The following is a 72,089-nucleotide window of genomic DNA, read 5'->3' on the forward strand; positions in this document are numbered from 1 at the left end:
TTCTGAAGTTGGTATAAAAGACTAAAGGTTCTAAAAGCATTTTGAAGGGCAAATCAGGATGCTCTCAGATTTGTGCTGTGTGGGTTTTGGCAAAATAAGAGGCTTGAGGGAAGGGACTTGGCTAGGGACACTCACATTCACCTTCTCTGGTAGCTGTTATCTTATCCAGAGGGCTGTTTCCCTTTATAAATGTGTCAGCTCACATTAAGAAAAAAATGCATAACACAGAAGAATAAAAATAATCTTATATATGACAGACTAGAGAATTGATGCTTATATTTCATTTGGAACATTAGATCACCCCAGCAATACTGTCATACAGGGACACAGGAAAATAGAAGCTGCTCATTGTGTGTGTAAGAGTTGTTTGCATTCTCCTTTCCTCAGTTATATGCCTAATTCAAGGAAGATTTTTTCAAGCACTCTGGAACTGAAAATATCTATAAATGGAATTTTCATGGAGTCCAATTATGCATGTTTGAAAATAACATCTTCTATTTTAAAATCCTAGATGTGCAGAGCCAACATCAGCTTTGAAAATTTGAGTTACATTCAGAGTGAAGAGCTAGGAGGGCAACACAGCAAAAAAATTGAAGGTTTCTGAAATATTGTTTCCAGCACAAAATCATGTGTACTAGTCTTTTACTCATTTCACTCCCACTGCAATTCAAATCTTTACTGAGACATCCCTATAATGAAGGGAGCCTGGCTGTGAAGACAAATTATTTTTAAACTTGAAGCCTTTTGTGTTCATCAGTGGTGTTGATACACACGTAGGTCTGCATGATCAAACAGATATGACAAGTGACACATTGTTATGAAGATGCCAGACAAAATTTGATGTAGGTGTCATCCAATTATAATTCTTCTGTACACACCATTGCTTTACTGAGGATGCTTACTGTACTGAATAAAGATAATTCCTTTTTTTTTTAAGGAACAATTCCAAACACAGAGCTTTTGTAAGAGATAATTAATCAAAAATCTTGTCTCATAAGCAAATAAGAACCAAGTCCTTGAAAATATTAAAAGCATAGAAAATAAATTTAGCAGGTCATATAATAAAAATAGGTAAATGTAACTTTTATACATGGAAAACAAATTTTCATTTAATTGCTATGCAAGTTTCCTTCCCTTGGCATATTCCAAGACTCAGTCAGGAGCACCATAAAGATCTTAATGAATCAGTCTGAAGTTAGGTAACCTTCTTGACTTGACAATCTTAAAGTTATTCAATTCACTGTGAATTTGTGCACTATCAAATGCCCCTCAGAGGCAAAATTCTGTATACAGGACAAGAATCACTTTCTGAGCTAAACAGCATAAATCATCACAAATTCTTGTTCTCGTTTTTGTGTGAAATTTATTACAAATACTGTGAGTAATTAAAGACTGACGAAAGTACAGTAACCCACCATTTACAAATTGTTTTAATAGTCATGTAAAGCCTAGAATGGTCCATAGTGTTTAGAATTACAATAAATATGGAAAATTCATGGCATTTTTATCACCTGAATGTTCAGAAATACATTCTTAGTCCAAACTATGGGCATTTCTTCATTTAGAGTCATAACCCTTATATGATCATATAGAACATTCAATAATTCACAATGAAATAATTATGTAGTAAGATATTTCATATAGTGTCAAAATAAGTATCTCAGTATCAGTAAGAAACAATATCACTTGGGATAATTCTCTTTTTGGAAAACAGTTCCCACAAAAAAACAGTTAAATATCAAATTGAGTATATAAATTCCTCTTATCTTTTTGCTTTTGACAAAATAATACTTTTATTTAAAAAATGCAGTGTAAATATTTGAGTCAAAATTAGAAGTTAGCTTAACAAGTTGCAATTACTGCAGATGTAGAACCTAATGAAGCTGTAAAAAAGGATAATGAATACTACGACAATTATTGCTGACCCAGCATTTTAGCTTCCAAGGCTCCTGACCTTGTTCCAAATGCTGAGCATTCCTCCATCTGGTACACATTGTGATAAGATCACTGTCATCACAAGCATTAGATCAATGGTGGTTCCCATGTGGCATCACTCTAAAGAGTCTCATACTTTATCATTAGGGGCAATGGGATGCAGAATATTATAAACTGCCTATGAAGTACCCAAGAGCATGTATTTTTTTATTTTAGATAATGCATTATCAAATCTCTCCAGCTGTATCTTCATTTACTACAAATTCACTGAGATAGTTTATCTTCATCCTAATCATTTTTTAAATTTCTTTACCGAAAATTGTGCTGTGCTCTGTTACCAGTTTCTGGAGTCACTTAGTGTTGCATAATTCCCCAAAATTTCTGTTCCCTGAGAATTTCAGTCTTTCAGAAAAATATCAACTCATGTAAACATTCATTTCTCTCTCATAAATCAAACTTTTCTTGAATTGCCTATCAATATTCCAATATGAATAGAAGGAAGACTGGTAACCCATGGGTATAATGCTGCTTCAAAAAATGAAATTGATATCAAATATATTTTTTTATACATGAGAGGTAGCATGGTCTGATGGTGTCCTTTTATCCCCCATCAAAATTTTTTGAACCATCAAAAATTTCAGCAAAATACTATACTACTACTTTTGGCTGAAGTTGGAATGGGTACAGTCTCAATATTAAATCCTTAATGTGCCCCTCTCTGACAGACCAATTGTTGGTGGGTCATATAACGCTTGCTAAGTGTTTGCAAAATTTTGCAGTTTGGCCATGAGAGGACACTGCTTACTGGCTGGGAATTCTCAGGTGTAGGTGTAGAGGAAGTATCTGATACTTTACAATGACAAATATAAAACCATTTTTTTTTATATGCTTATGTAACGATTTATTAACCCCAAAAAAGGTTTCCCTATGCTAACCATGAAAAACCTCACTTATTGATATCAATATAACAAGCCTTGAAAGACATTCAGTGATGTGTTCTATCCCAGCAGGAAAAAGATGTGGGAAAACTGTAGCAGATGCATCCTGTGTTACAATGTAAAATAAAACTATGACTAATGAGGGATTTATGTCATTTTTCCATAATTTATGTTATGATAAACATATTTTATTGATATATACATATGCATAAATTAGTCATAATAAAACTCATATTTCTGTGCTTAAATAGGTTTCAAAGTTGTAAAAATTTAAGTATTTCAAATCTGCATCAATAATTTTAATGTACAATGGATAAATATTACTTTTCTCTGTCCTGTATCCTTTTTGTTTGTAAATATTTTATTAACTGCATAATCTTAGAAAAACTAGGCTAACATGAATACACTGGAAAAGACAAAGGAATCATGCTGAAACAGGTATACCAATGGAAAGCACTGAACCTTACATAAATATCTTCCAAAATAAAAAATTTAACTAGGAAAATAATGGTCTCCTTTGTTATAAATAGAAGTACATATTTAATTTTCCACACTGATCTAATCCTCTCAAGTCGCTCTCATGTGAAAGACATGTGGAAGTTTTTTACATCATGCATCTGTTTGTAGTGCAGCCTGCTTTCAGGTGCTCAGAAAGCATTTACTGCACAAATTGGTGTATCCAAAAATTAAAAAAATAAAAATATGTCTTTCTTGTGATTATATCATGTTTTGCTATAGACATTTTGATACCAGCATCTCACAAGTTCTACCAAAAGCTACAAAGGCATTGACACCTGAAAATCTTAGTATCTTTATGTGATCCTAAACTGGTGTATGTCAACAGTAGGAAATCCTGATCAGTGATGGATGGGCTTAGTAAGTACAGGACAAAACTGCTAGATTTTCCTCTAATCTCAGATTTACTATCCAAGATATATATCTGGAATCATGCAGGTAAACCTTTTCAGTGACCTTGTTCATTCACAACAGTATGTAGCACTTGGGGGTTTTAACTAATAAAAGTCAATTAGCATAACAATTTCTCTGGTCATCATGACTCAAGAAAAAAAATCTATAAATAGAGAGGTTGTGTAAAATCAATCATCACTGAAAAAGCAGGAGAAAAAAAATTGAAATATTTAGAAATGACAAGCAGAAAAATTACTAAATGAAAAAAATGAAATTAATCGTTCAGAGAAATTAAATGGGGTTCTGCTAAGTACCCTTTTTCATGAAAGAAGAACACAAGGGAATTGTACAAAATTGAAAGGCTGAAACATCAGTCTGGTAATAGAAAAACCTTTTCACCCAACAGCAATTAAACTATGGAGTCTCCTACTGCAAGTTATTGCTGGTGCTAATAAAACAGCCAGGTTTCAGAGGAGGATCAAACCTGTAAAAACATTATAATAATTATATCAGTTACAGTAGAATAAAAACCTAATCAGAAATTTTGCTAGACATGTTCTCATGCATCAGAGCTCAAAGTGTCCTCCATGAAAATGTCCAACCTTTTATAGCTGTAGTTACAAGTTAAATTTCAGTTGTAGGATCTTCTCCCAGATCACAGGCTCCCTCCAAAATTTGGAAGCTCAAATATAAGCCTTCCCCCTGTCATCTGGGTACAGTAGCTACAGCTCAGCCTCCACGCACCAGTCTGTTTGCTGGGATGGGAGGAAGTGCTAGACTATTATGGGAAAAATATTCCTTCCAATATCCAGTAATCTTTTGGGTTTTTTCTCCTTTTTTTTTAAAACAGGTGGTATTGTCCACTGCCAGGAACAGGTTAATAGACTTCCATTCTGAATCTGCATGGCAAATTCTGTGTCTGCATCTGTCAGAATTTGGCAAACCTTCTGCTTTCTCTGTCCAGACAGAAATAAATATAGACAAGGTTTCTGTAAGGATGTTGCTGGTTTCCTACATTTTTAAACAGTTCTAAAGCTGCATTTTGACAGCAGAAACATAGCCACTGTGCTGATATACTTGGTTCAGTTAATGTCAAAATCCTCAGTATGAAAACACAGCAAGGACCCTGTCATATAAATGCATAAAACTCAATGTTCTGTTGCTATTTGTGATTTAAGTACCATTCATGTCTTGTTTTTGAAAGAAATGTGTAGCAGGAGAAATTCACATGAGAAAATAAAAACCCTTACGCAGAAGACGAAAGACTTAATAATAGCATAAAATCCTTTCTGTACATAGGATTTATTAATATTTTCCTGTTGGTTAATATTCTATTTTAGACAGCTCATTAAACAAATGCTCAAGTATTTAATAAAATAACTGATGCTAACAAATTAACAGCTTATTCATGATCAGAATAGCTTTGACCACACAATTATTTCTAGTTCCCCAAGGCTCTCACTGTAGTATAACCTTATACCTGGTAAACCAAGCAGTACTCAAAGATTTTTAATGATAATTATATTAGACATATTGCATTTTTTTCCTCTTTGAAGATATCAGGCTGTAAGGTTGTGGACTTCACATAATGGGTTCTAGAGGCAATATTGACTCAACTGTAAGCCATAATAATATAATTATTATGCTCTAGAAAGGATGCCAGTCTTCCATTTTCCTGTTTTTAAAACCACAATTACATGTTAAATCTATAGCAAATCTACCTTATTGAGACAGTTCCACAGAAATAATAGCATGTTTCAGCACAGCTACTCTGAAACCTGTGTTAACTACAAGAAAATAATAAACTGTCAGCGTGTATTTGAGATGATGAAAGCACCTTTTGCAATTTTATAAATGTCTGAGGACATCCTTTTCATTGAAACACCCTTTTGGGTAACAGCTTCACATGCACCTCTGAGTAACCACTTGGCAGACACCTATAGTCCATCCTGTTGAAGCATAGATGAGCCCTAACTAATGACAGAAAAAAGTGTCTGGATTTTTCTCTGTTTCATATTTGATATAAACTTTATTGTGACAAGTCCATTGTAAGATCCAAAGCATATGTCTGTAAGACAAGTCACAAAAGCAGTGTTTATCACATCTTACAGCATATCTCTACTGGAAGGGATCATGATCACAATTATGATCAACAATGTAATGTGAGCAGATTGCATAGCATTTTAGCATTTTAATGATTCTGATTTAGTCACTGAGTAACTTTTCCTGATCAGTGTAAAAATTTCTGTAAATGATCATTCTAGAGAAAAAAATCCATCTAGCCTTGCAAACTCAGAGAACACTTTAAAACAAGGAGAGAGGAGTTGTTGTCATTTACTTTGTGTCAAGACTGTCTCACACGGCATTCACAAAATCATATTAGGACATCACAGTCTGGATGGATATACAAGGAGATGGGTCCTGTTTAATACCATTATCAGTGATCTGGAGCAGGTAGTGGATTGTTATCACATCAAGTTTGCAGATGACTAGATTTGGAGGAAAAATTTTTGTATAGCAGAAGGCAGGCTGACATTCAGTGTGATCCTGGCAGACTGGAGGCACAGGACAACAGGAACAAAATCAACAAGGTAGATGCCAAACCCTGCAGCTGGGCAAGAAGGACCCCCTGCAGTAATACAGGCAGGGATCTGACTGTCTGTCTGGGGCATGAGTCTACAGAATGCCCCAGTCATGGTGGCAAACAGTGCACTGAGCAGGGAAAGGCAACAGCACCCCAGGGGTGTACTGGCAGTCTGTCAGCCCACAGACAGAGGGAAGGGGTCATCCACTTGAACTCAGCACTCTTGAGAGCACTTCCAAATAGTGTATCTGGTTTTGATCCATCCAGTGCCAGCCAGACTTTGGTAAAATGGAGTCAGCTTTCAACAGAGAGCTGCCAGACAGTGAAGGAGGCTGGAGAACTTTCCTAATTAACAAAGGCTGGAGAAATGGGGCTTGCTGAGCCTGTAGAAGTGGCTCCAGGAGGACCTAATGGGAATTCACCAGCACATATGAGATGAGAAGGTCATCAGGAAGGTCTCAATGAAGATGCTTTCAGTGGTGCATGGTGGGCAGACAGGTAGCAACAGTCATAAATTGAAAATTAGACATTTCCACTGAATATAAGGGAAAATGTCTTTTCCATGTACCAAGCAGTATATCAGGCTGTCCTCAGAGAGTTTGTGCACTCTTCATCAATGAAGGTTTCAGCATCTAGCTAGATAAAGTTGTGAGTAACTTGGTCTGATCCCATAGCTGACCCTTCTTTGTGCCAGAAATCGGACTAGAAATCACCTGAGGTCCTTTCCCACCACAGTTCTCCCATGATTCTGCAACTAGCTTTTTGTCTTGAAAATCTGTGCATCAATCTATCAGGTAATCCCTGTGTCTATGAGATGTGAAAAACCAGTTTATTTTAATTGAAATATGATCTGAAGATCATAGGAGAGTTGAAGTTTACTATCATATTTCAGTTAATAAGTACATACTTACAGAATTAACTCTGGGATGCTTTTGAAAAATCAGATGTCTAGGTTTTCAGATTTCTTTGCATGTTGTCTATTTTTATTTTTAAATTGCATATGCATGATAAAAAACTTCTGTTCCTTCATCTCTGTTTTTACTCAATTCTCATTCTGACGATTCACATCACATGTCAAAAGGATATGACCTGCATATTAGATATAAGACATTGAAAGGAGACACCGAGATTATTTATTTTAATCAGACATAATATTATACAGTATTCTCAAATTACTTTAGTCTTCAAAACCATGGATCTCATTTACAGATTAAAAGGTTAATTAGAACTTCCATAAACTGCCTAAATATTCTGTAAATAAATTCCTTTCCTAGGTGCTTACCACAGACATATTCCAAAGACAATTCACTGAGCTCTCTCATCAAGATTCTTTTATGATGCTGTAATGAAACCTGTTATTCATGCATTTTATTTTCAGATTTACATTCATATTCTGTACTAATAAAACATCAACATATAAGCTAGGTCCTGCTTGCTCAAGGACCACTCTTTGATGAGAAAGTTTTGAGGCAGCATGCCAGCATGCATTTTTCTTTCTTAACTTGCACATCAAAGAGGTCAAAGAGTAATATCAGTGAGGACCAAAAGGCACTGCCTCTCAGAAACCACAGGTGTCTTATCAGCAAGTGCATCAGCCTTTCTGAAAGGCACAGATAGCAGGAAATGAGGATCTCAGCATGTTGCTGCCTTTCACTGCCTCCTCGCCCAAGATGCTGGGGCTTTCTTAGCCCTTTAGCTAAAATCCTAAATCAGCCTTTTTACCAGGCTTTTGCTCTTCTTTAATAAGTTGTTGATCCCCAATGGAGTATTATAAATCGTTGCATTTAATGACAAGTTAGACACTCTATAACAGGAGCAGTAGCCTGAGTTACAATCTTTTCCACAGAATGAATAAACCCTTTCTAGCTCTACAATATAGTGGAAACCCCTCTCCAGAATTTCATATGAATGAAACACACTTCATAAAAATTATGAGAACAGATTAAGAGAACCAAACCCTGATCACACATATGGAGGTAGAAATACACACTTCAAATAATAAGGAATTGTTTGCCAGAAACAGGTTCTCAGCCATTGCCATTGAGAAAATACTGAAACAGTAAAACAGCATGAAAACTTTATCATACTATATTAGCTATTTCCCATTATGTATTATTAGGAACTGTCATCTTACCCTAGAGTACAGCACAATCACGGATCTCCATTAACTTAGCAGTAGGGCTTTCTTCTCTCCCTGACATAACTGCTAAACTACACAATACTACTCTTTCCTTCTGTCAGGATACAACTCCATCAGATTAACCATCTGGCCTGAAATACTTTCCTTTCCTGTTCAAAACCTGTTCCATATTCCACCCAGAAGGGTTTTTGACACAAAAGGGCTATTCAGGCCTTGACATTTATCTGGCAGAGCAGACTTCTATCCAACTGCAGATAGACTCACAGCTGTGATGGTGTTCTGCAGTGAGTAATTTTCTATACACGAGAGAAACTGTTTAATAATAAGAACCTGTTTTCTGATTCAGAAGAAAGGCTGTATCCCACAAACACAAGGGCGCACCATAAGTGTGATTTCTCTTGTTATTTGTAAATCAATGTCAACTAATCTCAATTTGTACTAGATTAGTTTAAATAATTGCATTTAATATATGCAGCATATTTCAGGGAAGGAAATAGGTTCACAATGGTAGAGTCTTCCTGCTCTAGATTTTCAATACAGAAATTAGCTATGAATGAGCCAGCCATAAAAATACTGTGCCATTTTAAGCAAAATAAAGATCTGATTTGTAACAAAAGCTACTGAATCCCAAACAGACCATGAGATCTTCGAATGAAGGTGGATAAAATTCTATGTATACTTATACTATGTATAGCTCTTGCTATACCAGCAAGATAATCCTCTTCTTTCTTACACTGACCTAACTCTACCTTAACCTAACCACAACAAATGCAATCATCCACCAAAAAAAAAAAAAAAAAAAAAGTGGGGGAATGTTGCTGAAAGCAATGTGAGTACAGACATTGTCATTGTGGAAAGTTTAGTCATTGCATATAACATTATGCAAATTCTTCTTTGAAAGTGTATTTGAAGTCCTAGATGAAAGAAGACAAACTGTTTCTAATTTGCTTGTACAGTAACAACACAGCATGATTATTTCCCTGCTCTTTTTCACTCTATTCAAGCATTCTGGACAACTTTTATTTCACGTCACCTTAACTTGCTGATCTTTTGTAGATCAAATAATCAAGCACCTTTCAATAAACACTATTTTAGCTAAAATGCAAGGGAATCTGAATCACAAAATGGAGTCAGTACATCCCTTAACAATCGTTTGCCTTCTTCAAAGTGTGTATCCAACAAGGTGATAACTAATTGGACATCCAGTTACTTCTGAGCTCTATGAGAAACTAGGGGAGAGCTGCTATAATGTCAAGAATCGAAGTAACATCCAGAGCTGAAGTAAATAGATCCATTTTTTAGGATGTAAAGCCACAGGTGCTGTCTGGAGCTTGCTGAGATCAAGAGTACAGACAGAATAGTTCGAGCCCTGGCTGCCAAGCCACAGGTGTGCCTTCACTAGTTACAGCCAGTGGAAGCTGTGAGTGCAAAATACTGAGACAGAGGTTGCAACAGACCTCCAGTAACACTATAGACCTGCTTCATGCTGCTGGTGTTGGTTTGATTAGAAACATTCAAAGATTACCAGTGACAGGTCATTGAATGTGAGGAGATCAATGCTGTAGCTTTGACTTCTTCACAGAGATAAACCCCTTAATAATAAAGCAGTACAATTATGCACAAGAACCAGACACCATCAGAGCCTTTTTAACCTGTGCATTTGCCTGCAGAGAGAATGTTTTGGAGAAGCAGACATGGCTTATCCATCCCTGTTGGCATAGGGACAGTCCACTGTAGCAGAAATACAAGACGGGTATTAAATGTCCAATACTGTTTCTCCTTTCAGGTGGTTAATTACACCATACATGATTCTTGGGTTGGTGTCTTTCCTGTCATTCCTTTCAGGCTGAAGATAATTTCTAGATACATATCTGACCAAAATTCTGAAATCCACAAAAATTAAGATTTGGAAACACACAATGGCTTCAGGACCTACTATTTCTCATTTTCTTCCTTTTTTTTTCCCCACTATGTATTCATTCACACAGACACTATTAACAGGAGACTGTATATACTAAAATGCATAGTGACGGTCTGAAAATGACTGTTGTTAACCTAGAAAAAAAGAGATTTTTGTTTTTAGTTCATCTTATAATTGCTAACATAAGGATTTTTATATCTTTTAGAGCACATGAAACTTTAGATTTGTTGCTCCTTTTCCTATGAAGTGCACACCTTTTCATATGTTTTATTTCATTACAGATTTCTTTCTCTTTCTAAGACTGAAGTGTTCTCCCTTTCTAGCCTTATTCATCTTTTGGCAGGCTATGAAATCTTTTATTTCCACTTGATTAGTCTATGGGGTTCTTTTCTTAAAACACTGTGGTGGTTTGACCTTGGCTGAGCACCAGGTGCCCACCAAGCAACCCTATCACTCCCCTTCTCAGCAGGACAAGGCAGGGGAGGAAACAAAATTGACAAAAACCTCATGTGCCAAGATAAAGGCAGCTTAATAAAGCAAAAGCAAAGGCTGCAAACAAAGGCAAAAAATATTTATTCTCTACTTCCCATCAACAGGTGTTGTCAAATCACTTCCTGTGAAGTAGGAACCATGTCACGGTCTTTGTTCTGACTTTCTTATGGAATTGTGAGGAATTTTTCAATTAACTCAAATGTCTATTGTTTGGCACCTGGGGATGGGGAGGTTTTGTTTTCCTAAAGAAATGCTTGTTCTTGATAGTTGCGAATGGTAAGAGATTCTACAACTTGGCTCAGGAGTTGGAGTCAGGGAAAATAGTATTTATTTCTTTCTTTGTTTGTTTTTGATTTATAGAATAAATTGGCAACTTACTCCCCACACTGCGTTTGGTCACAGGCTTTTATGAATCTCACCTACTGCTTCCTTTTTCAGCTTTAGGCTGCATTACAAAGCTCTTATCCATTTGTGCAGTAACAGTGGTTGCACCGTCATCTTTAGTGAGGCTTTGCTCACACAAATAGTACTTTGCTACTGATGTTGTGCAGTTCCTAGGAAGTAAGTGGGTTCAAATTCACAAGCTCAGACAGGGAAATCAACAGGGGGAAGATGAAAGGCACCTGTCATCATTCTAAGGGGTGCTCAGCAAAGTAATCTGAAGCTGGGTGTCTGTATAATTTTGATGGTTGAATTTACTGTAGAGTACTCCAACATTTGGGACTTGTATGAAGCTGACAACCCCACGTACCTGAGTAATCTTTGACTACTGTAATAGGATATATTTTGTTTGTGTTCTTACTATTTATCATCAAAACAGCATTTATTCTTCTCTATGATTCGAAATTACAAAACAAGAGGTAATAAAATCATTAAGATGAGACTGTGGGTCATTTTCAGAAGTGAAGTATGATATACATGAAAATAGGAGCAAAATTCTAAATTGAGAGCTTCTGTAACCCATGCACCAGAAAGCAGAGGGTTCTAATGCAGCAAGAGAAGCTGGAGAAAATATGTGATAGAGCAATGCATCTGTACAAGTAATAGCTGCATGGTATTTTAACAAAGCATATGTCAACCTTTTCAAGATGTGTATCCTTTCCAAGAGACAGAAATATAATTATGTCAAGCATTAATCTGCAGTATGAACATTTTATTAAAAGTGAGCTGCTGAAAAAAATAATAATCAATTAAATATTTTCCTTTTTTCAAGAAGTAGTATTGAAAGGTTTCTTACTGTAAGGCATCCTGAAGGTCATTTGCTGAAGGAAAGCTAAAACCTGGCAGGAGCTGTGACTGTCATAAATGCCTAATCATTTGGGATCAGACCAAATCACCCAGGTTGCTACTGAAAGCATCCTCTGTGGCTGCATGCAGGCCAGCACAGCCCTGGCTGCTTCCTACTCTCTCCATTGCGGGTTCAGCATCTCCTACTTTCCATTAAAAGGCACACTATTTTTAGGTAGGCAATCAAATGCTCTTTGCACTTGTTTTAAGGGAAGGTATTCAATAGCAATGCAGGTGATCTGAAAAGTGAGCTGAATACTTAATACAATCTGAGCCTTTCATCACTTCTACCAGCTAAAATACTACAGTTACAAGAAAAGACCTGGTACCTCTTGTTTTTTCTCCCCTCTCTGCAGACAGACAAAAATTTAGAAAATAAACCACAAACCACTTAGGAAGGTGACAGTATGATTTATAAATTTAGGGGGCAAGGGAAAAGCATTCAGAAAAACAATATACAGCTTTTTCCAGTGGGTATGCTGTTTAAAACATGTCTGTGCCATATGGAACATAGATGATTTATAACCAGGGGACTTCAAGCTTCCAAAATGTATAAAACTATTCCCAGAATATTTATTAAGAAGAATAATTTACACGCAGAAAAGCATATCCTATGCTAATTCCTCCTGTTTGAATGGATAAATAAAAGAAATAATCCATAACTTACACGGTCAACCATTTATTTGTTTCTTTGTTCTTAGCAGCGCACTTTAACACATCAAATTATCCTTATTTATTTACTCCTTGTTTGTTTGGGTTTTTTTAAGGCAAGTCTGGAAGATGTCAGGAGGTATTAGCAGCGAACTGGAGGTCACAGGCTGCTGCTGGTGTGGAGCTGACAGCCTGAGCCAGCCGGGCGCAGCCTGGCTCGCCGACAGCCAGAGGCAGTGCGGTGTGAGGAGCCACTCCCTCAGCACCACTGGCCACATCTGCACTGTACACAAAGCAAGTGTGCTGCAGAGAGGGGGAATAACAAAAGCCAGAACACACGAAACAGAAACAGCTGCGTGTGTGTTTTCCCAAGGCACACCAAGGTGTGGGTTTAGCCCTGGTGGACAGCTCAGCCCCACGCTCACTCGGCTCGCTCGCTTTACCTGATGGTGTCATATGGTGTGGGGTATCCCTCTGGACAGCTGAGGTCAGCTGTCCTGGCTTTGTCCCCTCCCAAATCTTTCTGTAGCAGTGGGATGGGGTGTGAGAATCAGAAAAGTATTTGACTCTATGCAAATGCTGCTTTGTAGTAACAAAAAAATTCATGAGTTATCAACACTGTTTCCAGCACAAATGGCAACCGTAAATCCATACCAGCTACTACAGAGAAAATTGTCTCAGCCAAACCCAGTACTGAATGCTAGTCCCATAACATATACTCACAGAAAAGAAAATATCTATTAAGGGCAGAATAACAGCAGTAGGAAAAACACAAAGCAAAGTTCCTTTACAGTTCTCTCTGTGTCAGTGAAAGCAAATCTTCCTGTTCTACCCATTACAGTTAACTGGATGGATTTTGTAGGATAGAACAAGTCAAGGGGAATATTTCTGAAACTGAGATATGCTGGCCCTCACACTGTTCCCTCTTGTACAGACACACAGACATGTAATTTGAGCTTGGCCCCTGCAGACGTGTACAAGGGAAGATCTGATCACTAGGGCAAACATTACAGACCAGGACTGCTCATCAAAAAAAGATGGCTTCTACCACCTTCCATGGCAGTAAATTGTACCATTTTCAGACACTACTAGTACTGTAGTTCTGAACATTATTTCTGTTATATGTCGTGGAAGGTTATTGATGTGGCAGCCATTAATTCTGTGCAACAATATGATTGTTACTGTGCCAGACATTTTGCACTAATTATGCTTGGAAATAATTATTTTATTAAACACTCCTTGAATGACTGTTAAAAGTAGGGAGAAAAACTGGGGAGATTGAGGGAAGTTTAGGTCTACAAAAAAAGAATGACATGAGCACTAGCAACTTTTTAAGTGTGTCTATTATTCTTGCATTTCAGTAATGTTTACTAGTGTCAGTGAGCCTTGTTCTGTGGGCTATTGTCACAAATGGAACTGCAGTTCTGGCTTATTTCAAATACCTAAGAGAATCTAATTGCTATTACTAGGTTAAATTAAATAGTCAAACTAAATCCTTTTCAATACAAATTAAGGACTTCATGTTTAGACTTCAAACATCTATGTTGCTATTTGAAAAAATCTGTAAAATATCACTGTGGCAAGAACAGTTCACCAAGAACTTAGTACCACTGATTTCTCTACACAGTCCCAGAGTTACAGTGAATCTTCCTTAAATCCTCTTTTAACTCCTTTTTGAATTTTCTTACAGAGGAGAAACCTGAGATAGATTGAGCCTTTATAACACAGCTGTAAGACTTTAATATTCTGTCTTACATTTGCACTAACTACTTTGATTGCCTTTCCTGAATGATTGATGCACAGGATTTTATGTGCTGTTGAATGCCACCTGTTGTATAATCATTTTAATTATTGAGTTGCATCATTGTACCAGCACATAACACCTTCACCTTATTTTAAAATGACAGATCTATTTATGATTCTGCAGGATGATCTTTCCTTGTCATTAGCATCTTAGTTGTCACAATACAAATCCAGAGCCCCTTATTTAGGAGCTAGAGCAGATCTCTTTTTCTTTATGTGCTCTGTGAGGTGTGAAGCAGAACATTTTGGGGTTTAAGGTAATATCTAAAAGTGTGGCTGCATGAAATTAAGTGTCTTCAGGGGTTTTTATAATCACTGTTACTACTAAAATGTGGGGTGGCAGAGAGAACAGTTTTGTTTTCTTTTCTTTAAATTTGGGATCAAAGCAAACCACAAAGCTAGGGAAGTAATTTTGTACATTTCATTCAACAATATATATTCAATACTTAGATCACAACAAGCAGCTGTGAATTGAATGTACATGCTTATGGCTATGGCTATGATAAAACCTTTGAAGAAAATCACTTCTGTAAGCACATCAGTTGAGGAAAACAAAATATATATTCCACACCACTAGTCTCAGTGATTTTTCTTTAACATGATACTGTTTCATGTTTACCTACAAAAGCCTTTGTAAACATATTTTTTAAGATATCACTTACGGTCAGTCTAATGACTTGAAGGTACAAAATAAGTATTGCTCAGGATAGGCAATTAAGCCAAAATCAGTATATCACTGATATAAATACTACAATTTTTAGTCAAATTAACAAGCCTCACAAATAATCTTTCTCTTTCCAGTGTACTATCTTGGGGATTCAGCTATTCATCTGTTAAAGCAAATCCCTCTTCACAGTAACCTGAATATCATGGGCAGGTATATGTAATACCAAACACTCAATAAGAAACAGAAAGGTATTAAGCATATCCCTCAGTGGTATCTGCACATTATTTAAATGGAAGTTTTACAGGAATGAATGAATAAATTAATTAATCTTCCATTCTCTCAATTCTTACCCCCCTTGACTATTTTGGTTAGACCACAGTCTAACAGAAGGAAAGAATGCTCCAGATTTCCACATATATTGAAATGGAAAAGCTTCCTGGAAATTGAAATGAAAATCCTCAGCTCAGTTGTGTATTTTGTTGTTTTGTAGGACACCAGAACAAGATGTAACTTCTTCATCTGCTCTTTTACTGTATCATACAGTCACAGCACCTGCCTTCATTTTATCTCTGAACTAAAATAATATATGCAGCTTTTATGTTATGACATTAAAATAGGCTTTCCCATGACTGCTACTATTTTATAGCAAAATTTTATTTCCAGATGTAAAACCCTGGAAGTGACCTAAATCTATAACATAAATCTATTGAGTAAGGCTCAGGGTAGCTAAGCGGAAACAAAAAGCATTTGAACAATAGAATGAAAAAGAGTATTAGCCTTACACCCTCATATTACTCAAGACCTAAACTCAAATCCAGGCTTGGATCATAAAAGAAAATTAGCTTGATCTTCTCATTTTGGCATCCATTTGTGAAAATCACAGTACTTCAATGGAGTTAACAGTCCCTGATCAAGAGAATCATGAAACTGAAAGTCCCTGAGTGTTCAAAGCCAGCAGATGGAAGTTGTTCTGGGATAAATTGCCTTTAGCTATTCCCTTCCCTGGGACCATATCTGACACAAGCCAGTGAAACTCATCTTTATTTTAGAGAGAGAGTAATAGACCGGATAAGTCTCGAGATGATAATTGGCATAAAAATTATTAGCAGAACAGACCTGGTATTGACCATGAAATGACAATAGTGCCTCAAGAATATTGAAGAACTGAACACACCTATTCTTCAATACTAATTTCAGTTTAGGACTTCTTTTAAGGACTGAAAATTCCAGTTTCTTCTCATTTGGAAAATGTCTTTAAACCTTACAGAATGATTCAAATTAAATGGATCAACTTCATGATTTGTGAGTTTGAGAGGGGCAGGTTAACTCTGTATTATGCAGCTAAGTCCATTTAAATTTATTAATAAAATTTTATTCATGTGGTCTTCCATGGGGAATCAAGAAAATATATATTACAATAAGAAAAGCCCCTACAAGAAGTTAGATGGAAACCAAAAGACCCCAGCCTCATTCAGTTCAGCAAATCATTTTTGCCTTCCGGGCCAGAGTGCCTTGACCTCACTGAATCATTTTACTTGTGTAACAAAAGGCAACAGAATGTGAATTTGGGAAAGGAAGAGGTGCTTTATCCCATTAAATAATGCTAGCTCCATTTTCCCATTACTATGACTGAATTTTCTCCTATCTTTTATTTATATGCTCTAGCTTAAGTTCCAATCCTGCATCACCATTTGCTGGGACTTTTCCTTGAAAGGGTTTAATGAAGTATCCATCCATTTACAAAGAGCATACTATGAAACCAGCTATTTATACCTCTTATTCATGCTAAATGGGGCTGTAAAGTTAATTTCGAGATCTCAGTATTTTGAAAATGTAGCTACAAAAGCACTTGATATAAGCAGTGCAATGTTATTTCAAAAAAACTTTAGAAAGTATGTCCCAAATAATAAAATGGTAGTACAATGCCTTAAATAAGACATTAGCAATAGATCTAAAGTTGAACATAAATTTGTGAGGATAAAGAGAACCTTTTTGAGGATAAAGAGAACAAAATTCATCCATAAAACACTAATTTAGACATTACATATAAAAAAAGATGAAACTGGAATACCATAAGTTTAAAAAAAAAAACAGTCCACTCTAACTTGAAAAGGTTTGTGTCTGTTTTTTCCTTGTACTTTACAGGAGGTAGGGAACAGAAAGATCATCATAGAGTCATGATTTTCAGAATCAGAGAATAGTCTGGGTGGGAAGGGACATTTAAAGGTCACCTAGTCTGTTTATATAAGAGACATATTTGAGTAGATCAGGTGGATCAGAGCCCCATCCAACCTCACCTTGAAGGTTTCCAGGGATGGGACATCTACCTCTTCCCTGGGCCACCTGTACCTCTATTCCTATCTCATCATAAAAAAAAAAAATTCTTCCTTATATCTAATCCTAATTTATCCTCTTTTAGTTTAAAACCATTAGCCCTTGTCCTATCACAACAGGCCTTACTGAAAAGTCTGTCATCATGGTTTCCTTTATGTCTTGAAAGATGTATTTAAGCTCACCCCAAAACCTTCTCTTTTCACACTGAACATACCCAATTATTTCAGCCTTTCCTCATAAAAAAGGTGCTCCATTCCTCTGGTCATCTTGGTGCCCCTCCTCTGAACTCACTCCAACAGGTCCAGGTCTTTTCTGTGCTGGTGATCCCAGAGCTTGATGTAGTGTTCCAGTCGCACAAGAACAGAGTAGAGGGGCAGAATCCCTTCCCCTGACCTGTTGGCACACTGCTTTGGGTGCAGACCAGTTTGGATTTCTGGGCTGTGAATGCACTTTTCTGGCTTCTGTCCAGCCTCTCACCCCCAGCACCCCCAGCCACTCTCTGCAAGGCTGACCTAAATCTGTTCATCCCCATCCTGTACTGATACCAGGGGTTGACCCAAACCTTATGCAGTACCTTGTGCTTGTCCTTGTTGAACTTCATGAGATTCACATGACCCCTCTTCTCCAGCTTGTCCAGGTCCCTCTGGATTGCAGCTCATCACTCAGGTGTGTCAACAGCACCACTCATCTTCTTGTCATCTGCAAATTTACTGAGGGAGCACTTGATCCCACTCTCTAGGTCAGTGATGAAGATATTAAATACACTGGTGCCAGTATCAGCCCCTTAGAGATGCCACCTGTCACAGATTGCTACCTGGACATTGAGCCACTGGCCACTGCTCTTTGGAGGCATTTGCAGCATCTGACTTACTTCTCAGAGTTTAACCAGAGATTAGATGCTGAAAGTGTTTTGTGTGCTTGGAAAGGTCTTGTTAAAATTTGGCTAGAAATAAACACTCATTGTCTCTTCAAGGGCTAAAAGCTAACATTATTTTGTTTACTGCTGCTGACAACTCCAAGGTGATGTGCACTTCCAAACATCCCTCTATAGACTATATATCATCATTTTTCAAGAATTCATGTTCTGTGAATCCTTTACAGCTGCTTCCTTTTCTCCCAAGACAGTCTATATGAACAGTTAGTCACATTTCCAAATATTTTTTGTATTTTAAAGGAAAAACATTCCAAAACTGAGTATTTAACGTTTTACTTTGCAAATAAAAATAAAAAAGCTGACTCCACACAAGGAAGTACTGTCATGAACTGCGATGTCTGCTCAATATCTGCCATTAACTTCTAGCAAATAGATTTTCTGTATAACAGCAGCTCTTACTTGTGCAGGAAGTAAGAGGAAAAAGCATAACATTTTTTACTGTGATCAGCTGTTTCATTTTTACTCTTTTGCTTGATATGCATAAATGGGTATTTCCTGAGCTGAGTAACTCCTGCAGGTGTTGTTGAGCTAGCAGGAAAAATACAGATTTAAAAGAGATATCACAGGGAAGAAAGGAACCATGCATCAACTGGTCCATGGAAATTATCCCTGGTTGTACTCCTATCCCACAGCAAAGGCCAAATAACTGGGATTCCAAGTTATTAGCACTCTGTAGGATGCTGTGTGCAGACAGATCACAAGGATCAGCAAATGCATGGTAACTTTACCATTAAATCAGTGGCCTGTTTCAGTCCTATATATGGTAGGCACCAAGGCTTTGTATAGAGCAGATTTAATATACAAAATTTTGTCTGTGTTTACATAGTAGGCCTAGGCTAAAATGGACTGCCTAAATTAAATGTCATAAGGTGCAACGTAAGTTGTAAATACTAGAAGTAACTTTGAGCATAGAATTACAGTATTTCACTTATGGAGGCAGAGCTTTCGTGATTTCATCACAGTTCAATAGGATTTCATTAGAGTTAGATTATGCTGGATATACACTGATTTTGAAAAATCCATTTTCATATATAGACTCTTGTATCTTTCAGTCTGTCTATGAGGGATAGACTTAGCACAGAAAGCCTTTATATCATATATCCTTTTATCATAACTAATACTCATCCTTGGGGCAATGAAAGAAACATTCAACAGTAGAAGGGGTATTTTGCTATCAACAATACTAATCAGAGAGAAATGTGGTATCATTTTCAGAGGAGAACATATGACTTGAATGCTTCTGAATTCACAGTCCAATGTGGGAATTTTGAGAGACATGATCCCAAAACAAACTTGTCTGAGAGAAGTTGTGAAGTACATGGCTTTATGTTAGAAAATTGAAGAGTTGAAGAGAGCAAATTCTGTAGTTGTTCTTGCAGACCCTTTCAAAAAAGTCATTCAGATTCTGCGGGTTACTTCCCTCTGAGTCCCATAAGTTGTGTTTGACTTTCAGAAAGGACATTCAGCCATGATTTGAAGAATGCAATACAATGAGAATTCAAGCACTTCCTTTGTTCCAATGGTTAATCAATCTCACTTTAAAGAATATTGTACCTCATTTTAATTTAAACTTGTCTGTCTGCAGCTCCCAACCATTGGTTCAGTGTTCTGTATTTTTCCCTTGAAGATACTTAAACACTATAATCAAATTATCTCTCAGAGATTGTGCAGTCTCCAAAGGGCATTTTACAGTTCTTTTCTGTACCACCATTCCAACATCCTTTTAAAAAATGTCTGTACCAGAGTAGCACACGATATTTCTGTACCAGGCTCACCACTGCTGTAAGTTAGAATTAAAATCACTTTGCTGCCTCAATTTGTGGACCCCCACCTATACACCAAAGGATCTGCCAGCTCCTTGCTGCATAGCACAAAGACAAGTTTAGTTACTTGTCCTCTATAACCCCAAATTGACTTCCAATATCACTTTCCAAAATGTCATACTGCATTCTGACTGTTTTCCTGGTTTTCTTACTCCCTCTCCAGTTCAAAGATGCTTTGTTTGGCAATGTATCTCTTAGATCAAAGAATATTAAAGATACAGTGTCAGCAAGGTCATTATAATCTTAATTTAGAAGTAGTGAATTTTACTGATGTCATTTGACTTTACAGACTGAAACTGGACATAAATTGTGTATCTGTGGTCACATCACTATCACAGCATAAAGTGGTACAGCTGTTACATAGACACAAAGACAAATCAGAGAGCTGATTGTAGGCATGGATATATACATATACAAACACTCAAAGATTAATATATTGCAATTTACAATAATATTTACAGCTTGACACCATTATAATTTTATTGTTTTGATAAGTTTAAATGAAAAATTCTTCTTCTTTTTTTCATGCGTCTCAAATTTTATCACACCATCTGCACTATACAAGAGCCTGCATGCTTCACTTTAATTCTGTTTTCTATGCAAAAAAAAAATACATACACTGAAATGATATTATCTGTGTAGCTGCTGGAAGTTCTGAATCTGCAATCAACAGCTCTCATTCAGGCAGGCCTCTGCATTTCTAAGCCAATCTTAGAGCTTTTGATACTTCAAATTCCTCAGAGTTGAAGTACTGGGAAGATATCAGTGGATCAAAGAGCTTTCTAGTGCCTTCAGCTTATGATGCAATATAGGAAATTAGAGCATCTTAGTGTAAGAAAAATACTGAAGTAAAATAGCTGGCATTATTGTGGTCCCAGAGTATTTTGGGTAGGGGGTTTTGATTGGTTTTCTTTATGGTTTTTTGAAGATTTTTTGTGGGGTGTATGTTTTTTTGGGGTCTTTTGGGAGGTTTTTGTACATTCATGTATTATTTATTAGGCTTGAGAATTTCTTTACATTCACTGGGTTGGCTTTATGCCAGAGTAGGCCAGCTGTGTCAGATGATTTAGGCTGACATGCAGAGAGACATGAGCTTAAACTGTGGCTTCAGGACCTTTTCTGTTGTATTATATAGTGGACTCAGTACAATGCTCATGCTCCACTGAGATTTTGAGGTGAGTTCGGATTTATTTGATCTATTCTTACTGTTCAAGTTCTCTCAGAAGACCCAGAAGAAAGGAACAGAAGAGACCAAGAGAATCTCCACATAATAAGGCATAGGATAAATACAGCCTGGACTCAGTCCTTGAAGCTGCTGTTCCCGATGTGTGTGGTTAGATAAATTGCCAAATGATCCTGCAGCACAGCTCTCACCACACTACGAGGTGACAGTGGAAAACATCCCTACTAATTTGACAGAGGGAAATTCCTTATGGATTCCAAACCTGACAAAACTGGTAGAGCTATTTCATTACTCTCCTATCCTGCTTCAGACAAAAATAAGTTTTTATTTAATTTCTTGCAAGGAAGCCAACAGGCCATCTTAATCAGATAAGCATGTTATTACAATGAATGAATGTGTGAAGTTCTGATTTTCTGGCCCAGCTGGAAGAACCTGATGAGTAAACATCACTGCAAAAGCTGGGGCTACACCTCACATATCAGGGACATAGATATTTGAAATGGCTCTGCTTGTCTGACCCCAAAAGCAGGATATTCAGTGAGCACAGCATACACCCAACCCTGAAGACAACAGCTAGGCTTTAAAGACTTAATGGTGCACAGCTCCAGCTGCTCAGGGACCTGTGAAGCTCCTTCACTCTACTGTGCAGACCTACCCTCAGGTCATCGCCATTCTTTATCCTAAAAAAGGCTCATTTTTTTTTAAAGTTTACAATATGAAACACATACCAAAAATTAGGATATAAAAGTTAAAAATGCAGAACATGGTCTGTACCTAATTCGATACAAAAGAATTTCTGTGTATAGAAAAATAACTCATTACATGCTAATTCTCTCCTTTTGCATTTTCAGTGAACATCTATTTATCTCCACAGCTAATGCCCAACAGATCTTCCCCTTCAGGGAAACTGAACTGTCTGGAACTGTCTGAAAAGCAGAACATATTTGGCAGAAATAACCATAATGAAGATAAGTGTTAACAAAACATGCTAAACTCAGTCCGGGACACAGGCTTTCAAAGTGCTATTTCCAGCTTCCAGTTGAGAAACTGTTTCAGACAACATAAAAAACTGTATCTAACACTTTCTGACAGTGCCATATTGTCTGGGACTAACACAAAAAGGAGGTGTACATGAAAAGGCAAGGATGAGTTCACCTCCATTGCTACTAAACCTCCTAAGCTATCAAAATAATCACAAAATTAAGAACCTAAACACAGGGAGAAAGTGACCAGCTTGCCTCCCACCAGCTTCAGTTGGAAGATCAATGGGGTCTTGACAGGATTGGTGTCATCTACTCTTTAAAGCTATTCAGATGTTTGTTTAAAGTGAATTAAAGAAAGGCAAGCTTTAAGAGTGAAAACAGAAATAACAATAATAGAACAACTCAATCAGGGGAACAAAACTGTATTATAGTGTACAGAGAGTCCAGAACAGAAAGCTGTGCACTTACCATTGATTGGGACAAATAAAACACAGTGAATAAAGGTTAATAAAGAGATCAGAAAGTTACCCAAAGCCACTGAAAATGACAAGAAAAAGGACAAGCTGAAAGCCTACTCAGTCCTTTAAAAGAGGGCTGCCCAAGCTTTGTGTAACTGATACATGTATTAAAAACAAGCAGAGAGCTAATCTACAAGTAAAGGGGGAATTCAGTTTTCCACCTTAGTTTTTGCTGAAAAAAAAATTGATTTAAAATCAGTGCTGCACAGTCTAGGAAAACAACAAAAGCAAGGCCAGAATGCTACCTTTTGCCTACATCAATTAGTTTCACAATGGGTTCACAAGAACAGTCCTCACCAGGGGCCAAAACTGTCTCCAGGTGCAGTCCCCGGGAGACCTGAATTAAGGCACCATTAAGAGTTTGCAGTCACTCTACCTCTATTCACGCAGTCAATTCTTCATAAATGGACCTGGGGGAATGTCTCATTTTTTTTCCTCTCACCAAATACTCATAATGGAAACTACACCTAATTAGCCACATCACTAACCTTAAAAGTCTTGAGATTTCATTTTAGGTGAGAAAAGATGTTGCTTAAAAAAAAAAATAAACCAGCTTTTTTTTTTCTTTAGTCCAATAGAGTATACAAAATATTATTTGCTTGGATTTGTTTCATATCCTTTCATGCAGTGTAAGGCCATTCCCCTTGTGTTCTAGAAAAAGCTTTCATAATATGCTCAAGCTTTACTCATAAACTGCACTTGCAAAATTAAAAACTGATGTTGTAAGGTTACATGGGATCTGGTACAATTATACCTTGAATAAGTAAAAGATAATGTCTTTTACGGGAGTCCTAAAAACCAGTATATCTGCAGACTTTGTTCTTCCTCAGCTCAGCCCTGCCCAGAAGGAACTCATCCATCTGTGCAAGGAGGGCTGGTGAGATTGCTCAGGAACTTGACATGGTGCAAAAAACAGAGTCAGCAAGGCAGAAAATTAATCCATGTGTCCATTCCTGTGCAGAGTGCTAGATTTATTCACTGCTGCCTTTTCTATGCAGACATAGAGCAGTGTAGACATACCCACAGCTTTTATTTTGAAAATCTAATGAGAACAAGCATGATGAGTTCTATAGACCATGCAAAAATTACAAAATTTGGGTGTTTTGGTAAAAAGTATACAATATAATTGTTCACAGACTCTGGTGGATCTTCTTCTTCAACAAAACATTTGCTAAATAAAGAAAGATTTCAGTGCCTATGCCAGAGATGATAGCAAAAGAATGGAGAAAGGATAGCCTAGCTGAAGTATGCTTAGTGATATTAGGCAAATGTAGATGCTTTATGCTTAGCTCTTAGCCTTTTTTTTTTTTGATGGGGAGGAGAGACAACTAAAAAATCTACATGCTTTCCTTTCCTGCTTTGCAAGTACCAACTTCTCAAAAACAAATACTTGCATAAGAACTGTAAAGGGTGTGTATTAGATCTAACTGGTGTCCTGTCAGACACTGATCTCCTGCTGCTTACCTAATATGGTGACCCTTCACTACATTTTCAGAGTTCCAGAAATGGAGTATCTTGAAATTCAGCAGCACAAGAGACTAACTTGTCCCAGTTCCAAGTTCCAGCTCTTTCAGCTTTTTCTTCCTACATGTACAAAAGAAAATAGCCTTCAGAAGAGAGACTTTTTGGAATATATTTTCATTTTTTTCATCCTTCAAAATTTTTGTAGAATGAATGTCCCAAGTTTTGTTCCCCTCTTAGTATTGCCTTCATTTTGCTGTACAGAATATAGTCATCTTTAATTCTATGTGATAAAATTTTATACGGGAAGTTGTTTAATTATATAATTACAGTTATTTAAAACATCGTTTGGAATAAATATACTAAATATTCTGAGCTCACCATATTCGTAGCAGCTTTAGTCACAGCTGGTAATATTAATTGCTCTACTTTCTGCCTCCATTTCTCTCTCATCTTTTATTTTGTGCTTTCTCCATGCTAAAGAAAAAATTTGCACTCAATGTAACACTTCAACCAGAAAAAACAGTTGAAACCATCTGGTTAAGACCTTGGGTTTAACCTAGCATCCACTGTGATCAGAATCAAGCCGGTCTCCAGGGGGCTTGGCAAATGTATTTCCACCTGCAAATGGTGACCTTTGTGCAGTTTGCATGCCGTAGATCAGTAAACAGATGCATTAATAAACATCTGAAAAAGCAAATTCCTTTTGGACATAGCTCATCTGTGACCACTTCAAAAAACTGTTTTGTCTGGTGCTTTGGTTGTAAGGGATAATTTATGAGCTGTGTCCTAGGAGGACAGTCGTCACTTCTCTCTCTTTCATTGCCACAAACACATGAATCTGCTGGGAACACAGAAACACCATGGAGAGCAGAAGGAAGACACATCAACAATGGAAATACATCATACATAAAAGTGACACACACAAAAAAGACCTATAAATAAAATAACAAATTAGCAACACAACCAGGCAGCTTCCTTGTTGTTGATATCCATCATCAGAGGAGCTAGGGAGGCATTAGACAGGCAATGTGTTGCTCTGATTCAGCAAACCTGCAGATCCCTGACAGCACTCATTTCATGGTCAATGCATATTAGTACCATGGTTCTCCTCAAAAATGAAAATGAATTCTGAGGAGACTGTTCCTCATAGAGTTAATGCCATGCTCATATATATATATATTTTTCTCTTTGCTGAAAGGTGACTTGGTATTTATAAACATGTTCATTCTATCTAGCTGATGTAACTAATTCCCAGAATTTTCTTACATAAATTTCTAGGTGAGAGAATTTATTGTCCTCTGAAGCTAGATAAAGAAATTCATGTGTGTCCATATACATACAAAAAGTTGTATAAGGGGAGGCAAAGAGACAAAGTAGGGTAAAAGGCCACCAGATTTCATATTCTTTTTCTTCCTTTAAAGAAGGAAGTTAATTTATGATTTAAAACTATTTGAATAATTCTAACTTGTTTATATATCAGTGAACTCTGTAATTTTATATAGAATGCTACAGACAAGAAAGGAAAATCATCCCTTATTAGAGCTGATTGACTGAGGAACAATAGCTAAGCAGGAAAAGAAAAACACATACATAGAACAGCAAGGTATCAGCCAGTTAGTAAAAAGTGTTTATTTTATTTTATAACACTCTGGACCATGAGAAAAGCTGGTCTCCAATTCTACAGATAAATTCATCATTTTCAGTCTACAAATTCCAACAGTAAGAATGACGACTGCAGCATTTTATAAATGTAGTATTATAAAGAAAGGTACTTGTTTGAAATGGTAGAGATGAGTATGTTCTCATTTTGTCTCAAGGTTTGAAAGAAATGAAGAAAATGTAGTAAATGTATTAACATATTGAAAACCAGTTAATTTGGAGCTCTATATTTTTCTAAAATAGCATTTGCATCTATTTTTAATTGTGAGGAAGACAAAACCTTTCTCATATACTTCCATAAACATACACCAATGTATACATGTAGGTGAGGGGTATAAAAAAGCAACTTGTCCTGATTCTTCACATGGAACAAAATACTGTGGCCCAACATTGAAATTATTAAAATAGTGTGAGACAATTTAGACATTTTCATTAGAAACAAAATTCAAAGATGCTCGCTTGTCTAAATACTAAGTTGGAGATCTGGGGCAAGGTATGTCTTCACATTCAATTTTTTTTTTAAGGCCTAATTATCTCTAACATAATTCAGCTTACTAGGGCTATGCTGTGAAGTTTAAGCACTTAAACTGCTTTAAGGAAGCAGATAATACAACACTTGTGGTTTTCTACCTTAAACAAGAGCAAAGAAGAAAACTGTAAAGTGCCACTGTGGCATTGTGCAAACCTACTCATCACACTACCTCAAAAAAAGGACAGCAGAACTGGAAATGCACAGAGAAAATGACAAGAAAGAACAAAGCCATTGAACAATTGAGAAACACTGAGAAAACTGCTCAGAACTTCAGGATCAGAAGCAGTCACAGGTTCTAAGTCATTGTGACTTAGATACGACACACGGCTTATGATGTCATTATTCTCATAATGAGTGATTAAAAATTACTGTGAAGTGTGTACCTGACCTATGAGTTCATTGCTATAATGTGGTGGAAATCAGCATCAAAGACAGATTTGCTGAATGGTTCATCAGATTATAGTAACACAATACTGGATACAACAAATCAATGGGAGATGGAAAGGCTTATGAAGATAAGCTTCAATAAACACTCACCCTCTTCAGAAACCTCTTTTCTACCCTTGTTGTACAAGATTCTCTCTCATGGGAGACACTAGGCTCAGCAGAACTCCAGAATAATCCAGTACAGCTGTGTTTTAAGTGTTATTAGATGTGGAAGTTTGGTAGTGCATTTTAATCAAGCAGTCCTATTTTTTAATTTTTTTTTTGTTTCTTACTAGCAGTGTATTAAAAAAAGTAAACATTTTTAAAAAATTAAAAAATAAAAGAAGCAAATCTGACTTTTCCACACAAAATCCTTGTGGCCATTCTTAATAATCTGCAGCTGTGCCCTCTATCTTTATCTAGAGCTAGCCATCACTGAGGGGAATGTTCTCTGAAGCCATCTACTGTTCATTTTAAGATCAAACATCCAGAACACCTGATCTTCAGGCAGCTTTTACAAATCAGGCCTTGTTTTCTGTTAAAAAAAGTTTCTTACAAGACTTTTTACCAGATGGTGGAAATTTATATATTATTAATGCTATCCAATTCCATTAGAAATTATGTGTTTACAATCTAGGGCAAAGAGATAATTCATAGTCTCCATCTGTATAGAATGTTTGCTTCTGAAGGTTTTTTACATAAGCAACAAAAACAAGTAAGTTTACTCAACAATTATTGCAGAATAGAGTGCTGTATATCTACTTTCAAATCCATTAAAAGTTGTTCCTTCTTTATTTTTAAAACCCAAAATGTAGGTAGGTAATGGAACTTAATGTATCATTCTAGGCTGAATCTAAAATCATGCCACCATTTACAAAATAGATTTTTTTTTTTCCATCAAGTTCAGAAACATCCCTAGGAAACCTGCTTGTTTTGTACCTGTGGAAAATGTCACAACCACAAAATATTGGTCTTTTTCATCCAGGAGATGTTGGTATTAATATTAAAACTGTCTGAGGCAAGACGCTTTTATCTATATTTCATTTCACATTTAGATTCAGTCTCATGTTTTCCTGAACCCATCTGCATCTCTATCTGTCTTTAAAATGTTCAGTGGGAAGAATTCTCCTCTCTGATTTATACCTTGATCAAGCTGAGTGAAGCAAACACATTTTGGAGACAGCTACAGATACTTTAGCTGAGAAGGTTCCCAGCTACAGTAAATTGTATTGTTTTATCCACTTTTCTCTCTACATTTTATCTGCTCAAGAAGATGGGCTAACAGAGGCACTATACAAAATTAAGAGCTATTAGGATCACAGAGCCTGAAGGAAAAAAAACCTATCATTCAATGCTGCATGAAAGAATGTTTTCTCTAATATGGATGACAATTAATATTTTTGAAAGATAAAACACAATTTCCCAGTATTTTGGAGCCAATAAAATCAAAGAAAAATGTTTGAAGTCTACTGTCACACACATTCTGCTCATCAAGCACAAAAGTCAGTATCTCACACTTACTCACTGTCATGGGTAATTCTGTTTTTTTTCAGTTACAGAAAATCTAAAGGTAAAAATATTCAAGCTACCTACATAAACATATATTTAGATTTTTATCAAAACACCTGAACACTTTGGACCACATAAAATTTTTCTCTTGTGATAACAACTGTTTGAACAAGAATCTTCAAAATCAGTGCAGTGACAACTAACCCAAGACTACCACTATCAAAGACTGGTTATTGCTGGTGGGCCCCCACTGAGGCATCCCAGCTTCCCAATTCCTCGATCAGCCCTGCCAACACCTGAACTGAAAAAAGCCCAGCACTCCCTGAGTCCAGCCCACCTAAGTGGCTGCCTTCATACTCAGGAATCTTTGGAAGCAAAGAGAAATGAGATCCAGCTACTAAGGAGCAGCACTGTATATAAAATAGTGTAAATATAGTTTATCAAAACAGGTTTTTTCCATCCCTGTTCCTAGAGGAGATCACCTTTCCACCGGAACAATATGACAGGGTGTCTGTGCCTCTCAGCTTCCCTGACTGAGTATGCTGAGTGCACAGAGCAGACTTACATTTCCACTGTAAAGTCTTTGGAGAACAAGAATCCTTCTGTTTATCCCTGCATAGTCATTTCCCTGTCCATGAGCAGAGCATGTAGGTATATTGATAATAAAAAATAATCACTAACAAAACGGTAGCACTGCACTAAAATATAAAACCATAACTCTGCTCAGGAGTTTTACTTTATTGCTTTTGTATTGATATATTGCTGTACTGTATTCCAATACGTCCAGACAAATATATTTAAATCATATGTATTATGGCATACCTATTCCCCTTAAGCACCCAGGGAAATCTCTTTTTGAGCTTTTTGGCGCTAAATTGATTTCAATGAAAAACAATTTCTTTAGTCTTTCCAAACAGAAATGCTTCTGAGTGAAATAGCAACTCAGTATTTCAGCCTCCACTCATTTGAAAATCACACATCCTGCATCATATGATGGTTCCTGCTAGAATACAGTACACAGATGACTCCTGATAAACATAAGCCATAACATAAAAACATAAGCCATATAACAGGCCCTCAAGGGACAGTGACAGGTCTGGTCATCCAAATTATATATAGCTGACCAGAAAAGGAAGAACTTTAACTTCCCCAAGTACTGTATTATGGCACATTCATGTTATAGGGCTTAATGAGTCTTTGAATAGATAGACAGTACCTCTCTACACAGAGTATGTACAATTTCCACAGTGTCAATTTGAATGTCGAGAAGGGTTAGGACAGACTTTGGGCAGACACCCATTCTAGGAACGCTACAGTTTTGTGGCACATCTCATTTGTAAAGTGCTGCACAAAGGAAATTAAGTCAACAAAGACTCACTCTTGTTTTCACAAGTAGAAATGAGCACAAGAGCCTGCTATTCCTGGTATACAAATATTGATAAAATTCACAGCAAATGTAGAGGAATCAGCTTCACAACATTGCTATGCAGAATGCTGTGGGGGACTCCAATTTCACAATGGCTCTCTGAAGGACACCAGTGATGCGAAAAAAAAGGATTATATTTCCCTGTAGGAATTCCTAAGATCTCTGACATTCTCCCCTCTAGTGCCTTTTTTTTCTTTTTCACACTTTTAATGGATTGAAAAAATCATCTGATGAATACAAAAAAATATTTTTTCCACTGATTGCAGTGGAAAAAAGAAAAAGAAGTTATGCACATCCTATGAATTCACATAATGAACTACAGCTGGCAGTCAATAACAGTATTAGTCAATACACTGTCCGGCAAGTTCCCAGTGAAGACAAGTTCTGTACCTGAAAAATACAGACTGCTATCTCATATTTGTAGTTGACAGTGAGCTAAACCTGTTGCATATAGATAAAACCTTATAAAATAAGGGCCTTGTAAAGTCATGGCTCAAGCCTGCTACTTCAGCTAAGTAGAAGAGGACTATGGGAGAGGGACTCAGCTGGAATAGGGGTGGAGAGACATGAGAGACACGAGAGACATCCTGCGTGACTGCCACATGTCCACATCGTGCTGTGTGCTGGTTGGTTTGCTTGGTTTTGTTGTGCCTTAAAACCATGTAAACTGGTAACCAGCTAACTGCTTCAAAAGGCCTGGTTTATTGCAATAAAGCAGCTCTCCTTTGCACTGCCTGGGCACCCTGAGCCACTCTGCATCATCACGTAAGACTTAGACATGACAATGACTGTGGCAGCAAAACTGCCAATCAACAAGAAATGAAATTTGGCACAAAAAAGTCACTCTGAACTCCTGTCATGCCGAACAAAAGGTTTCCTTCGCCAACTGAGAATGTTTGCCTTTCTAATATTCAGAAATAAAGAGATCATATTAATGATCATGAGCTGTTTTCATCTTATACTCGGTTATATATAACTCATATTTTCAAGCCTCTCTGCTTAACAAGACATCTTAATTTAGAATTTTTTAATGGAAGTTGAAATTCTAGTGTAATCACTGAACTTATGGCAGGCCTTCAAGGAAAGGCACTTATTGCATTAAAACCACAAGTCCTGGCAACAATGAGTCTGATTCTGACAGGAGCTTTAGCACTTTCTAACTTTAGCAGTGCTAATTAATGATTAGCAAGCTTCTGTTTCACACAAGAATTCTGCACTTTCCAAACTTATTTTAAAACTTTTGTGTACATATACTAGCAACACATTATATCCAGAAAAACCTAAATATAATATCTCAAACATGGGGAATTGTAAAACAAAAAATGAATCTGTGACCCTGAGGAAGTTTTTCTTGTTTATTGTACTTAGACTTTTTTTCTTCCTGATAAAATAGTTTTGCATAAATGTCCGTTCTCTCATCATATGATAGTTGGATAATTTAAGAAGGAGTTTTACAGAGTGTCATTGTAATAAAAACAAGTAATTAAAAAAAACAACCAAAAATAGCCTTTGACTGAAGCCCTAAATCAATTCATACTAATCAATATATTTAAAACATCTTTTCCGTGTGTACTAGAGGAAAAAAAATTGACATTACAATCTTTGTTCTGTGGCTAAGGTGAGTGAACCAGGAGTTAAATAAGCAGAAAGGTTTTAAGGAATTATCTGTCATATTTTCCAACATTTAAAAGTATTTCCTGGCACAGCTCTGAGAAGTAACTTAGAGACTCCTTGCTGCCCAGGGGAAGAGGATAGTTGTGGGGAACTTCATATAAGTTTAATACATGTAACTAATTTTTCAAGACCTCAGAAAGATTAGCAGTGTTTCATCTAAGCAGCCTGGGGTCACAAATACAGTGCTCTGCTACAGCTGCCTGCCTGCAGCAGAAACTGGGTTAGATGGGTTTTGTCCTCCATCTTCACCTCATTCTGCCTATCCTGTCTTTATTAATTCAAGCATGTGTACTTTGCCATCATCACCATCATCCTGTTATCATCACCACTTCTTCAGGGCATGTGTTAGTCCTTACTTGCCCCACTCGCTGGCACCTGAGCCCACTTCTGCTGCATTCATCTCAGGTAAGGCATTCTCTTTGTTGCTCTGGAAACTTGCAGCACCTGTGCAAGTGCATGACAGGAGCTCACAGCAGTGGCAAAAGCAGCAGAAGAGGTTGTCACAGTCAGCTCCATGCATGCCCAGCGTCTCTAATTCCTCAGCTTCTCCCTTAGGTCACTGGGGCCACATAAAAGTCATTCATGCTGACAGTTCACAGACAAGGCCAAGACATCTGGTCCTGGAACAGTTGTGTGTTCTTAGAAATAGCTAAGCATAGCCAAACAGCATGAGTTCCATCACATGGGAAATTTTTCTAATGAAAATAGATTTTGACCAAGCTGGAAAGGCTAGTACAGCTACCACACTTCACTAAACCTTGTTTTACTAATTTTCCTTAGTCACCCCAAATAAACCAGTTAGATCCATGAATCCAATGATTACTTTCCAATTTATACTTCTGCAACTATTTTATGCGAGTTAGCATCAAAACCTGGAAAAGGATCAAACTGCATACGCAGTTTCTTTTTACAAAAGTTCTAACACTGTGAAATATTACAAATTCACTGGGTCATACAAATTTTGGTATAATAGATAGACAAGAGACTAAAACAATAATGATTAATGTTTCATAATGTATGATGTTTTCTGTTGACCTTATTTGTCCTTTGTTTTTTATGGATTGCTCTAAAATGCCACAGCACATCAGCTTACCCAGATAGGACACTAAGAATTTTTAATGCATAAGAACATCATGTAGTCCTTTCAAAAAATTTACTAATTGTGGGAAAAGGAGAGAAAAAAACTGGAAGAAGCAGAGCATAAAATGTTACAAATTAAATTTTATTAAAGTTATGCCTCCTGCACAGTGAGGCATAGCAGTTCATTAGTTAGAATTCATACTGATCTTTACCCCAAGGATTATGTTGTCCAAGTCATTAGAAATTTAATGTTACATTCTAGCCTAACTTTTCTGCAACATGTTTGACATCAGCCAAAAGGGTCATGATCAAGAATTTATTCATCTGCTTTTCTTGAGGTAAAAATATTTTTGAACTCTCTTTTGGAGCACCTCTACCAACTAAAACATCATCCACACTGACAGGGTACGAAGCCAGGCATGAAAGCCTATGAGACCCCTACAGTTTGATCTGTTATTTTAAAGTGCAATTACAGATTTGTTATTTTAGAGTGTAAAACAGCCACCTGCACAGCACTGTCTCCCTCACAACAGGTAAAGAGGAGCTCTTTGGGGTGAGTCATCACCCACCAGCTTCTCTCAAACTTGCTATTTCAAATAAGCTTGAAGTTCCTGCAGAGGTATGTGAATTTGTCTAAAGCATTATCTTGCCAAATTTATTTTTGCACATACACAATTTCATTTGTTTCTATGTTCCAAATGTAAGTAAAGCTGCCTTATCTGTGGAAGTGCATCCCTCCTTTTCTTTCACATTAGCTTTTTATCTTTGAAATTCTCATGGATATGAATTGTGCCAATATGTTATGAGGCACAGTGACTTGGAGAGAGATAGGAATGTGGTTAACAGTAAAAACCTTTTGACCTGAAAATATCTGTTGTGGGCAAATGGCATGTGTTTTCCTTTATATCATTAGCAAATGAGTGTGAGCAAATACTGAGCTGAAGGATTCTTTGCATAAGGAATAACAAGCAAGTACCATAAAACATTGAAACATTGCTTTTCCCTCAGCTAATTTGGGAGTTCTCAAGCTTTAAAGCATAAAAACACAATAGCTTTCCATGTTATCTTAACCAAATTAGTGTCCTTACGCATTTGTGGATATGAAAATGATGTTCCAATGCAAGGTGTCCCTAAAGTAAACTTCAAGACTAAGATCTTCTCTGAATCCAGTTTTAATGAATCAAATGGATGTTGGAAAGTCACTGGAGAATATAAACAAGGGAACTACATCCACTGCTACAACACCTTAGTTACTGGGCTATGAACAGGTATCCTCCTCCTACATCTCTCACCCCAGTCTGCAGAATAGATTCCCTCTTTCTACAGGAAGGCTTTCTGTACTCACAGGATGATGAAAGGAGGGGAAAATGATTTTTCTCTATCCCTTCACATGTTCTTATGTGATTCATAACACTGAAGTTTACTTACTGTGCTGGAGAAAACTGTTTCTTGGTTAACACCAAGCTTTTCAAATCATATGTTAAAAAACTGATACAGAATCATACCACTTGTTATTTCTATACTGCCAATCATCAGAAAGCAAGTCTTTCTTTAATCACTTTGACAAGAAAAGGAGCAGAGTAAAACAGCTTGTGTTTCAAGAGAAATGCTACTGAACTTTTAGATTGTTTCCACTGACTTTACATGGATGTTCATGTGTGTGCCTGCATGACCAGACAGGTAAGGCCATTTTCTATCTCTGCCCAGTAAATTGGAGTGAAGTTAAAAGAAGAGAGGGGAAAACTTTATGCACAAACTTCTGGTTTGTTTTTAGTTTCTAATAGGAGCCTTGTCTAATGTGGTTTTCCTGAATCTACTTGTTAATGCTTAACATCTTCTGGTAGGAAAAACTATTATAAGGTTATATCAAAATGGCAAACAGCTTTATTTATAAGGTTATAATTTCCTTTTGTGATGTGCATAGTTACGTACATTGTGCCATTTATGTAACAAAATATTTTAGCTGCATAAGTCAGTTTTACTCGGATAAAATTATAAAAATCCCTTCCTTTGGACAAGTGTTTATTTTTATAAAGAGATTCACTCATCCTTTATGAGGTAGAATATTATTTTAACTATTATTACATTATTTAAGAATTATGATTATAAAATTAGCTATTTTCAAGTAATCCTGCTGATCCTGAAAACAGATAAATCCTTACATTAAGAAGGCGTCAATGAACAAGCAGTAGAAGTCACATTGTTCACATTAGACCAGAAGTCACACAGCCATTACACGCATAGGCAGATGAGATGCACTCTTCTGAGCTATTAAACTTCATAAATGCATTCTCTTGTATGGTGATATAGACCTAATTATCACATCTTGCATTTACTCATTTTCAGTACCCAAAGAGTATTATCAAAGAAAAGAGAGTACTCTCTACTAAAAGAAATCTATTGGCAACAAAATCCCCCATTTAAGACAGAGAAATGGGAAAGGGTCACTCAGATCACTTAATCAAGTCTTCCTGTAATATGATTAGAGAAAAGTGTAGATGCATTCCCAGAACACCTACCTAGTCCACTAAACAATCACAAATACCTAAAAACAAACCTGCTAGTACAAAAATCTCAAAAGCCATATTAAAGAGTTCTAAAGAAAGAGCACAACGGGTATTACAAATTTCAAAAATTACTAAAATAGCAGTCAAAAAAGGGGGAATGCCTTTATCATGAAAGAGGGTGGATTCAGAATTGACATTAGGAAGAAACTCTTGACTTTGAGGGTGATGAGGCACTGGCACTGGTTGCCCATAGCAGCTGTGGGTGTCCCATACCTGGAGGTGTTCCTGGGCAGCTTGGATAGGACAAGGTGTCCCTGCCCATGGTGCCCATGGCAGGGAGGTTGGAAACAGAGCATCTTTAAGGTCCCTTCTCACCTAAGCATTTTTTGCCTTTCGGAGCTTTATGGCAAGTGGATAGAGACTTGGGATGACTTAAATTTTTCAAACAGTATTTCCAGAACTTAATGAGCTGTGTCCAGAGACAATGCAGAGTTATGATATGATTTCTGTGACTGAGTAGAAGATCATTAAGCAGTTAGAGTACTTTTATATCATAATATCATAATGTGTTTTCAAACTGAGGATGAATATATTTTAGCAATATAAATGTTCTGTTAATAGAAGATATTATCGCTGTGTATTCTAAGACTTGCCCTTTATTTCAGGTATCCTATATTCACAAAAAGAGATGTTAAGAGAGTCTAATATAGAAATTGATACAGCTTAGTTGTCAAAGATCACATATTTGATTCCACTTTCCACTGAACTGGTAGTGGGCAGCTTGCTCAAGTGGTGGTGCTTCCCACCTCCCCATCCCAGGCTGCACTATAAGCTGAGAAATTTCCTCATGCTTTTGCTTTAATATTAAACTTAGTTTTGCAGATTACATTGTCAATGTTTCTTTAAGAGACCTTGTCATACTCATTTGTGATACCACAATATGGCCAAGACTGAAACCTATACCTGAGTATTCTCCCTGAGATAAATATCCTTATGTTGACCTGTTTGAATATTACTAGTATCTTGAAAGAGTTCTGATTTCAGAAAAAAACAGAAAAATTTACACCATTTGGAACTCCAGATGTTCATTAGCATCTATACAGCGTATTCCTGCAGGGATCAACCCACCTGTGCTGTGTCATTGTTCTACCTATCTGGAAGAAGGCTTCTCTGGAGGGACAAGCTGAATCAGTATGGTCAGGGAGTTCTTAATGTACGTTTCATAAAAGTTCAACACAGAAAAAATACGGTTTTCTTACTGAAAACCCCAGTCAGTGTTCCTCAGTGTTCCAATACTGAGTCTAGCTTACAGCTTTAAATTCTACCAAAATAGGTAGAATTTAAAGCCCTGTGATGTATGGAAAAGATTTTAACAATGTTTTACTAATGATAATATTGTTAGATGTTAGTTCTGTTCTCTTACATTCCAAGACCTTCCTTTTTTTTCTTTTTTCTCCCCTTTTATGTTCAATCCTGTAAAATATAGTAAGGTTTACCAACATCTTTCCCTTGAACACACACACAAACACACACATATATATACATGCCTCTTCTTTTCCCTCCTTTTCTTTCTTTTCCCATTCATTTTATCCCTGATTTCCATTGAAAAAAAAAGTGTCATACTGATTGCACAAGACTTGTAAAATACTCACTATGTCCACATTAGTCTGATAGAAAAAAGACTAGGCAGTTGGCCTTGTCCTACCCTGAGGTGAAGCTGGATGAACAGGACATGGAAAACTATGCACATGACATGAGAAATTGCTAGACATGTCAGAGATGAATCTAAGAATCTGATGAGGGTTACAGATCGTGCCAAAAGGGACATCAGACTTGGCAGATGGATAAAAATTACTTTTGTGAAAAATGGTTGGACTTCACAGATAATGGAGGGGAGTATTAGGAACTTCTGGAGAACAGATTCTTGCAAGGCCAGCAATGCTTAGATAACCATATGAATAATACCTTATGAGGCATTTTTAACTTGGTTTCAATACCCTTAATGCCAGATTTATGCAAAAATGTATTATAACTGGGACCAAGGAAAAAGTTAGTCAGATTGTTTATTATCTGATATGTTGGTTCAGGAGCCTGAGGGACCAGTTTATACTGTAAGTTACTGGATCATAATAAGACTAAGGAAGCAGGTCTGCCCATGAGAAAATGTTTCTTGAAGCTGAGGTTGAACAAAAATTACACTGTTCAAAAAGACATGGGAGAAGAATGATCCATAGAAGAGTCCTTTTCCTCCAACCATCCACTCCAGTAGGAGCTGAGCACCAGAGATGACAAAGCTACATCCAGTAACTTTTACCTTAACGGTTCACAACTTGTCCAAGGGCACAAATTATTTTAGGTGATTGAAGAATTTAACCTTCAGGCCAGATAAGGACTGCTGCATTTTAATGATGTCATCTGGATGGCTTCCCACAATCTGAAGAGACAGTGTTAAATTAGATGTTAAATTTCAGCCTACATTATGTACTGACTCATTAAAGCACCAGAACAGTAGATGAGACCAGTGATCTTCTCTAAGTATTTACAGCTCTGTAGTTTCAATTTTTCTCTTTTAACATTTTCCATAATTGATATGCAGTGCTTTCCTATGGATAGCTCAGATTTGCTGTGCTTTATGAAGAATGTCAGCCTTTTGAGTTTCCTCCAAACCTTTAAACTAAGAAAGTGTATGAAAGGATAGAGCTTGTTAGAGAGCACTTTGAACAGCAGAAAATGATCGCTCAAAACAGTGGCTTGATAATGCAGCTGAGGCAGTGAGTTATCTCAGAATGAACAATACCTCACCCAATTAACCTGGTATCAGAGTGGAAGTCCATCTGAACAAAAACAACAACAATAACAAAGAGAGACAGCAAAGAGGGAAGCTTTTACTCCAGAGATTCTCTTTTTCTGCAGCCTTTCCAAGCACAAACCAGTGCAGATGATCAGTGCAGCAACATGTTGCAGAGATCAACCATGGTTTGATAAGGTCAAAGCAAAGCCATTTTCCATCCTTTCGAGACATAAAGGTCTGGAAAGAGAAACTTGTTAGCCAGGATGACATAGTCTAATTATAAAGAATGTAGCATCTTTGGTCAGAAGCTGTTAAAAATCCTGGTTTGTTATTTTGTTGCAGTACTAAAAATACCAGCAACTTTTGCTGAAGTTCTGCAAAAGTTTGGTATAATAATTCTTCCTATGAAATAATGCCTCACTGAATAAAGCCCTATTATGTCTGAAAATCTAGTACTGACTCTTGTCCCCCTCCATGCACCCACAAAAGCAAAATTTGAGGGAAGTTCTTATTAAACAAAATAATATTTGGCTGTTCATACTGGTAACCTGAAGATATAAAACTCATCAGCAGGACATAATTGAAAATAAATGATGGATCCTACTGGTCACAATGAGACAATTGAAAACCTGACTCTCTTCAGCTGATTCAAAGTAGCACACACCATCCTCTACACTTACAGACCCTGATATCCAATTAAACCTCAAGCAACAGTGCCTTTCTGGAAAGTATTTTAGACTGAAATTTACCTTGTGCAATATCAGGCTGCAAAAATTTTTATGTTTTCTGAATCAGCAGCAACAAAGTGCCAGTATTACCCTCCATGTCTAAACTGCAATTCAGCTGGATTTATCTGGCTATTCAGGCATGCACTTGCTACACAGACTGTGCTATGATTGCAGTAGGGTTCCTCTCAAGTTGTTGCAATTTGCAGGGAATAAATGTCCTTTATGACATGCAAGCCACTAATTCCACAAGAATTTCTCATACAGCAACATAAGGGTGGGGGAGAGGGAAAAGGGGGAGAGGAAGAAACCCCCTATTCTTATTCCTGTGCTTCTGAATGGGAATGGATGTGAGATCTTTACCATCAAGTCGTAGACATGCAACTGTCCAGAAGGGAGGCCAAGACAAAAATCAGCAACATTAAATGAGGCCAAATCCATTGAAAACAGAGAGAGCTGCTTGCTTTTAATTCTTAAAGACAGTGAGAAAGAAAGTACTCTCTAAATGGACTGAGTGTATCCTAATAGCAATTGTTTCCAAGTACTCAGTTTAAACAATCCTTGATCCAAATGGAATTCATTCCATCTTGTCCTTGCTCAGCAGACAGAGAACAATTTTCACTACCTTTTTATAACAGCCCTTAAACACAAGAATATAATTTCATTACTCAGCCTCCTCTTTGCTAGACTGAACAAATACTCTTATTTCAAGCTTTCCTTGTAGATCATATCTTTTAAATCCCTTTGCTGTCTTTGAGCTCTCTCTTGGACTCGTGGATTTTGCTTACATCTTACTTTAAGCCCATTAACCAAACAGTGGAAAAACATTCTTTCTGAGACTTTACCATCCGTCATCAAGTTATTTTCTCTTAAAAAACATTCTTAATTATAAATATATATAAATTACCTGGGTTTACTTACTTTTCAATAGTGATTTAAATTTTTCTGTAACAAGTTCAAGTTGATGTCCATTCTCATATCCATTTCATTTTTAGGATGGTTTTCTCTAGGATCTGACTAGTATCTTTAAAAAAATTGTTTTTTCCTCTCACTTGGCAATTTGCATTGCCAGCCTCTCATCTTAGAGTAGTCCACAGTTTTCTGATTCCCAAAAGCAGAAGGGCCTGGCAACCTTAGTAAACCCTAGTTACATTTCCCACCCCTTGTGGGATGAGAACCTGCACTTGTTAGGAGCAGTGTCCTCCTCTAAATGAGGCAAGACTCAGGAGTACTGCTGAACACTTGGACACAATTACCAGTGCCACTACACAGCTGTGCCAGCTCCCTGGCATGGTCATAGGGACAATCTGTTCCCATCTTACCTTATCTTCCCCTGCAGTTCCAGGGCATGGTTTGGGGCAGGTCAGGCACTCATTCTTACTCTAATTGGAGCTACACTGGCATAAGGGAGCTTAAATGCACAAGAGTGGACTTCAGTGTCTAGAAAAACTATAAGTTACACTGGATACACTGCAGTAGATATAGTCAATATTCATCTGTATTTATCCTGTTTTTAGTACTAAAAAACAATTTGCAGACAACCCATTAGTAAGCTCATTCAAATGAAAACTACAGTTAGAAAGTGATGAAAAACACAAAAAGATAAGCACATCTGCTCACCTTATTACCACTCTGATACATTGCCTTAACTTTGGGATTCTCTCCAAGATTATTTCAGCTACATGAAGCAATCATGCAGACAGAATAGTCACCACAGCTTGAGAGACATGGGCTCTATTCAACAAGCAATGACGGTTTGAGACAAAGGTAACACTCTGAGTCCATGACACTGACTAGACTAAAAGGTCTCTCACAAACTCACTCTAGTTTGTGAGAGACCTTTTGCCCAAATATTGGCTTAGCCAGGCCTTCCCCATTTGTGTATTTGATTTAGCCTTGATCAAGTGTAACTTTCTACTGATCTTTTGTCAAGAGGTAAATGAAATCTGAACCAGCCCTTGAATGTGGTGGTCATCCTCCCAGTTTGATGTCAGACAAAACTCTTATTGTGCCATCCTTTCCACTATCCAAGTCCTTAGCAAAAAAAGCAGAACAAAATTGGCCATGAACAAATCCAGCTGAGCACCCACATGAAAAAATTTCTTATCAGATGCATTTCCTTTAGCCTTGCAGTGGCGGGGGCTAAAAAGAGTAATGGAAATGGGTTCTTTGAATAACTATAGTGATACATCTCACAAAGCAAAAGGACAATGGGAACTGGTGCACACACGGTGATTTAGTCTAAAATAACACTACAGCAGATCATATTATTATAGTAAGAAAATATGAGAAAAATTATGGTAGAGGCCAGTGTTTTCTAATGTTCTGAGGTAATTTTGAATAACTATATCTTCTTACACATGAACCACTATGACTTCTTACACATGTAAAGTCACATGTCCCTGCAGAAATACCGTACAAGTCCACTATTTATTTCCAGTTCAAGATTTTGTCTGAGACATAATTTCCTATTTATTTTGTTCAAATACTAACTTACACAGAAATCCAGTGTCTAGCTTTTTATCTACTACTTTGACTCCAATCAGAAGCTGGAGTTTTACATTATGTCTCCTCCTCTTCTCTCACATTAATGAGAAATGTTAAGGAAAAATATATACTTATATTAATGAATATTTATTACAGCAGACTAAATCCTCCAGTCTGTGTATAGAACAAACTTCAATTAATAGCAGTGCAAGTTCACCCTATACAAAGATTGATAATTTTTGCCCATTTGAAGTGTTTAGATTTCTGTCTACACCCAGAAAAGTCAGACAATATGCACCTACTGTATTTTAGCACAGATTTGTAAAAACAGTCAAGGACACATAATATAGATTTGGCAGCAAGTAATTTACATTTACAGAATCCTTTTTTTTCAGGTTGAATATGATGGCAATTGTAAAACTGCCTGCAATGAATTCCAAGGGTTCTGTGTTGAAATTTTGAAAATCTTATTAAATAGCTATCTTTAAATATTTGGGTTTTATACTCTGTCACTATGTAAAAGAATTGTATCTGTAACTATTTTAATAGAGTGGGTGACAAGTTATATATATATATAAATTATTTAATTATACACAGTAACTAAAATAATAAATACTCAATGAGAAATAATAAGAGTAACAGTTGTAGTAACAGAGGCAAAAATTATAGTAATAATAAGCACAGAGCAAGCTTTTACCATTCAAAAATTAAAATTATAAAGAGATAGATGCTGACCTAATTCTCTTCTGATAGATATTTATGAAATAAAAGTCAACTTAGAGCAGCAGAGAATATAGTGAAATTTTATTTACAGACATACAATTTCACACCCTAATAATTCTTATGCATAGGCTGATTATTATTCTCAGATCTAATCTTATTTAACAATAATCTGTAAAGCCATAATCAGAGTTGTCATAAGAATTTTTCAATAAAGGTATTCTTATTGATAAATAAGTACAGCAAGGCTTTTTGTTCTGAACTGCTTTTCCCTCATACAGGCACTGTGATTTAAAGTTTGCACATAATATTTTCTGAAGAGGATTAAAAATTCTGTTGTTCATGGACTGCCTGTACTCAGAGTTGGGGATTTTTTTTCCTAGTTATCAAGATGAGTATATGTGTGTAATTTTATTGGTGCAGACTATTTCTATGCTTAAAATTATTATAACTTTAGCAGTTTTCTGAAGTGTGGTATAACAATGACATTTTCCACATTATTTCATGTGTTTTGCAGCAAAGAACCAAGTAAGTTTTCCATATATAAAAAGTAAGATAAGGCACCTCCTTTCTGCTGGTAACATATTCATGTCTTAAATATTTTCTTTAAATAAATTCAAAAGGGATGTACTTAATGCATAGAATAAAATTATTTCTTTATTTCAGCCTAAATAATGCTTTTCTTTCCTCAATTTACCTCTCATAGGACTCCTTGACAGATAACTTCTTATTTGGGCAGCAGACTCCTGTGCCATTTTGTGTCCTCATTAAGATTTTAAAAGTACTGGTTATTATAATCAGTACTTACTATCCACTATAGCTCTTCTGTTGTTTTTTGTTAGCTTTTCAGCTAGATCTCCTGAGGTTTTCTGCAATTACTCTTAAAATTAAAGCTTTATTTGAAGTGTTATAAAAAAGACAGTGCTAAAACAGTGCCTTTCAAAGTTATAACTTAGAAAATCAGCTGGTGTGAAAAAATACCTCTAAAATATAAGATGAATGTAGCATTTTGTCACATATCTTCTTTTTTTCTCTAATTAGAAACATGCTAAGGAAATCCTTAAGGAAAGTTCTGGAAAGTTCAGTCAGTCATTTCCTTTTGGTGATCCCAGCCATGTCTCCTCAATTAATTCACAGAATCATAGAATATGCTGAGATGGAAGGGACTCATAGGGATGGATCTTTGACTCCAGCTCCCATCCCTGCAAAAATTAACATGTTGAGGAAAACTAGGACTGCTTAAGCAACTGGCACATTATTTTGGTCAGGAGAGTAAAGAAACCAGCTACAGAACAATGACAATATGACCTAACTAAAGAGAAATAACTTATTATAAGGGGCTGTTTTCTAAATACATGTTAACAAGGCAAGAAGTATTGCTTTTAACTTACAGTATGGCAAATATTGTAACAAATGACTCTGCATTCAATAAATTCTGAGTAGAATAAAATTATAATAGCATTTAAAACATCTCACATTTCTAAGGAATGCATTTGTTTACAACCTACATTGTTTGAAAATTGCATTCCTCCCTCTACAATAACAGACCTTCCATTTTTTTATAAGTATAAAGGCCAGAATTTTTTAAAGTAGCTGCTTCCAATTATCCCTTAAATTTTAAGGCTAGATGGCCTACTAAGCTGTTTTGAAAAACATAGCCAAAAAAAGATGTCACAGTAGTTTACAGATTGCTCACCTCTTCTTCACTAGGCCCTCCTACTTTCCTAATTGACTCCACTCAATTACCTTTTGTGCTCTGCAAAATGTTACAATCCATCACATTTATAGTGTGGGACTCTTAAGCAGATGACTCAGCGCTGATGTTCTTCAGCCTGCATATATCACAAATGCAAACTGCAATGAGCAGAAACCAATATTTGCATAATAGTGCTGGCAAATTACTCAGAGGCGTCTCTTATGGAATTTGTGTGCTTTAGTTTTAACAATACTTACCACCAGTAACAAAACAGAGGTCAAATAATAGGAAAATATGTAGTTGCATGTGTTACTTCAATTTATGCTGTGTGCTTTGTCCTGTTTACAAGCAATGTTTTGAAGGATGTCCAAAAGTATTTCCCTTTTTTCCATTTTTTTATTGTGATTTAGCATATTTTCCTTCTATTTTAGCAAAATGTTAAACTTCAGGAAGGCAACCAAGTGAAAATTGTAAACTTAATTATTTGTTGTTCCTTTAATGTGAAGAAAAAAAGGTTACTGAAGTGGTTTTCTGGACCAGTAAATCCTTCCCTGCAGTGAAGCCTTTTCCTTGTTCAGCCATTGCTATTCAACTAACTCTACTTATTAGGTAGCTAATTATGTTCTAATATCTGATCAGTGGTTTGGTTTTTTTGCTTACTTTTCCTGTTTACATTGCCTACACTGGCTAAGTAAAACAAAATTCTTGAATTTCTATCCATGTTGCAGGAAACAACAAAGTGAAGTTTACCACCTGTGAACATTTCTCCTTTTGCAGAGGGAAACCCTTCTTGGTGCAGTAAATCTTGCACATGCTGCCATTGCATCCAGTGAGATTGCAGAGGTGGGTAAGTGCTGGCACGCTAAATAGAAGCCTTCAGATTCTTACTATGTGGACATTCACCCCACACAGAAAATGATTTAGCTTTTTTGGACAAAACTACTTTCTACAACCAGATCACATCCAGGAAAAAGTTACACAGCCATCTGGCTGGCCACAACAAATAGCAGTCATTTCTCACAATTGTTTCTATTAACCAAGAGTCATGAAAAGATAAGAACTGAAATAGAGCATCATATTTATAAGCCAAGTCTGCGATTAAATACCTCAATTCTACATTGTCATTTTATTTTTGCCAGCTGTGGATTGGTGGGTAGACACACTTTGAGATTATATTAGTTTCAGGGCCACAGGTTAAATTATTAACATTTCAGCTCTATTATCCTCTTCGTAACATGGCGTAATCATTAAAATTTAGAAAGCTGTATCTTTTTACATACTTTAGTTTTGGCAGCAGCACCAGTGAGCTTCTAGCAATATTATTACGAGGTATGTCTTGTACTGCTTAGAATCTGACCTGGTGTTACAAAAGCATTTGTTCAATTAGGTGGAAAGAAGGTTGTCAGAGAAGGACCTGGTGGCCCTGGTGGACAAATATGATGAAGAGACTGTCAACAAAGATAATTAAGCATCTCGTCTGTGAAGAAAGGCTGAGGGAGTTGGGAATATTCAGAGTGGAGAAGGCTCAGCAGTTCTGCCAGTAGAAAAGAAAGCTCTGAGGAGACTATATAGCAGCCTTCCAGTACCTAAAAGAGGTTTAAAAGACAGAGAAGGATTTTTTATCAAGATCTTTACTGACAGGAAGGGGCAATGGTTTTAAACTGCAAGATTGAGATTGGGTATTAGGAAATAATGTTTTATGGTGAGAGTAGTGAGACACTGGTATAGTTGTCCAGAGTAGCTGTGGATGCCTCATTCCTGGGATTGTTCAAGGCCAGGTTTGATGGGGCTTTGAGCAACCATGTCTAGTGGAAAATGGCCCTGCTCATGGCAGAGGAGTTGGACTAGATGATCTTTAAAGGTTTCTTTCAATTCAAACCACCATTTGATTCTATGGTAGCTTGTGCTCTGAGGCAGTCATTATCATTTTTAAAAAAATTACAAATCAGTTTCAGATAATCACCTTTGTTCTAGGACTCTTAGAACTGGAGATTATGAGAGAGAATGAATGATAGAATACATATCTCCTGTGTATATGTCCTCGTTTTATACAGTACAAACATAAGCATTCACTCTTTTTTATGTATAGTGTATATCTATCCCTATTTGATTCTCAAGGAATTGAATTTTCAACCATAGGGTTAAGGTTTTAATTTTTCAGTACTGGTATTTCTACCATTCATCCGAATTCATTAATATTGCAGTACCTAATGTCCATGATATAGGAAAATCATTATAAAATTAGTGAGCTTACTGAACTGATTGTCGTGACCACACTCCCAGAAGTGGGCCCTATTGCAGTGAAAAGGAACTCTCCATTCCTCACAGCTGTGTTGATTAACTCTCTCAAAGAACTCTTTACTGATACACAGAATTCATTGTTGTGTCTCTTTTGGGGGATATGCCACCCTCTTCTTAGACACTGCATTGCCATAGAAATCACTGTCAAGAAGGAGAAGCCAATAAAATTTAATTAAACGTTCAGATTTTTCCGAGACTTAGTCACTCAACATTCCCTCAATAGACTTCTCAAAGTGCATGCAATAATGACATCTCTAAATTGGAGTTTGCATTGAGAATGGTTTATTAAATCTACTACATCTATTGGAAGATTATTATGATTACCATTTATAATTTAAAAGCACCTCAGAGCCCTAAGTGGGTACCTGTCATTGCACTAGATGCTGTACTAGAAGAGAACAAAAAGATGGTTCTTGCCCTAAAAAGATTTTCATTCTATTGTCAAGGAACAATAAGATTAATACGTGTTTCAGTCACTTTGAAGTATTGCCCCATGTCTCTCAAAAATGTCTCTAACCACTAAAGAATTCAAGATGCTCATTAAATGCTCACTTCATCTATTTACTGTTTATGATGGATAACCAGTTATAAGAATCACATGTGAATACCTGCACCATTTAGTTATGAGGATTTAAATTTCTCTGTAAAGAAACTGGAAAATGGGAAATGAAACCATTTATAAATAACTACATTTATTTAGACTAGAAGAGTAATTGATATGCTAAAACATTGTTCCCCTAACAGCTGTGCAAATAAAAATATGTTTGCTCAGACATTTCTGAACTGGAAATCAATAAGCATATCAACAAAGTAATTGCATATGAAAATCATAGTAACTACAACATATTGTGTGGCTGTGCCCTTGTCAACTTTTGAGAGCCTAGTGGTAGAAAATACACATTTTTCATCCTGGACTATTCTTATTTCAAATCTGTTTCTCAAATAAAATACCTTAAACAGTGTAATAATATCTGTAAGCCCAGAGAAAGTATTGGAATTGCAGTGGCACTCAATTCACACTGTGTACAGTGTCACTGAATTATCATCTTTAGTCCAGCATGTGTAACTTATAAATTGGAAATTACTTTTGTTAGTGTCAAGAACTACTGAAAATATCAGACTCAGCTATACTCTGTACAAATAATAGATTTTTCAAAGTTATGATTTCATAATCATTATCATTAATCATTAGTTGTGATTACATTGTTGAAATCACAATAAAAATCAGGATTACACCATATTATCCCAACATGTGCAGATATTTCATGAAGAGTTTAATGCCACTGAGCTGATAAAAGGAGAGGAGAGATACTTCACCATTTTGAATTTTGCAAGTTTGACTGATGTGACAAGGCTTTCATGTCACTGTTTGATGTGGCAAACCCAAAAGATCTAAAAAAATGTAAAAAGAGTTTCAAAAGGCACAAAATTCAAAACTAATCAGGTATTCTTATTTTTTACTGTCAGTAATAGGCCAACTGTTGGGCTAGAATTTACCATCTAACTTCAAAACTGTTGGGTTTTGTGTGTAAACACCAATATCTGCTCTGATAGAAGCAGCAATCCTTTTCCACAGCACCCAGAGCTTTTCAGAGGTTCGGGAGACTCACTTGCTGTCACACTGAATAGAGGCAAGGCTTTAGTTCTCAGCTGAGAGGCCAAGTTGAAGTTAAAGAGGTTGGGTTGCAGTCTGCATAAAGGCTAAAGTCTGCAGTGTTACAGATCAGATGAATGAGCACAAGCACTCAGTGCCATATCAGAAGCCCTCTGGTGTCATCTCTTGTCTGCTGCACCAAAGAAAGAGTCCTGTGACCTCTCTGGGAATCCCGTGAGAGTGACTCACTGTATCAGTAGTCTAAGAATTTAAATACTTAATGTTGGATCTTGCAATATCTTAAAGATCAACAAAGACCTGCTTCTAGGATTAGGAATTTAGGGGCTGAAGAATCTTTTTTGTTACTTGCCCATGCAATATCCCTCAGATAGGAAAGTGTTAAATTTCAGAAAAGAAGATTAGTCATTATTTTTCTCTAATGCCAAAGAGGATAACTATGTCCCTCATTTAAACTACAAGCTGCCATAAGCATAAATTTTATAGACAGTAAGGCTCTATTTTGAGTTCTTGCAAGCCCTTTTGAACCAAAGACTGGTCCAGATACCACAGAGAGAAATTACTTACAGTATATTGTTATGTGTTTTTCTTACAGTTGGTGTCCTGATAACTATTTAGAAGGTTTAAAACTCTTTCTTTAGAAGACTACTTCTATCTGAGCACCTTTAACTGTGTTAAAGAAGGGGATTTGTAAGTATGATTATACAAAACAAATGAGTACAAGAGAGTTATCTTCTATGTGTGGAAAATAATTGGAACTGGAGATAATACTCACAGTCCAAAAGCAGGCACCAATGGCTCTTTGCTGACCAGCAGTCATCAGCCAGATGGCAAGTATAAGGTCAAGTTACTGCCTATAGCAGAATGATCTTTGATCTTTCTAAATTGCCATTATTCTGCTCCCTATGATTTCTCTCAGAATTTTATATCTTTCCTTCAGGCCAGTATTTTTCTCCTGAGCTATTGCTATTATTGACTCAAGTGATTTCACTTCTGACTTGGATTTTGCTTTTGTTACCTTGCAGAGCAGACACATTCTCACAAAAGGTTCATTTTTTGTTTTCAATAAGATTGAGACAAGGTCACAGTTGCATGTCTCAAAATTGAGACCTGGATCACACACACCCCTAAGTTTTGCAAAATTGTTATTAGTTATTATGATTAACTATTACTGTTAAGGTATATTATTATTTGACATTTGTGCTGTGGTTAATTACAGGGTTATATAAAGTAGATTCTGCACAGTTGATACTACATTGAGAAGCATGAACTAGTCAAATGAGGAAAACTAATAACTCTTCTGGGTTTTCTTTTCAGACTAGAATGCTATTAACCGAGGGCAGAGTGCAGAGGGAGGTCAGGCAAAGGAGCAGCACAGACTTAGAGACCTCCTTGCAGAACTCCTTCAGGTTCCCTGAATCTGCATGAGGACAAGCTTCAGAAGGAGAAAATTACCATTTGCTTCACTCAGCACTCATTTATTGGGCTACCATTAGGGGTAAAACTCCATCTGCACTTAGAGTGAGGAGATTACATAATTTATAATTCCAATAAGGTCTGTTCTCAAGGCCTGCTGAACTTCAGCAAAGGCTGCTTCAAGAATAAAAAAATGGTCCATGGATTAGGTTAGAGGGATTGAAGCACTTGGTTTGCAGACAGAGCTTCATAAAATGAGGAGACCTTAACTTTTTTATCCTCCTGTCCATTTCACTGACCCCAGACAAGGAGGAGATGAGAAGAAATAGGAATTAAGGTTATGATTGCTGAGCATAGAGTGTCAGGGGACAGCAAGAGCAGAGCTGTCCCCAGGTGCCAAAGAGCCAGGAGTGACTGCACCAATAGGCCCCAACCCCATCATGTTCAGCAGGGCAGGGGTGATGACAGAAAGAGGCTCTGCTGGCAGCCCAGCAATTGTCAGGCAGGGCAGTGCCTCATCCACTCAGGAGTACAGCCAGCAGGTCAGGACAGCAGGAGCCAGAACCTACCTCTCAGCTCAGGAGGGACAGCCAGAACACAAGGCTGAAAGAGGGCTCCTGGCCCATGGATGGAAGCTAAGGATCTCTGTTGGGACTGATCAGGGCATGTACTGCACTAAGAGTGGTGACAGAATGATTGAGTTGTTGTTTATTGCATTGTGCTGTTTCACACCAAAGATATTGCTACGGCTGTCTTGGTTTGACCTGGAAGTGAGTTTTTGGAAGAGTTGTGGTCAGGCCAGTCAGTGCCCAGATTTGAAACTGGCACCTGTGCTGGCCACTGAGATTTGGATATGGCTCTGAGAATACACAGGGGTTAAAAGCAGAGCATTCCTAGAGGAACTCTCTCTCTGGATCCGGCAGCAGGTGAGCTGGTCTGACCTCCTCCCCGTGGCCAGCTGCGTCTAGGTGGGGGAGGAGAAGGCCATGCGGCCTGAGGGAAGGGAGGCCGGAGGCTCCTGCAGGAGGAGGGGTGGAGGAGAACATGGGATGGTTTGAGCATCCCCCCTGGGAGAGAATGGCAGAGACTGTGCTGGCTTGGAATGTGATATCTCGTGCCGGCACCGCAGCCAGGAGGAGAAGCAGGGGGACAAGATGCCCAGCCGCTGGGAGACCAGGCTGAGCTTTTAACCCTTTTAGTGTTGAAACAATGGAAGCTGTAAAAACACTGATCTTCCCCAGCTGTTAGTTTAGAGGGGACGGAGGATGGGAAAGAAGAAAAGGTTCAAGTAGGTGAAGAAAATACCAGCAGATGAGAGTGCCCCAGATGGAAGAGATGATTGGAGTGGCTTTGGCTGGACTTTTCTCTTACATAGTCATGTGCGAAACCAATTTCTTCTGATAATGCAGAGACTGCAGCCTTGGGGGAGGTGGTTGGCCGTGGGCCAGGAATGATAAGGCTGTGAGGAGAAGTAGAGAGAACAGAGACTGAGGGGGAGGGTGTGGTGGAGCCCTCTGCCTTCAGCGAAGATCTCTGTTCCCGAGACCCAGGCCCCAAGGGAGTAAAATATGGGCGGGACAGAGGTCCCAAATGGTAGGAGGCAGCCATTTCTTGGAACTAGGCGACAAAGCATTCTTAAAAGGACCCAAGGAGCAGTTTAGATCCGTGGACTGTGGTGAGAGCACAGAACATAGAAGGAAGATGGTCACCACAGCAGATTTTCTTTGGGCGGCTGCCGCGTGTGACACAGAAACACAGGAGGTTCCACTGTGTTTCCAGGGGAAGCCCATGGTGTAAGAGGGAGACTTCTCTCTCTTGATGAACTGAGGGGAAGCTTGTGTGAAAGAGGGTATTAGACTGAGAATCAATGTGTTAGAGGGGATTTGAATGTTAGAGAACTGGGGGGAGGAGGAGTGTTTTGGGAGTGTTCCATTGTGGATTGTTGTGTGGGGGGTTTTTTTTCTTTTTCCCTTATGTTTCTTTGTTGTAGATTATTAAAGTGTTGTGTTTTTCCTTCCATCCCCAATTAGAAGCCTGCTTTGTTCTGTTTCCAGGTCACATCTCACAGCAACCATTTTGGAAATACATTCTTCATGGGGGCCCTGGCATTGTGCCAGGGTCAAACCATGACAATGGCAAAACCAAACAAACAAAAAAAAACAACCAAAAAAAAATTCAAAGCCAGAAGAAATACACTTCTAATTGCAATTTGTATGGTTTTTATACTTTAATCTGAATGGTAGACTAAGATGTCTGAATCCTCTCCTTCACCAAGAGCAATGTTGTGAACTTCAGAAAAATAAGACATTCCTCTATTGTATGACTTACATTTTGTAGAAAGTTGAGTACAAAAAAGTAAATGCTTCATGTGTTTTCCTGTCCAGAGATTGTTCCCTAGGTTTTTCTTAAGACTGTGCAAGCTGTGGAGGACAATAACCAAAGGGCTTTCCTCTGCCAAAGATGCCTGGGTGCTTGTTCTGAAGCAGAATGAGTCATGGAGACAGAAAGAGTTTTTCTCAGTCCCTTCACTAATGTTGACCTGTGTATTAGAGCTCCAGCACTAGAAATAAGTTCTCTATCTACCAGAGTGATGGATATTGTTACAAAACACTGGGTTTATAAATTAAGAGTAATTTTTAATATTATGGCACCTGAACAAGGAATCTTTCATTAAGCCTAAATTAAGGTTACAGAGAAGGTCTTGAGAAATTCTGAATCCCACAAAGCTAATCAGTCATTGATGAATGATGATTCTGAAAGGGAGAATGCTTTCTGTGTTTTTTATCTAATCTAATAAAAACATTGACTAAGCATTACCTTTAAAAGCAGGGTAAAGACTGGGTCAAGACTAGAGAAAAACATTGATTTGTTATAGATTAATTTTAAAACTCCCTCATATCAGATATGAGGGCCATTATTTCCCAAACTTGCAGTTGAAGAGCAAATTTGGGAGCCTTTGGGCTTAGGTTAAGCAGAACAGTCTGTTAAAAACTACAATTACTGCTGACTAAAGCCCCTCAATCAAGGCAGAGAGTGGTAGTTTACTCTGATTTACTGTTAAACCCCGATTTAAGTCTTATGCTCAGGGTCATGGACAGCAGGAACCTGCTGATTCTGCAGGACTTGCTTAGAGGTGGTAAAGAATGATTCAGGAATAAGGCAGTGACTTCTAAGTTTCTTTCCCCCCCAATCTTGGCAGTGATGCAACTTGATAAAAGATGTCAGAGCAGGAAAGTAGCTCCTATTTCATTTTCTTCCTTGTATAGAACTTCTGTAAACTTATGGTAAAAGGTGAATCAGTGTGAGTGATTTTTCCCAAGATGGTTCCCTTTACTAAATTTATAGTTGGGGTTAGGATTAGAAAGGAGAGGGAATGAAGTACCTACTCTATTACTGGACCTTTCAAGGCTCAGGAACATAAAATATGACCTAGTGCTACAACAAAAAAGTAATTCCTATTTCATTCACTTCCCAAGAGTTGAGTATCTCCAATCTTAAGCACAGCATAACAGGAAAGTTTAAAATTGCAGATGGAATACTGGGAACAGGAACATAGCTGCTGGTGAATAGCTAATGCTAGGTTTATTGAGGAGCACTACTCTGCACCAGCCTGAAATCCTGCATCTCCAAGTCAGGGGGACTGATCACTTCATATTTTTGCTGAAGTCTCTAGTTTTTGGTTTGGTCTAGGTTGGGGTCTGAAGCTACACTTATGATTACCAAAGTCTGTGACAACTTTCTTTCCCTGTTCTTTCCCCTGTGACTGTGGCTTGCTCTAAAAGAGAAGGGAAAAAGGCAGAAGCCTGTGCTATGCTAAGCTTAGCAGTGACCATATCATGAACAACAATCACCTTACAATACTGTCTGAAACATTCCTTTATTTTGGTTCATGCCTAGATTAAAATACAAGGCAGTTTAATTTATATATATATATATATATAAATAGCTTGGAGGGTATGCAGTATGTTAGGGAAAACTGGGGACTGCAGGTTTGTGGCAGAACTCTTGGAAGCCATTCCAGAATATGGCTAATATTTTCTCCTAGTCCAACAAGGGTAGCCAAGGACAACAGTTTCTCTAATATCCTGTTATTCTCAGATGCAGACTATTATAACTGCACAGTTTATGAGGGTTCTGTGACCTAGGATGAGGCTCCATGCCAGATGTGAAGAATTGCTCAAATTTTGTAGCTCGTGGCTTGAGGATATTTTTAAACTCTAGCATTGGTAGGGTAGAAAAGAGAGTGAATGGACCTTCTCTGGCCTATGATAAATATCAATGCCAGAAAATTCCCCTCTAGTCCTATAAATATATATATTCTCAAACTGTCCTTACAAATTTTTCCTCTTACAATTCAGTCTTTTTGGTAGATCCTGGGAGGTTCAGGCATCTTTTTTGAGAAACTATTTCCATTTTCTTTTGATGAAGTAGAGATGAACCCTACTGTTCTCTTTTTCTTGAGTTCTGTTTAAGTTTTTGAGAACAAAGCATGGAAAGGGGATTTTACTGAGGCACCCTCCAATACCTGAATAGCAAATCAAGAGATTCTGGTTTCCTTTTACTTACATATGGGTCTGCCACTACGACACACAAACCCAGGAGATTGATTTTGCTGATGTTTACAGAACACTGCATGGCAGAAGGTTTCAGGGAGCCAACCCAGAAGGAAGCTTCTTTTCACGCTGGAAGTCTTTTGTTGTTTGCCTCTGTTCTTGTAAACATGTCAAACTTATTAGCATATGAGTAGAACTGTGGTTCATAACTAACTTTCCTGGGAATAGGGCCTGAAGCCATGAGTATAAATTCATATATCTTTACCCTCCAGGACTCACTGAAACATTTTTTTCTACTGAGACCAAAAGAAGAGCATTTCATCTTTTTTATATCCCCTGCCCATCTCTCTGTTCTGTTTGGAAACCTAGGGATGGGGTCATAACTATGGCTAAGATCATGGACGAAACAAACCAAAGTTGGATTTATTTAAGATCCTGTGAAGATCATGAGCATATGGAAACAGATTTATTCTTTAGTGAGTTGGAAACTCTTAATAAAAACAGCAAATCTTGAAGAGACTGTTTCATTATTTGAACCTGTATATGATAACCATCTAGAATGAAGTCTTCAGAAATCAAAAAAATGAGCCTTTCCATTTTATTATTTTTAAGGTTGATTAGGGCTTAGATTTTGGGCTGTGGCAAGGTGCAACTAAAACCACCAGGTTTAAATATTCAAAAAAGCTCTGGGTGAGGAAGGAGGCAATTTCAAGAAAGAAAAGAGTTTGCATTTTGTTATCCATAGAGGAGATTCTAGTCAAATTCAGAATAAGGATTTTTGAGTACAGGAACTTAACAACTCTCTTACTGATACCACCTGTTGTCATGTCTGCCTTTAGAAGGAGGAAGGCTGGTTCCAGAAAGAAAAAATATTATTTTCTATTTTCCAGGGAACTGCTTCTCTGAGCTGGTATTTATGAATAGTAAGTGAAAGTAAGTTTCATCAGAGAAAGCAGAAGCTGCAGAACTACACAGCCTGTTGGGTGCAAAAGCTCTTCCAGTGGAGATTGAGAGGTTGCCCTGAAGAGAAGAAAAATCTGTGAGTTCTGTCCAGGCTAGGTTTGGTATTGCAACTATGATTTGGAAAGACAGCAGCTAAAGAAGGTTAAATTGGCACTAGATGATAATATAAAATGAAGGAAGAGTTTCATCCAATGAAACAACGTATATAGATCTTGGCAGAAGTGTTAGTTCAGAGTAAGGATTTGTTCCAGAAGGAAATAATAATCTACATATTATTCTGTTCTTTGTAGAGGTTTTTGGCTACAGTTAATGTTTGATTAGATATAGGATCAGGAACCCAACAGACTCTTCACAGTTTCGCTGAACTGCACTGAGAACTGGTCTTAAGACCAAAGTGGTCTTTCCTCAAAAAAAGTCCCCGATGAGCACACAAATTAAACTAGACCTACAAGTGAGAGGACCTGAAAGTACCAAAATTCACTGAGCCTAAAAAATCTAAAACAGTAAATGCAGCTCATAGTTTTCTGGTGCAAATTGTCTCTGGCTCAGTTTCACTCTTCAGGCTACCTGTTGCATTTAAGATGGACTGCACATAGCAGAATAAATGTTTAATAAGATCATATCTTTTCATCCTACAATAATCCAGTGGATTCCATTAAGTACTAGTGTCTTCATTACCTTGTGAGGTCATGATTTATTGATTTTTGTAGATTTTGGACAAGATCAGATGCACTTTTGACTATACAAAATAAGGTATAAAAGCTGCCTACCCTTATTTTGATTTATTAAATCTTGGTCATCTGGGGGTTTTTTGTCCTTTCAAATAGTTCACATTTTCCAAGGTAAATAGACTACAAATTCATCAACTGCAAGGGGTTAAGAAGATGATCTTTCCAGGTGAATTACTGCCATTGAAATATGAAAACAGAGGGATAGGTCAAAATATTCTAGTAACTTAATGGCAATTGTGCTTTGAAAAAAAATTTAAAAATATTTTGTAAAAAATGGTAAAACTAGACAGCTAAGATCTAGGGAGTAACCCATAAGACAAATTTTGTTTGATCTCTTTCTTCTCTGTATTTTCATTAGCAATATTACATGGTGCTTGTTCCTTAAAAGAGGCAACATTTTTGTCTGTAAAAAGAGAAAACTGAAGGAGGTAATTTAAAACCAATTTCAACTGCAAACAATCCATATTTATTACTGGTGTGGTTTCATCCAACTTCTCAAATTGGCTCTTTAAAGCTATTCTTCTATATAAAATCTAAGTGTGCATTACACTTCAGATAATGATGCATCAACATTTGTGACTTTTTTATCTTAGGCAAATTAAGCCTAATTCTCAAGAGTAACACTATGAAGAAGTTAATTTTTTAACTACAGTGTTATTTTAAATCAGCTTGCAACAGAATTTGAATCCTTAAAATGTATTCACCATAAAAGGCCAAACACCAACATCAGGCCCCTAAACATTTTTAATAAATAAAACTCTGGCATTTGTTGAGACTTTTTATATAATCATCCAGGGAGTGGTCCAGTTCATCAGCAATCCCACTTTTATTAATCTTACATGCATTCTGTTGGCTGGAGTAGTGTCATTTATAATTTGTCTTTTTCTGTTGTGGATTATGGAGCTGGAAAGAATGTGTCCCTGACTACCATTTCATATTAGGTCCTGAGTACATTCAAGACTTTTTCCTCTCTTTTTCAGTGTCACCTCTTAACCATTGTAATAAAAAGAATCAAAGCAAACAGGTATTGAAAAAGCCACAGGGAGACTGAGATTCAAAAAAAAATCTGTTCTTGTGGCTGTAGTCATGTAAATCAATCTAAATGCCAATGCAATGAAGTACATATATGGTAAATGCAAATTATACTATTAAATAGGTTCAGATTCAGGCTGATATGTAAAATTATATATAGGTTTCAAAATGAATTAACTGTCTCTATGTTTCTCCTCCTGCAGTCATCTGCATAGATTCATTGCTGCAGTAAGACATCATTCTAGGTCTCACAGCGCTGAAATACAGTATCTCTTAGCATAAGAGAAACATAAATCTTACAAAGAAGGAACCATAAATCCTATTAACTAGAAAAGCCCAAAAGATTGCAAAGTATCCAGGTAATACCTATTGCTCACAACCTAATAGAAGCAGCATTTTTTCTCTTCTCACTTTGTAGAAGTGTAAAAGCCAGAGTAGCTGTTTCTGTAAACATTACTCTCTTGTTTAGGAAGACTGTCTGAAAGAAACTGGTTCCTAAGTCACTCTTCCTCCAGATTCCAGTATCTTTCATTTCTAAAGGTGAATAAAACATAACCCTTGCCATCCTACTTCAACTACAGCATAGCTAGCATGAATAAATATTTCCCCATATCAATAGAAGGAGACCTAGTAATAATGACAATATGTTTTAGGGTGCGCCCTTCAATACTGAGAACTCAAGCAGTAATCAAAGGTCTAATCAAGCAGACTGCAGCAATCCATTGCAGCACTACAATGCCTCTGATGTTGAAATTAGCTTAAATCAGAATAACAGGTCAAAGTCCTTAGCATGAGCCCTGCCCTTACTTGAAAAATCCTTATTTTCAAACGACTGAGGTCCGCCTCAGTCGTTTGCAAGTGGCTATTTATTTGGTAAGGTTACAGAGGTACTGTTTACAACTGATTTGTAAAGTTCAATCTATCTGGTGTCCCTGTATTATTATAGTGGACTTTTTGGTCAAGTCATTCACTAAATCAACAGTAAAAGAAAAAAAAATGTTGCTCTCTATTTTGCTACCTGACCTGAGTTTTCAGTCTAATTTTGAGACAGCTCTAAATTACTCCTGAATTGGATCTCTCCAACAACAGAACAAGGCCTTGGTGGTCCTATACAAAACTCTGTAATGAAAAAGAAAATTCTTTCCTGTTATGTGTATCTGGTTACATCAATGATATGTTTTATATTCATGTGTTTGACAATACTTCCACCATTTCTTGCACTGTTTTCTTCTCGTTCTTCTCTTTTCCACTTTTGGTTAGACCCACAGTTTATGCCAATATGTTAAAATACAGATTTGGTTAGTTTGAGAATAGTCACACGTACACACAATGTTGCTGTTCCTACTTCTCCATATTAGCAAAGTATTCTGAAGGATCTTGGCCTAATTATCCAATATCAGAGAAATACTCAGACTATAACTCTTGGACATTCAGAGATTTCAACTTCAGACTGATGACATACTGCCACAGATTAAAAGTCAGAGGACTATTAAATCCTTCAGATTGGCCTTCTCATTTCTTATAAATAACCAATTCCTCGGTTTCTTTGATGGACATCTACAACATTATTTCCTCTGATTCTGAATCCTGTGATTTGCTAGCATTAGCAGGAAAAGCAGTGGTAGTTAACAGTGACAAGAAAAGTGGGGATGGTGTGTTGAAAGTGTAGTACTGGCACTCCTTAAGTTTGATTGACTGGGTTTTCAACTATTTATCTTCCTCTCCTAGTTTTAACTTGGGTGCACCAAGCAATACTGGAAACAAACCTGCTGTTTAACTTGTTCAGTATTTCCAAGTATATAACCCTGCTTTGAGATGCTCATAACTTTGAACAAACCATTTTGTTCTTACTAACATTCTTGTTGAGACTAAGCCTGTTCCAGGATGAGTTTTTTCTTTAAAAAATAAATAAAATGGAAACTTATGATTCAGTCCTTCTTTGGTGCAAAAACACAGGAGAAAGTGAAAAATTAGGTGAGAAAATGGAATTTGATTAGTTAGGGGTGTAAAAGTTCAATTTAAGATTAAAAATGGATCTTGCTAGGGAAAAAAGATGTATTTCATCTGATAAAAAAGAAGGCAGGATTGTGTGTATGCAAAAAGCATTAATTAAAGGTCTTTATACAATTGGTCTGCTAGAATTCTTTAATTTTAGGATTCCTTTCCAAACTGTGCTAAATGTGTCCTTTAAAATACAGAAAACTATTTGCATTCCATTTTAGCTTGTGGAGTTGCAGCTTGGCGGCACTTCCATAAGAACCTTTCTGCTTTTTAGCTGTAGTTTGCTGCCTTTTAGCTGTTTTCAGTCTGTTTCATTTATTGCACGTCTGGTTTTGGCATTCAGTGGGATGGGTGGATGTCAGTTCTGGCCCTGTATAGGAATCATTTGGAGTGAGGCTGCAATGCAACAGCTCTGCCAGATACACGTAGACAGCAGGGACTAGAACGCCTTTCTCCCAGTACAGACACAAACACTTTGGTCCCATGTATACTGTCTTAAGTAGAGAGAATGAAATTATGGGTACCCGTAGAAGGATCTCTGCCACCCACTCTTCACATGCTGTCAGCTCCAAGAACAAGAATGCTCAATGGGGGTACCAAGTTACTTGAAAAGTAACTCATGAGGTAAGTGCGGCACTTTCTACCCATTTATCATAATCCACTTACATGGAGGGAAAGGGCATTTTGCTGAAATAAGTCATCAGTCAGGAAAAAATAAGGTATCTATTTCAAAAGTGTTATATTGGACAATTAGAATGCTGTGCATGCCATGATGTATTGAAATATATATATATATATCAGTCAAAATCTCTTTGATTCTCTCAATTATGCATTCTTGTGAGGATAAAACCACAAAAGTCTGAGCAGTTTGCATTTACAGGCACACAGAGAGAAATGTCTACCTATCTTCCCAGGCATACTGTTTTGGTGAGCATAATATGTCCATTATGGCAGTAAGCACTGGAATACAGTATGGAACACAGCAGGCAGTAAGTGATGTGGTTTCCAGCAGGGAATTATAGGAAACGCTAGGAGGCACACTGCGGCAATGATCCACACCTGCAGAAGTCACTGCAGCAAGAGTCGTGCTAAACTGCTGGAGGCCTAGCTGCTTGCAGTGAAATTGGTCATCCTTTAAATGGTTTCTTCTAAAACATAATTTCTTGGTTTTGGATAAGAAATAGAGTGGTAGGGGATCATGTATCCTTTTTTTCTTTTTGCAACTGTGTGAGCCGGAAGAGTTACAGCCAAAATTCTGAGTCAAGAAAAATGATAAAAGTCATTGTGCTTTTAACTGAACACCATACAAATTTTCTTCTGCTGTTTTTTTAAACAGGATTCATTTACTACAATAATCTCTTTTACACCTAAATACTGCTGTGGTCACCATCTAAAAGCTTTATAAATGATCCTTCAGGTCTGCAGTATAAGACAATTACCTAGGTGCAAATCAAAGCCTGCCAAAACTCCAAGATATACAGCAGGTTACTATTTTCATTTAAAGCCCACATCTGAAGATTTTGCATATAAATTGTGCATACACCAACTGAAATTGCAGATGTAGATATGCATTTTCCCTACTACAAATCTATGGAGCATTTCAACTTGTATGCAGTCCCAACTTTTGCATATTAAATTTGTGCACAAATTTTAAACATTTGCCTACCTATCAGTAAGCTATGTAAAGCAAATTCTACTCTGTGTAAATTGAAGCATATTTTTAATATCTAATAGCTATGATTAAGCTAGTGCATAGCTCTGTGCCAAGTTCACAGATAGCAGTATTTGTGCCAGTAATCTACTCAAGGGTAAATACAACCAAGTTATGAATGTATTTCTATATAGAGAGCTTTGAAGCTCTGAAGTATAATGAAAAGCCTAGCAGAAGCTGCAGCACCACTAATGAAATAACTAGGCTCTCAAGAGAAGAACAGGAGACAGATACAGTTAGAGACTGAAGCCCAAAGAGAAATGTGGGTGATATACCGAGTTTTCAAGGGAAAAGAAGTGAAGAAGCAGGAAAAGACTACCTGAGATTCATGAAGGGAGTCAAATCTATGCAACTGGAGACTAATTAGAAGGAGAAATTAATAAGTCTGTCATCAGTGCAGACAGAAAATCTGGAATAGCACTGTAGCCACAAAAGTAAGGATATAAAATGTGGCTCTGAACTTGATAGAAGGTAGGAGAAATTCTATAATTATCCTTTATCTATAATTATCCTTAATTATCCTAATTAATCTTGATTGCCTTCCATGATGAAATGAGTGGCTCTGCAGACAAAGGGAAAGCAGTCTGTGTCATTTACCTTGACTTTAGCAAGGCCTTGCACACAGCCTCCCACAGCACTCTTGTAGGCATGCTGAATGGGTGTGGAAAGGAAGGGCATACTTCAAGGAGAGGGAAAAATTGGCTGGACCATTGCACTTGAAGTATTGCAGTCAACAGTTCAGAATCTAACAGGCATATGATTAAAACTGACTCTCCTCATTGCTCAGTACAAGAACTGAAACTACCAAGTACATTTGGGATTGGACCACCTTGTTATGAGCAACACCAAACAGAGGGGAGCAGTTGATACACTGGAGGGGTAGCAGGGGACTTTGAGAGATGGATGAAGAGCTGATCCATGAAGGTGAACGAAAGCAAAGGCAGAGTCCTGAGCCTGGGACGACATTAACCCCAAACGGAAGGTGGCCGGATAGAAATCAGCTCTGCCAAAGGGCATGGTGGACAAAAAATTGAACATGGGGCAGCAGTGCACCCTAATGGCAGTAGAGAATAACAACATTCTGGGCAGCAAAAATGTCCAGGAGGTGTGAGAGTGGCTAGCTCCTTTTGTTTTGCTCCTGTAAAGCTCCATCCAAAACAGCCTCCAGCTTCAGATCCTCCCAACAGATTACTAGAAAGACTACAACACATGCATGACATGCAGAGACCAAAAGGAAATTATTTGTTCTGGAGAAAAGAAAGCAATGATGGAGTGGCGGGAGGAGGAGACAATTCAGGTTGCTGCCTTCAATTACCTAAAAGTGAGCTGCAAAGACAGAATCAAACTTCTCTTCAAACTGGGACCAGGTGTAGCCTGTTCATGGTGAGAGTGACCAAGCTCTGGAACAAGTTCCCAGAGTTTTCCAGATCTACATGCTTGGAAATTTTCACAATTGCTGCAAAATGGGTCTGATCAAGTTTTGAAACTGAGCTTGCTTCAAGCAGGATTAAATAAGATCCAAACTTCCCTTCTGAAAAAAAAATTTCAACAATATTTTTAGGGTGGATATTAAAACAAGTGAGGTCTGAAGTGGTTTTGGGGGACAGTTTATTTTCTAGAAAAGGATAGGAATGAGCAGAAAAGGAGGAAGGAGAATTATGAAGTTTGTTAGAAATAAAATTTGGGGACATGATGATAATGATGATGAAGATGATGATGATGACAAATATTTATTTGCCTTTTAATTCCCACTCACTGAGGGGAAAGGAGCATTTTCCTAGTGATTTGTATATTTGTGATTAGTTATGAACTAGGATAGTCAGCCTAAAACCCAGATAATCAGTGGCTTTAGAAATTGTAGCCAAAGAGCATAAATCTTTATAAAAATTACTTACCTCAATAAATCATTTTATTCAGACAAGAATCCAAGACAAATTAGAGTTCACATGAATTCTTCAGATATGAATATACATTCTGAATGTCTGAATCTAAAGAGAAACTCATGGGGAATTGATGGCACATCAGGTAATATGTATCTTCAAAATAAGGGCTGTCTTTGGTGAACATAATATTGTAAGAGAAATAATTTGAGTAATAAATCAATGTCTGTGCAAGTCCATCTAACCATCCTGACAGCTTGTTTGATCAAATAAAGAAAGAAACCTTTTAGAAACTATCTAACACACAGATCTTTTATATATGTAGTTCTTTTTTTAATATAGTAAGTTACTAATTAATATTTGTATTTCATACATATTTATTGTATCTTACAATTTCTTGACTATAGGGGCAAACACCAGCAGCTGGCAAGTGAGACATTTGTCGCATCTTATGGTTATTAAAACCAGATTACTGCCTATTCCATCAAGGTAATGCTAAAGATTTTATATGCAAATGTAATGTAACGTACATGGTAATGTAAAGTTGTATGGAATATCTTATTCACAGACCAACATTAGGAAGTGGCTAAACAATGGGAATCCTTGCCAGAGGGTTTTGGGCATGCAACATTGCATAAGTCCCTGAAGGGCCTGAGTCCTAAAGGCCTATCAGGGGCTTTGCAACAGAAAAGGTGTCTCTGCACCCTCTAATCAGACTGACTTCTACTAAATACTTGGAGCACCAAGTTTCTACAACCTGAGTGTAGGAAGGTAAATATGGAAATTAAGAACATGATTGGAACATAATTTACATCTGTTTTCAATACACCGAGACAAGAAAAGCCAAGTAAACAAGGATAAGAAGGTGCAGAAGGCAGGAGGATAAAACAAATCCCTCCGCAAAATGAAATGTACACACACACACACACACACACACCCCTCCAAAAAGAAAAAAAGGCAATAATATAAAAATAAATGAGTAGTTTATAAGTCAGTGCAGCTTACAGAAGTTACTGAATTTAATTCATGTAGGAAATAGGATGGTTTCTGAGAGAAATAATGTTCCCAGATTAATGCAAAAAGCCTGGACAACAAAGTGGAGAATAGTACAGGACATTAAACTGCTGTAACAGCTATAAAAGAAAAATAGAGCAATAGCAATCCTGATGTGAAGCAGGTAGAGGCTTTCTTTAGAAAACCATAAATAAACATAAGGCAGTGTAGTTGCACTGTACATTAGCAGTGTGACAGAGAGTAAAGAATAGAAATATGAAGCAATAGTGCAGATAAAGTAGAACTACTTTATACCAAAATTTATTTTAAGGAAAGACTGGTCTCATGCCAGATTTTTCTAAAACCCCTGCATCAGATTTACATTCAGATGAAGATTTCATTTTATTACTGTAGTGAATAAAAGATATCTGGCTTTACATCAAGGAAAAAAAATTTAAAGGCCCAGATCATTCTGCATATTGCATTTGACAAGTTTTCTTTAACAAAAAGTTTTGAAGGCAAAAAGGATGGGTCATCTTTGGGTCAGTAATGAAGAGCTAATCATATAAAATGTTATTGAAATAAGTTATCACAGCTGCCTTAAATGATGTTAAAAATATGCACAAAAACGACATTTGTAATGAAGCTTCCAATTTCAAAATCTTGAACAGGAAGTATTTCTGGAAGTAAGTAGATTAAGTCTGGTTATCTGGAAGGCTCAAGGAGGTATCTTCTGAAACCAGGAACATAAACTTATCTTTAACTTGTACCCCAAGTACTGCGAAACTCTCATGTGGAAAGTTCCTTTTCTAATGGAATAAATTGGTGTCTCAGAAAGGTTATTAGAAGTCAATGGAGAGCTAAAAAGCAAAAGGAAAGACTGACGATTCACCAAAGAATGATGTAAAGACCTTGCTATCCTTCAGAGCTCTCAGGACCTTCATTTCTGTAACTGCTGAGAAAATCAATCAAGGAAGGTGAAATGGTCATCGGTCTCTGTTCTGCCTCAATAGCTTCAGCTCTGACAAGGCTGCCTTCTATCTAGAAGAAGCTTCCACTACAGAAAGACTGGAGCATTTGGACCTGGTTAATGATGTCTGATGAGGGGAGTGAGAGCATTTGGAGCGTGGGTGCCCTGTATGGGCACTGTGGAGGTGCAGGGCAGGGGAGGGATGAGTTTTGCCTGCTCTCCAGGTGCAAGCCATCCCTGTGAGTACATTATATGGTTGTGACTGACTCCATAGCCCTCCAGGAAGGCAAAAAGAAGGCTTAGGTCTGTACACAAGAAAGGTTCAGTTAGGCCTGATGCCATTTATGTTTCATTACTTATAGCATTTTCCTTGCAAACAGCATAACACCTACAGTAACAAAAGGCATCTTGAAAGATCAAAATTATTTTGGTTCCAAATGCCCTTTGTGTGGGCATCTGTTGGTGTTTAAGTTAATTTTATTACTCCTTTGACTAAACTAATTAGGGCCACTTAAATGACACTAGGTGGAATGTTTTCTGTAGGGAAAGTGCTAAAGTTGCTTTGGAAAAAACAGTGTTTTTTCCCTGTAATTTAGAATTAATAGCTCGATTTATGCAGCAGGATTAAAAATGTTTGAACTTTCCAAATGCATTTCCACTTCTGCCAATTCAGCTGTGTTACAGTAGAAGATTAAGTACTATAAGCTCAGGAATCTGACTGAGTCAATTATGTATATTCATCTGCACTGGTATTTATTTGTTTGTTTGCTATAACTTCTGTACCACAGGTTATGCTTTAGAAAACCTGAATTCCCATCATGGAAAAATGGCAAGAAACTAAAGCAGTAAAACTGTCCTTTTTGATCCCTTCATCAGTTTGGTTTATACTTTAAGAACCTGCAGCCAATGCTTTTACTACAGGCATCAGTAAGAACTTCTCTCTTCCATGTTTCTACTCTCTCTTCACAGCAAGTTTTTTCTTCCTTATTCCCTCCCATTATGGCAATCATTTCATGAGCAAGTGGACAAAAGTGGCAAGTCATGTGCTGAGCAAGTACATTGCTCTCAGCACCCTAATCCTCATCCAGACTCACATGTCCTTCAGTGTTCAAGCCCTTTGTCATTTGGTCCAGTTTGAAATGGGTCACTTTCTCTGGCACACCTTAAGAACATGAACTAAAAGCATAAGTCACCTAAACTTTTGATTTATGGCATTTACAACTGTTCTGCAAGAGTCTGTAAGAAAGTGACCTACAACAATCTCAAAGCACTCTATGAAAGAGAGCTGTAAGGGAAATTGCATTTTCAAACAGAGAAGCCTTTAGTAACAACTGTCTTGGTTCACCATCTACATAACACTAATTGAAAAGGTGCATGCTGACATACAACTTACAAGAATTTCTCTTACTCATTATGTATTTACAACAATGAGCCGTTTTGCATCATGTAAAATAGCAAGCAAGAATGGATGGTTTTTTAACACCTACTTTAAAACCACACTCTTTGTGACAAAAACAACCCTGATAGTTCTTTGCACCATCAAAATCAACAACTGGGTTACATAACCTTATTCTCTGTGATATGCAAATTTCTTGGCTTGGGGAACAAGCGTCACAAAAGAAGTTGTGCTGGTATTAGCCTGGTCTGAATAGAAGGCTGGATAATAGCATAGAGATCAGCTCTGCTTTCTATATTCAAGTTTGAGGATCAGAGAAAATGGATGCAAGTCATTAATCACATCATTGTGGGGTTCTTTCATTGTTTCACGAGGAAACATCAACCTGCATGGTTGGCAGGCTTGCCCTCTCCGTCAGTTAGAAAATGATAAAAGTGTTTCTTAAAATAATCTTAGTCTAATACTGTTACTTTCGTGCACAATATGAAATTGCCAGGTCTCTACTATACTTCAAAGAATATGATTAGCAATGAATACACCCTTTTTCTTTTGCTCTCATTTTACAGAGACACTTGAAAATGGTAAATCTACTGAATGCTAGTAGCACTTGGCTGATTTTTTTTCCTTTGTGAGCTGTTAGAGTGTTTAATCATCTAGTTAAAAGGCAGCAATCATTTGCCTATACCAGGAAATAATTCAAGTAATGAGATATGCAAAACAGGCACATACGCACACGAAAAAAAAGCCTCATTCCCATAAGTCTCACTTTCTGAATTGGCAAAAAATAATGAATCTTTATGTCTGCGGTGATAAAGCAGGACTCCTCACTCTCAGTATCTCCATCTTCAGTTAGATTGCTTGCAGATCCACTGAAATTAGATGTCAGTGTAAATTATGGTGTAGGCCGAGCTACTAGCCAAGGCTATGAAGGGTAGACACATAAAAACAAGGTGCTATTGAAGGTAATTGCTTCTGATCTTAAAGTTCTTAGTGACAAAATTGGTGCTGATGTGGCATTTGCATCCAATGCTCCCTTTTAATTGACACTGACTGGATTGAAAGCTAGCTTTTTCCCCTACGGGTTTTATTTTTTCTGCTAAATTCTTAAAATCCACCTTATAAAACAGTGGCAAACAGTGGAACACAATTCAGCTGAGCAGGAAAAGGATATTTGTTTGTTACACAGATTCAGGGCAAAAGCACATGTGTATGCACATATAAAGATTATATGTACATATCTGTGTACACGTGTGTGTGTGTATGTATGTATGTGTGTGTGTTTGATACAGAAAACAGAAAAGAACAACTTTAAATTCATAAGCAAAACAGTTGTGTATGAAAGGTTAAATCTGAGAAAATGGTAGCTAGAGTCACCATTGCAGTACCTACCTTCAGACAAGCCACTGCCTCGTGCAGTGCTCAGCTGGATTTGGTTCCCCAGACTCTCCATGTCATCTGTAAATAACAACTCTAACAATACATCAGAGCCATCACATCAAAGAAGGCAGCACCTGATCTAGCCAGAAGTAAAATACAGGAAAAGAGCAAAAGCTAAGACATATATTTAATGCTTTTAGTGCATTAAGTCAGAGAGATGGAGATACAAGGCATTTCAGTTTTCCAGATAAATCTTTTTCAGAAAAGTTCTTCTAAAGGAGTGATCACAGAGTTTCTGCTGATTACTCATTGCATCCTTTCAAAGGAGGTAGCACCAAGGCAGGATTCATCACAGTTTATTTTACCCACCTAAAGGACATCTGGATTAAGCTGCCAAAGAGCTGTTGGAATTCGGTGGGAGAGGAGAAGCACTTCACAATAATCACTGATTTCTGGAGGTGGTGGCTATGTTAGACTGGGGCAAAACTTGTTGATAGCAAGAGTTACTGGAGTTGAGAAGGCCAATTTCTGATATCCTCCCATGGAGAATGGATGCACAGCACAAATAGTCACACAGCCATATCCCTGCTCCTCACACAAAGGAAAAAGCTACTTGCAAACATTGTTTTATTGTAACTTTTATATTAACATATAGTAAAATTTTATGCTAACTATATTAACAGAACAAGATGACAAAGTTGTGGGATTCGCTTTCAGTGAGATCATTCCCCAGAGACAGGGCTGAGTAATTTTATACTGCCTACACAGAATTTAGATTGAGAGGAAATACATCAGTCTGCTCTGAATGTTCCTCTGGAGAAGTCCACCTCCAGGATACTTAGGAGATTAACAGCCTAAATTCAACCAATGCTCTCCTGAAAGTGGCTCAGCCCATGTCTGGCCATTAAAAACTGGATCCATGAGCCTTGTTCACAGTTACCACCTCCACAGCCAAGTCCCCCTCGCAGCCACACTCTCTCCTGAGATCTGCAGTCACTTTAGTATCTTCAATCCTCTCACATTCAGGGCAGCTCACAGGAGTATCCTGGTCCCCAAGAGGCAACTGCAGTCACAGCTCCCAGCCTGGTGTTCCCACCCCACAGCCAACAGATCCTCAGCACAGCTCAGCATTAGGCACCTGAGATAACTCTCTGTCTGTCTGTGCAAGGCACCCCCAGCACCTCTACCATCATTGTACAGCTTCACATAACAAGAAAACTCTTAGCAGCATCACTCAAAAGTGTGTTGATGGCAAAATGTACATGTGCCAGTGAGGAACAGGCAGTGCTGCCTGGGCAAAAGAGAAAACTGCAGAAAATTTTAAGGAGCTGTCTGAACCATCATGAACATGAGTAACTTGCAAAGGCATCACAGAATTTCTCCATTGAGTACAGTTCCTCCTGGCTCAGCCAGGAATTCATAATCTTATATTGATTCTCTATATGCATCCTGGAGAAATATTATTAAATGACATCTTTCTTTGGCATATTAATGTACTTTGTTTACCACCAATTTTCTTCCACAACTTCTTTTTCACTTCAAAGAAGCGAGTAATAATACTTCTGAAATATTACATTTAAAAGCTTAAACTGAGGAACTGCCAATACTTACAGTTTCTCTTAAGGTTTTGCTGAGACAAAATAAAATGCAGCTATCTTTATTTCTACTTTCACATCTTCTGTGGTAATCCATTCTCATTTATATGCTCACATAATAATTGACTAGCAGAAAATTTACAGGATGCTAGCACCCATGTGTATTATAGGAAATCCATATAAATTCTGTTCTGGGAAGGGGTGTTATGACTGTGTAATTCAAGAATAGGAAGAGAAAATTGAGATCTCAATCTCTGCATTTCAGTCAAAGAAACTATTTCAACCTCTTTTTACCATGCATCCAAATTATTGTGTTCATTATTTAAGAACTCTTAAACAAGGGAGAAAAACAAGATACTTCACCCACAAACTGTGCATATATGCATTGTTTTTCCATATCTGCAATAGGTTTTTGGTAAAGGTATCAACACCAAAAGTGATCCCACTTTCCTTTAGACTTTTTAAAGATTAAAGTAGTGAAATTTCCATAGATGTAGTTGGTTACAGGAATCAGGTTTGGTTGGCACCAAGCTCCCATATCCTTACTTCTTACCCTTTAGAGATCCTGTATAATTTCCTTCTTTCAGCTTTCCTTTCCCCACTCCCTCCTGCTGTTTATTCAAGAGGTGTAACAACCACATTTGCATTTTATAAACTGGAAACTAAGTGATATAGAAGGCACAGTGAAAAACTATTTCCACAGATTATACAAAGCCCTTGACAATAGCTAATCAGTTAGTGTTCAGACACTGCTACTTAGCACACCCTGTGTATTGGCTTTCTTGATAGCTTCTTTTCCACCCCTCCCCTGCAATTGTTTGTTCTCTTTTACTGTTATGCCTTGTCATATGTCAAGATCGTAAGCTCTTTACAGCAGAGATGGTTTTATTATGCACATGGATGGTGCCTAGAATAATAGGGTCTTGAACCCTATTTGGAACCCTTACATGTTACTGCAATAAAGAACAATTATTATTATAATAAAATGCATTGGGTTGAGAATGGTTGGCATAGTATAAATGCATGGAAGCAGTTAGAAAGAAAGACCCTTTTTGACTGTCAGAAGGAGTAGGTTTGTTCAGCCATTTTTTTAAAATCAGTGCCTTGTTTTTTTCCCCTTCATAATACAAAGATATAAGCCACTTACTTGTTTGTATTCTGGAAACAAAGCTGGTGTTAGTTAAAGGTGGAAGAACCATATCTGGATGTGGCTAGCAGATAAGAGAATATGTCGTTGCCTGCATTATTTTTTTTTTGTCTTCTGAGTTGTTCTATTATGTCTGTGAATGACAAAGAAAAATGCACCGTAGTCTTACATTTTCTCTCTTTCCATTTCACATTTAAATAATGTATTTCCTTTAAGTGCCTTGGCTGTAATAGAAGCATCTCTTGATAAAACTATTAGGAAAGAAAATACAAAAAAGCAACAAAGTAACCTTCAAAGCAACCATAAAAATCATAACAAAGGAATGAGAATTTAAAACATCAAAGTATCCACACTACTTTAATCGTTGAAATGAAGGGAAGGAGGGGTTACATTTCTTGTGTTGTTTTATTCCTGTGACTTAAATATCCATGTATTTCAACAATAACATAAGAATAGAACAACTCTATTTTAAAATACACAAAGAAATGTAAATAGGACATGTCATTTTTATTTCTTACTTTCTTTTAGCCATTCTCTTAGCGTGACATTCAGTGTTCATCTACACTCAGAAGAGCCTGTGCATGCTTCCATTCTTTCTCAGCTATTGTGATTTGCCTCTATTTTCTTGTTTAAAATGGAGCATACAATTTGCTACCAAAGGTGATTCAAGTGCAGTGTGGAAGACTGAGCTCTCTGTGACCTTTGCTCAGTGCCCTCTCCCTGCAACGAATAATGCAGTTCCTTCTAATTGTCACAAGAAGGCAATCACATTAAAACCTCAGTCTTGCTCAAAAAATCTCCCTGGATAAAAGCATATAATTTGTACACCCTGATGTATCTGGCTGTCAGACATGGATTTATTAGCTCCACCTAGGACCACTTTCCTATTCTGCTGTTTCTATATCTTGCTTTAGCGATTAGAATTATTTTCATCATCTGCTTCTATTTTCAGCTTCGAACTCCTGTCTGACATTTATCTAAAAAGCAGGATTCTAGCAAGAAAACGTAGCTGGAGCCAGAACTCAGTTTCCTTTGGGAGCTCCGCCTCCAAAGCACAATTTTTTCCCCCTGCCTACAGCATCTCAATTATATTAAACTCTCTAAAGCACTGCTGTAATGACTGCAAAACTGTTTTCCTGGTGAAAAAGGGATAAATAAATATGCATAGCCCACAGCCTCCATGTTTTTTCAGGCAGTGGGAAGCCTTTAAAAATCTCTGCCTCTAGCAAAATTTAAGTCTTACTGGAATGCAAGTTTCATGACAGTATTTAACACTTGCCAGAGAGAAGTTCCTCTACCCTATATTTTGGACTTCTCTAGTTTTGTCAATAAAAAGTATTCACAAACACAGGCATGGCTCAAAATCACTCTGTTTCCTCCTTTGGACTTACTTTATTTCTTTTTGATTAGCCACATTTTAGAATTCATCATCAGAATCACATTGTGAAGTGACAGCTACAGTCTCTGTTTCCAGAATGTAGTACTACAAACAAAGCATAAAATGTCAAGAGCTGTACAGTAAAAACTACACTTTTAGACAAAAATAACCTAAAAGAAATTCAGGGGATCATCTAGCTTGCCCTATGCCATGGTAAGATCAGCTTCAGTGATGTCCCATCGCATATATTTTTGTCTCATCAGTTCTTAAAGATTTCCAGTTCTGCAGATCCATATCTGCCCCAGAAAATCTATTGTATTACTACTTCTACCATTTAAAAGGCTTTTCTCAAATCTAACCTGAATTTTCCTTGATACATGCTCATTGCTCTTCTCTCATCCACCAAGATTATTCTTCCCCCCCTTTGCAGCAGCCTTAAACTTACTTCACTGTTGCAGAGCCCCTTTTTTTTTCATTGTGTACCTATGAATCACTGCATGCAAGATTAAGCTTCATAGATTGAGGCTACTTTTGTGATGCCAAACTGTAGCATCTTCTGATGGTTACCTTACTGCCAATGACCCACTAAATCCTAGATTTCCATGGTAATGTGTCTTTGATAGGAAGGTTTTGTACTAACCAGAAGCAGCATAAACCCAGTTCCCATCCCTCTCACTTAGTAAGTTATTGTTGGGGCTAGAGGGAGGATTTCTAAAGGCATCCAGTGAAACAAATCTACCAGCAACATTCCATTTGTAGCCTAAAGGGCACTGGTGGCTTTAGAGAACTGTTAAACTCAGAAGCAAATAATGCCACCCATTAAGTGATGAAATGTGCTCCCTGATCAATCCACTACAAATTTTAAAATGAAGCACTGAACAAAAATAATATCAATGGAAAAGTGCCTCACTGCACCTGAGGGGGCTTTGTTACTCCTCACTGACTCCCCAACAACATGAGAGAAGATCCATAAAGTGTGCCAGCACCCAGCAGGCCTGTGGGACAGCAAAAGAGGAGTGTGATCACGCATTTTTAGGAAACATTTCTTCACTGAAAAGGTTTTCCAGAATTGAAAGTGGCTACCCAGGGATACTAGTTGAGCCACTATACCTGGAGGTATTTGAAGACATAGATTTGGCATTAGAGACATGTTTCAGTGGTGGACTTGACAGTGTGGGCAGGCTGTCAGACTCCATGATCTTTGAGGTCTTTTCCAGCTCCAGACAAGGGCAGAG

General features: G+C 37.3%; 1 long non-coding RNA gene across 2 annotated transcripts; it reads right to left on the minus strand.

The window, feature by feature from the left end:
• Window positions 1-4,029: 4,029 nt before the first annotated feature.
• Window positions 4,030-39,237, minus strand: LOC135298043 (uncharacterized). 2 transcript variants are annotated; one of them, XR_010360010.1, is made up of 5 exons: window positions 38,920-39,237; window positions 37,694-37,813; window positions 24,567-24,686; window positions 7,278-7,455; window positions 4,030-4,266 (listed from the first exon to the last, which is right to left on the minus strand). It is a non-coding gene; the product is annotated as an uncharacterized LOC135298043 (long non-coding RNA). The 2 variants fall into 2 exon arrangements; XR_010360011.1 differs by lacking the exons at window positions 4,030-4,266; window positions 7,278-7,455; window positions 24,567-24,686 and adding an exon at window positions 24,987-25,040 and having other exon boundaries at window positions 38,920-39,113.
• Window positions 39,238-72,089: the final 32,852 nt, after the last annotated feature.

This window comes from Passer domesticus, chromosome 3, assembly GCF_036417665.1.
Source record: "Passer domesticus isolate bPasDom1 chromosome 3, bPasDom1.hap1, whole genome shotgun sequence".
In the NCBI taxonomy this organism is placed as follows: domain Eukaryota; kingdom Metazoa; phylum Chordata; class Aves; order Passeriformes; family Passeridae; genus Passer; species Passer domesticus.